At 41.5% G+C, this 72,089-nt stretch overlaps 1 long non-coding RNA gene across 1 annotated transcript; it reads right to left on the reverse strand.

Annotated features, from left to right (window-relative positions):
* Nucleotides 1-25,403: 25,403 nt before the first annotated feature.
* LOC120987155 lies at nucleotides 25,404-45,902 on the reverse strand. The gene is made up of 3 exons (XR_005775936.1): nucleotides 45,782-45,902; nucleotides 30,409-30,415; nucleotides 25,404-25,416 (listed from the first exon to the last, which is right to left on the reverse strand). It is a non-coding gene; the product is annotated as an uncharacterized LOC120987155 (long non-coding RNA).
* Nucleotides 45,903-72,089: the final 26,187 nt, after the last annotated feature.

A 72,089-nucleotide genomic window follows, 5' to 3' on the forward strand; every position in this document is an offset into this window, starting at 1 on the left:
GAGGCGGCAGACAATGGTTGGCATGGCAGAACATTAAAAATGGCTTTATATGCAGATATATTTGCGATTGCACTAATCGGCACTAATGATGAGAATATTTTGGCTCGATACGTGAAACTTCACATTTTAGCAGGTCTGACTACATATTACTGATTGGTGTACTATGTATTGTTGTGACATCACTGCACTATGTCTGTAGCATGTATGTATGGACAGCAGAACCATAGTAGACACACTACCTAACACAGCACTGCAACAGCTACACTATATCAGGATATAACCTACACTGACTATCTCCCACTAACTATCTGTAATATATATATATATATATATATATATATATATATATATATACATACATACACTGCTCAAAAAATAAAGGGAACACTTAAACAACACAATGTAACTCCAAGTCAATCACACTTCTGTGAAATCAAACTGTCCACTTAGGAAGCAACACTGAGTGACAATCAATTTCACATGCTGTTGTGCAAATGGGATAGACCACAGGTGGAAATTATAGGCAATTAGCAAGACACCCCTCAATAAAGAAGAGGTTCTGCAGGTGGTAACCACAGACCACTTCTCAGTTCCTATGCTTCCTGGCTGATGTTTTGGCCACTTTTGAATGCTGGCGGTGCTTTCACTCTAGTGGTAGCATGAGACGGAGTCTACAATCCACACAAGTGGCTCAGGTAGTGCAGCTTATCCAGGATGGCACATCAATGCGAGCTGTGGCAAGAAGGTTTGCTGTGTCTGTCAGCGTAGTGTCCAGAGCATGGAGGCGCTACCAGGAGACAGGCCAGTACATCAGGAGACGTGGAGGAGGCCGTAGGAGGGCAACAACCCAGCAGCAGGACCGCTACCTCCGCCTTTGTGCAAGGAGGAACAGGAGGAGCACTGCCAGAGCCCTGCAAAATGACCTCCAACAGGCCACAAATGTGCATGTGTCTGCTCAAACGGTCAGAAACAGACTCCATGAGGGTGATATGAGGGCCCGACATCCACAGGTGGGGGTTGTGCTTACAGCCCAACACCGTGCAGGACGTTTGGCATTTGCCAGAGAACACCAAGATTGGCAAATTCGCCACTGGCGCCCTGTGCTCTTCACAGATGAAAGCAGGTTCACACTGAGCACATGTGACAGACGTGACAGAGTCTGGAGACGCCGTGGAGAACGTTCTGCTGCCTGAAACATCCTCCATCATGACCGGTTTGGCATTGGGTCAGTAATGGTGTGGGGTGGCATTTCTTTGAAGGGCCGCACAGCCCTCCATGTGCTCGCCAGAGGTAGCCTGAAGGCCATTAGGTACCGAGATGAGATCCTCAGACCCCTTGTGAGACCATATGCTGGTGCGGTTGGCCCTGGGTTCCTCCTAATGCAAGACAATGCTAGACCTCATGTGGCTGGAGTGTGTCAGCAGTTCCTGCAAGACGAAGCATTGATGCTATGGACTGGTCCGCCTGTTCCCCAGACCTGAATCCAATTGAGCACATCTGGGACATCATGTCTCGCTCTATCCACCAACGTCACGTTGCACCACAGACTGTCCAGGATTTGGCAGATGCTTTAGTCCAGGTCTGGGAGGAGATCCCTCAGGAGACCGTCTGCCACCTCATCAGGAGCATGCACAGGCGTTGTAGGGAGGTCATACAGGCACGTGGAGGCCACACACACTACTGAGCCTCATTTTGACTTGTTTTAAGGACATTACATCAAAGTTGGATCAGCCTGTAGTGTGTTTTTCCACTTTAATTTTGAGTGTGACTTCAAATCCAGACCTCAATGGGTTGAAAAATTTGATTTCCATTGTTTAATTTTTTTGTGATTTTGTTGTCAGCACATTCAACTATGTAAAGAACAAAGTATTTCAGAAGAATATTTAATTAATTCAGATCTAGGATGTGTTATTTTTGTGTTCCTTTTATTTTTTTGAGCAGTGTATATATATATATATATATATATATATATATATATGACACTGCTGTCTCTCTCAGAACTTTAAAAAAACTGTAGAAAATGGCTGCTAGGGAGGTTCTTATATAGTAAGGGGTAGGCAACTTTCCTATTGGCTGCTAGGGATGTTGCTAAGCTCAGATAATGACATTGCAGCCTTCTCATTGGCCCACAAGCAAGAAGCAGGGAGGGATCATGGGTTCAGATGAAAAAAAATCTAGAATATTCAAAAATACTAAAATATATCACTATATTGTAAATATTCGTGAATTCTCAAATTGCCGATATTCGCAATTAATATTCGTGATTCGAATATTTGTGCCCAAACTATTGCTCTGCTAGATTTTCTTCAGGCTGGCAACTTAGAGGATGTGTCCTTTTTCATGGGGGGTGTCTTTTCTGCTGAAGCCCTCACCCTGTCACAACTCAGGAGACACTCCCTGTTACAGGTCAGGGGTTTTGTCTTTATGTTACCGCTCTCTCCCTGTAACTGTCATATCTTGAAAAGGCAGATTGTTATGTATCAGTGTCTTTGCCTCCTCTGTAGGAGAAGCTTCACAAAGAGGGACATCCCAGTTCTAGGTAATTTAACAAGAGGGAGAACCTGGAGCTTCTTCACAGTAAGAGGAGAGAGTTCAGAGCTAGGTGTAAGCAGCGATGTTTGGTCTGGCCATCTTCATCCTGTGTGTGATTTTCAATCCACTACAAAGTTTGTGTCTCTTTACAAAGTACAAGCTATTCTCTCTATAGAAGAGAAGCAAATAGTAGAAAGCATTTTGTATCGATTGCTGGCAATTTGTAACAGCGGCTGCTGACCACTGATGTTCCCCAATTACAGCCAAGGTCCCGGGCTCTGTGTTCGTTGGTGATCTGCTGCCAGTGTTTACCCATTCACTGCCGCAGTCCTGGCTCTGTCCTTGCAGGCATTGTCCATCCTGCAATCCGCTCTGCAGTTTCCTTCCAGCCCTGAACACAGCATGCCTTCAGCTTCTACCCTGTAGCACTTCCTTAAGGGCTGGACCATGTGCGTCACTTCCTGTGACCTCGCTGACCAATCCTAGCCCTCCTGCACCTATATAAGTGGCTCAGCCCCCTTCCCAGATTCCTGAGCTTCAAGGTCATTGTGTCCTTCAAAAGTTGCTGTTGTCTCTGCTTGTGTTCCTGTTTACCTGACCTGTGTTTGTGTTTCTGGACTCTGCTACCTGTTTTAATCTTGCCTGCTTGCCTCGACTCTCCTGTTGCCAACCCGGATTGCCTGACCTGTACCTGTGCCGCCTGCCCTGGCCTATTGCTTGTTTTTCTTCACCTCTGCCTCATTATTCTGTCCTCCACTGTAGGGGATAGGCATAAGGCCATCCTTCATATAAGATAGGGCCAGGGGATATCCATAGTATTCAGTATATTGAGCAGACTAGATGGGCCAAATGGTTCTTATCTGCCGACACATTCTATGTTTCTATGTTTCACTGTTACTCCTGGTTACAACTGTACTCTGATACCTTGCACTGGTACCCACTGGTCTATCTGGAACAGCTGCCTTGTGTGCCAATCCCCCTCAAGAGGTAGCAACCTGGTGTTCCCCTCGGGAAAGTCTGTACCCACCATTTGGCGTACTGCAAAGAAGGAGGGGTTCACTTAAACAATGCCATTAGAGGAGGTTGGTCACCTGGCACACTGGGTTCACACCCACTGGTTCTTGACACACTAGAAGGATGGAACTGCATTATAACAAAGTAAAGGTTATATCTCACAACTGGAGAATTGTTGTTACTGAAGGGAAAATACTAAAGTAATTTGTTTTTCTCAACAAATTATATTAAAATAACATTTAATGTGGCTGACATCTCTTTTACTTTCAGTTGTCTTGGACAACCCATTATTGAAAACACATATTTACCTACCACACTGTACATTTTGTTTGTTCTAGTTGTAGAATGAAAACAAACTATTTGGTCCAATTTTCTACAATTTTTTAGACATTTAAAAATTCTTGTGCTTGATGGATTAGACAAGCTACAGAGTTATCCTATGCTTTAGGTGGTATCCTTCCTTCTTGTTTCATCAGGGAACAGTCTAGGAAAGAGAGAGACCTGATCCCTGTAGGGCAGGTTTGTTATGTGGCTTAAAGTGGTTCTCATACTTTCATTCAATCATTAGAGACTTATAGTTAGGCCATTGGAGAGCTTTATGTTTAGTCAGTCTATTCTTAGTTCTTTTATATACAGCCCTCCCTTGTGTTTTTCCTTGCTAAGCCTCATGCTTGTACTGCTGCAGGTCATAGGGAAGATTAGATTTCTTATTTGTAAATTTGTATTTTCGTTGTTTGTTAGCAGTGCAAGGCTCCTTGCTAATTTTTTACTAAAAGGATTTTTCTGAGTTCACTATGTTTTTTTTAACAGATATGCTCATGTAGTTGTTCAACCTTGTGTACATCTTCCCTATGCTTTTTTCTTTTCAATTTTGACTCTCCTGACCTGTTTTTCCATGGAAACAAATCATTCTGGTTTGTTGACATCCTGTATGTAGCATTTCCTGTTGCTGCATCCAACCAAACCCATGATGCACTTCACTTTTCTCTGCAACAGCTCCAGCCCCCCCTACTACACCCAGCTAGTTTATAGCTCCTCCCACCCAGCTAGTTACATGGACACTGCCCTATCACTGCCCCTGTTGCTGCTTTGACACGCCCATGGACATAACATCACAGGAAATATGAGCTGCATGGACATGATCATGTGACCACAGCCCAGAACAGAAAAGTAAAATAAATATATTACAAATTTACAGTTACCTTCATAAATGACTATTTTAAAGGGTATTGATGGAAACCTGTTTATAGGGATTTATATCTATCCTAATGAATAAATAATTCTTACATGAAAGGCATCAAGTAATACAATAATAGCACTTGCAGGACCAACAGATTTACCAACAACAGATCTAATCCTGAGGACAGGTAAAAGTTGAGGAGGACCTGTCAGCTCTCCTGACATGTCTGCTTTAGTAAATACTTGCAATCGTCATAAAAGAACAATTCTGGAACACTTTTCTTAGAACTCTGCATTGTGCCGTTCCTCCTGGAACCATATAAAAACATTGACAACTCTGCATTACTAACCTTGTCAAAGGGGAATGTCCTTAAATGGGTTATCCAACCCCATAAATGGCCCCCAAATGCCTGGGTCCTTCACACAGATTGTACTTGCCTCACTTCCCGGCACCCGCGTCGCTTCTGCTGAGTATTTTTTATTTATATTTTTTTAAACCTGATTAACCTCTAAAAAGCATAAATTGTAGCCTCAGATGATGAATGTGGCATCTGAGGGGTTAAATGACGGGTGTTGGCATGATTGCTGTTCCCTGTTATTGTGCCTGCTACATAAAAAGGAATGCGCTTCGTGACAATGTAATTCGTCACAAATTGAATATCTTTCTGAGATTCGGGGAAGCAGGCGAATCTAATTTTGCATAACTTAGCTCATCTCTTATTACAACACTTTGTAGTATTCACTTAACAGTTCAGACATTTTCAGAGATACCAAATATGTTTAAATGGATTCTCTGGGCTTTGGTAAAAATACTCCAGTGTGCTGGCCAGTGGAGGGAAGATAGTGTTTATGTGACCGCCAGGATTTTCCACTCAGGTCCTAACTGGATGTATTCCTTAGGGCCCATTCAGATGGCCGTAGTGCTTTGTGGATCAGCAATTTGCGGACCGCATATGGCCGCAACCATAATAGAAAATGCCTATTCTTGTCCGCGGACAAGAATAGGACTTGTTCTATCTTTTCTATCTTTTCTGCGGGGTATGGAAAAACGGTGTGCTGTCCGCATCTTTTGAGGGCCCATAGAAATTAATGGATCCACAGACCTTCCGCAAAATTGCGGAACGGGTGTGGACCCGTTCATACGACCGTGTGAATGAGCCCTTAGTCTTCCTATTTAGCTTGTACTGTAAATGCAGCTGAACAGGACTGGATTTGGGCTCTTCCACTCAGGTCCCTACCGATTGTGCGCTTTACACTTCCTACATACTGTTAATGCAGTTGAACAGGAAGAATCAGGAATACATCCAGTTAGGACCTAAATGGAAGAGACCGCATCTAGTCCCACCAGTCAGGTGAGTGGTGACCCTTATCTGTAACTTGACTACATGATCTGTGACTTCATGGCTGGGTTGCTTCCACTTTGCAATAACACCACTCATGGTTGATCATGGAATATCTAGGAGGGAAGACATTTCACTGGCTTGTTACAACAGTGGCATCTTCTTTTACGAGTTGTTGGAAATGCAGACTGCAAAGCTAGAAGCTGTATTTTATACACCTGTGGCAGTGGAACTAATAGAAGAGATTAAGACCTGTGTCTCAATGCTTTTGTCCATATAGAGAGTATGTCTGTTCACACACACTTCTGAGCTGGAACCATCTTTAAACACCCTAACTCTGCCGTACATCTACAGTTAATGTCACAAGGGGTTAAGAAATCTCTGGTTATGGGGAACAGAGCCAGTTTTGATAAATAAAGTACTGTGTTTTGTTTTCAGCCCACTTATCATATTTTAACACTTTTAACAGAATGCATTAGGACCAAAAGAATTTTTGATTTAGCCAATCTCTTTCTCTTCTCTTTAAAAAAAATGGGACATTTATTTTTAACTTTTAGTTTATAAGCCGTCATGTGTAGATCTCAGTCTTTCTTCTTATTTCTTCAGCTGCTCAATTTGCTGATTTAAACTTTTTTTTTATGTGAACCATGTATTCTATGTATTAACCCTCACTATTGCACATGTACACCGTCCTGTAGATATATCCCTAACAAACAGTAATACACAGCTGGCAACATCCCCTTATTTGCTGAGATTGTCAAAAAAATTTGGCAGCAATCCAAGCAAATTTGGCTGGAACTGGCCAAAATTGGGTATGGCTTATGAAAATACAGCCCATAAGTAGGTGTTGCTGTCATGTTTGGGCGTGTCCTCGGTGGGGCTTAAATGCCTTGAATTTACTAAGAAGACATTGGGTAAGTATCATAAAATAGAAAACTATTTTTTTTGCAGCAGCACCACACGGACTAGTCCTTTCTTTCTTCTCTGTCTCATAATATCTTGGCATCCTGGATTGGCACATAGCTGTTGAGACAGTGGTAGTGCCCCACTTTGGCTTTTGTGCCCCACTTTTGGCTTTCAGGCAACTCCAGTTAAAAGTTGTCAAGTATGATGCGGGGATTAGTGCAGATATAGCAGTCAAACATAGAGTACAGTGCCCAGACAGTCCCAAATGTCTCTCTTCCACATACCAGGATCCCAATAATATAAATGAGATTTGGTGGGAGGAGAGACCTGTTCGAGATTTTGCATCGTAACTATTTGATTTGTTACGAATTACTTCGTCACAAATTGCATTCCATTGTATGGAACCCCACAGATACCACGTTCATCACTGATCATGGCATCTGGCAATAAATTTAAGGCCTTTCAGGGGTTAATCAGGGTAAAAATAATACATTAGGTGAGAATGTATTATTTTCACTGAAATTTCAGGAAAAATTGATTCATTACCACGAAACACAAGGAAATTTGGTTTTGTAATGACTCAAATTTTACCTGAAATGCGAATCAAAGTCAATTTATTTGACTTTGATTCACTCATTTCTAATTTTAACCTACTGTAGGAGCTCCAAATACACCTCTGCAGAGTATAGTGCATACACTTGTAGCATTTAACCCCAACACTATCTATTTAGCTATCTTATCTATTTCATAAAATGTTGCAGTATTCACGTATTCTGGAATGTCTACCATAAAATAGCATTAGTGTAATTCTTACATTTCATCAGAATTAAACACATTGCCATAACTTTCTAAAAGTAGGTCACGAAATGATTTAAGTGTTTTTGCAAAATGATTCTTTCATGAAAGATGATTTGGTGTCGAGCGATTCATCTCCTGTGATTGAAATACCGTTGATGTTATCAGGTTTAAAAGCTTTCAAGGAGAGTGAACTATCCCTTCTGTAAAAATTAATTAACAAAAAACGGATGTCATGTCTGTCCCTGGCAATTCTGAAAACATATGACTGTGTTTAGACCTGAACCACATAGACAATGACATTGATTATTGTATTTTTTCCCCCAGTTATTGAACATCATAGCATCTAATGTATTGAGTCATATTGCCTGGGTATAATGTTCTTACTCGTCTCAAAGACTGGAGTACTTCAGATGTATGTAAGTATTCTGTGATTGTAAAGTTAAGAATAAAATGAGCTTGCTATTGCAGATATAGAACTTTGTCATGAACAATGGGAAACAGCCACAGGGAGGCATAGAGATATCTGTGCTTGTCTCCTCACTGCTGGATTTACACTACACAGAAGATCATTAGGAAGAAGAGTGATTGAACCAGAGAAGCTAAACAAAGGACTCAGATACATAGAAATGCAGTGGATTAGGCATCTTGGAGTTATTTTTTATTTCTACATAACATATGATGCACTCATTTCTTCCCCCGTGTTCTAAAGGAAAGGCTAAAAATGTGATAAATGGAAATGTTAAGTGTATTATGTTAAAGCCTTTTGTATTAACAAAAAACTCCAACCGTCTGGCAGAAACTCCCTACTCCTTTCAATCGATGCTTGCTGCCACAAGGCATCTAGTCATTTTTGATTCGATCTCCTATAGCCTTCTCTTCAATGAAGTGGCTCAGCAGGCAGAGGAAGGACAGCTGCCTAACCCTGGCGTCCAAACCACCAGTGAATCTGAAAAAGCAGAGAGGATAGATTAACGTACCACAAAATTGTTATATGTGTATGTAAAAATAGGGAGGTAAGGTGGTAGATTATTAAGTTATGCCCTTCAACATACAGTACTCCTAAACTCAAGGATCATAAGATTGTAAGGCTGTTGGTCTCCAATCTCATCTCAAGGTGATAGTCACCTCTGGCCTTTCTGCAGACTGCAAGCCTACTGTCCATCCATCTTAAAGTAGCTTGACATTGGCTTACAGCCAATGAAAATTTTCTATTGATTTATTGATTTCTGTCTGCCTGTGGAAGGAGCTCAGAACAGACTCTATGTGTTCTTGCAGCCTCCTGCATAGATTTTTTTTTCTTCTTTTTATCCCAGCCGTGCTTGCAGTCTGTGGTGAAGCAGAAATTAGACCATGCGGGAGCCCAATTTGTTGGCACTGAATGTGCTAGGCTCCAGATGGAAGAGAGGCTTGTTTCTTTCTACTCCCACCTCCTTGTACTGACACATACTCCTCACTCCAACTACTATGTCTTCCATGTCGTCACTGTCATACACATAGCACCCATTAGGCTTCATACAGAACTTTGTAAAATGTTACTGGTTTATCCAGAGTACAAAAAAAGCATTCAGAGCACTGTGGTCAAAGGAGAAGTTTGGAACTGCTGTATCAGTAAAGTATATGTCAAAATCTATATATCATAAACTTATATGTGAAAATACATTTAAAAAAAAGGCTGACGGTTTATCAGTGAAAATACTACAAGAACACAGAGAAATCCCACTTCTTGGAGAAAGAAATGAATTTCCTAATTCCACCCCACACCCCGCAGAATCCTTGAAATACTCTTCCACATAAATATTCATAGACAAAAATTAAAACACTGATTTCTAGGTGCAAATTTAAAGGAAGTGAGAGGAATACTGTATGTCCTATTATACAGGGTGAAGCAAAAGTCTTAACAAATCCTTGTACTAGGCAATGGTCTTGGCGGCGGTAATCCAAATTCTCATGAATATAACAGACGCCCCATTGATGAATTTAAAAAAACCAAGGAGTCATTAGTTCTGCCATATGCACCATTGTCAACAGCTACAATTCTATATTGGGGGTCAGCAATGACTATTAATATAATAGAACACAATTTTTTGTAATTAAAGAATTCTGAGCCGGTAACGGAAGGTTTGACAACCCGAATATGTTTTCCGTCCAATGCACCAATACAATTTGGAAATTGTTAAATTTCCCAGTACTTCTCAGCAATTTGTAGCCAATGTTGTGTGGTAGGATGTGGGATATATTCATCATGCAATAAGTCCCACAAGGCTCACCGAGTATCACATACCATATAGGATATGGTAGAAATTCCCATTCTAAACTGAACATCCAATGACAATAAGCTTTCCCCTGTAGCAAGAAATCTGTTTTGATTTCTCTTCAGGAGGAATGGGTCTTCTGAATTCAGTATCATGTCTTTGAATTCTTTGTGCAATATGATGCAGTAGATCATCAAAACTTTCTATGGTAATGCAAATATAATTAAAGAATTGAACCAGACATAATCGAAGCTCCAGATATACTACAGAAAACACACCTGGGGTCATTTGTTTCAATGTTATTGGGTGAACCCAATACTGACATCTTTGTCTTTTCCTGGCACATCTCCTTCATCTTGATTTTTGGATTAAAGCATTCAATCCAAATCGGATGTGTGCAGACAGCATGGTCCCAAAACACAAAGAGCAGGAATGATTATGGCTTAACTGCTAGCTCTATAAATTTACAATAAAGTGCGTACACATTGTGTACAATGGAGACACGTAGTCTACCAAGGTGATAAATATTTTTGCATTTAAAAAGACTCCTTTACAATTCTAAAATGAATCCGCTAAACTGAAGATAAAGCGGAAAACAACGGATGTAATGGATCCTTTTTGTGGACCGGATCCATTCTAGCTGTATCCTTGAATGCAGGTGTGAAAGTAGCCTAACTGGTGCAAATTATTGAAAATTGGCTTCCAATGTGTGAAAGTTTTAATTGGGAGGGAGGCTGTATTATTTGGTAGAGGAAACGATTTAGACCAAATTCCATTTTCCGATCCGCCACATTAAATTCAGCTCAGGTTTTTCCAGTGGGAAGGGGGTCATGTGGTATATCAATTGGGCCAAGAAATACCAGTCTTGGCTAGAATTTACTAGAGTTTAGTTTTTTTAACGCAATTTAACACAAGCCCAAGTAAAATAAAAAACACAATCAAAAAAAATTGGGGGATATTGAAGAATGACCCCAGTAAAGAGGAGTCCTTCCCTAGAATCCTGTTTTCATCTTTAAGAAGACCCCTAATCTTCGGCAGCAGTTAGTACATAGTGCTGAACGTAAGGGTGATGAAAGAAAAATAGGATAAATTTACCTGGTGTGGATTCTGTATCCCTTGCAAAAATAGGAGCAAGAATGATAGATTGCGGACAACGCAGGTGATATGTGCCAGTAGAAGTGAACCAGTGTTTAAGGTAAAGGGGAGCATCACATGCGAAAGTACAGGGGTGATCTACATACTGGAGTGCCCTTGCAGCCTCCAGTACGTAGGGAGAACCACTAGTAAACTTAAGACTCGAGTCCAAGAGCATATACGCAATATAAAGAAAGGACTAGAAATGCGTGGTGTTCCCATTCATTTAGCGAGATGCCATCAGAAGAACCCTAAGGGACTGCGTTTTATGGGTGTGGGGGCGACTATGTAACAAAAATTAATAAGAGAGAGGTGGAGTGGATGTACAATCTAGGGACACTACAACCTAATGGATTAAATATTGAGTGTGATTTGAAACAATGCTTAATTTAGTTCTATACATTACATACCGGCAGTGCTATTGAGGTAGGACCTGCGGTTGTAAGGGGTGGCACCAAGCAGTGGTTGGTTGGATTCTGTCAGGTGACCTGGATCACGTGATTCATCATGTGACCAGTTATCTTTGTGAATCATACTGGTGTATTTCCTTTATAGCTAACATTATGTTAGGACCTTTGGTTGTAAGGGGTGGTGCCAAGCAGTGGTTGGTTGGAATCTGTCAGATGACCTAGATCACGTGTGTTATCATGTGACCGGTTACCTTTGTGAATGATACCGGCGTATTTCTTTTTTAGCTAATATTATGTTAAAGAGTGGGGGGGGGGGGTAAAAATAGATTAGTGAGGATGTTTTTGTTTTTAATTTCTTTGTTTATATTGATTTGTGGTTTTAATTGTGTATGATTAAGTGATGTGGATAAGGGGTGGGACTATGAGGGGTTTCTAAGGTTGGTCATTTGGAGTTCAGGTGTTCGCTCCTGAAGAAGCACGTAAGCGAAACCCGGGTCGGGCGATACCTGCGATTGTGCACCTTTGTGATTTTATACATACGTTTTAATCAAGTTTCTGCTTGTGAGTATAATAAAACATTTTTAATGTACGGAGGAAGTCAGTGCTTCACTATGGTTGCGATTCCTTGTTTACCTACAGGAAGGTTGGGTAGAGGAGGGTTTCCTTACCATTAATTACATATGCAATGTTAGAACAGTGCTTAGTCAACGGTATTTGCCAAAGATTGAGGAGAGGTATAGGGGTATAACTCCCTTTTAAATACATGTTTAAAGCTTTAAACAGTTAATACATGCACGTATAACCATAAGACACGTTGGATCCATTATCTCTCTACAACAAACAGGAGCGCTCCGTAAGTTTTAAAGAAGAAGCCAGCAGAGAGGACCGGGGAACGGCAATCAAAAGACACGTGGGACGCCATGTAGAACGCCGCAACCAACAGCGAGAAGAAAACACACCTAAGATACCGCGTTCTACCTCCACCGTAAGATAGAAGTTGCGGTAATGTAACTAGTGATCCCCTATACCTCTCCTCAATCTTTGGCAAAGTACTGTTCTAACATTGCATATGTAATTAATGGTAAGGTGCAACCATTAACTCTATATGGGCCGAATCTAATTATTATCTTACCTCCATCCACGCATTGATTATAATATATTATGATATAGCGGGCCAACTCTATATGGGCCAAATCTAAATACTCTTTACCGCTACCCACGTATTCCATACAGCAGGCTGACAGTGCCTAAAAAATACCAGCATACAGGTGGATAAAGATCCCTTCCTATACTCAACAAGTTCATGTATTTAAAGGGGAGTTATATGTATTCAGCTTGAACTTTTACATTCAGTAAAGATCGAATGTATTCAGCGTGAACTTTTATATTTTACAAATATTGGATGTATTCAGCGTGAACTTCTGTATTCAGCAGAGATTGGATGTATTCAGCGTGAACTTTTATATCTAGACTTATGTATTCAACAAAAACCTGATATATTCAGCAAACATCTGATATATTCAGCAATTACCTGATGTACCCAGCCGATTAATACGAAAAAACTTTTTCCTCTGCAAAAGTAGTTTATTATCAGCAGGACTTTCAGATTTATAACAATATATTTAGTTTTTAATCATATATTTTTTATCCTTTCTATTTTTATGTATTCAGCAATTACTTCATGTACCTACCCGAAGATTCTGTTTTGCATATGCAATCTGTCTACATCTCTTTCTGTGAGTATTGAGCTTCATTATAAGTCATACACTCACTGAATTTATACACATCACGGCTACAGGTCACGGATAGAGATAAAGACAGGTACATAAAGACAGGTACATATAAGCGTGCCTTCCTTTCTAAATAATTCGTACTTATCCTTTTCATTGACAGGGGTGTCGCCATTGGATAGTGAACCTGGTTCCTTGGTTATCTGTTGGTGGAGCGACCTACAATACATATATATTATTATTTTAAACCCTATAAGTAGTTGTAGGAACATCTTCAAATTATGTTTTTTAACGTTTCTTTCAGTTATAGAATACTCCTGATCTTATCTATGAGATCTGGCAGTTGGAATCCCATAAATAGATAGAGGGTGCACTGCACTATGGAAAGCACATTTGCCATAATTTGAAGACCCAGGGCCCCAATGCAAAATTTTTAACAGAGATCCCCACCTGTCATGTTCCATTTATAATACTAGTGTACTCTTATGGGGTGCTATCTCTGCACACCACATTATAGCTACCAGTGATGGCCTCATTGTTTGTACCCCCATTGATGAGAATATCTCAATGACACCTCACACTTCTTCTGAAAATATAGGTGAACTTAAAAAAAAATTTTGGGTTACTGGTTATTGCTGCATTTGTGCTGCTCTTGAATAAAAAAATAAATAAAAAAACTATTAGATTTATTCTCTCCATGTCCATACAGTTAGTTATGCAGATTTTTATATATTGTCACATCAAAATGAACACTTTGATAACAATACGAATTGAATGACTTACCTGAAGGAACAGCTGTACTTATATAGTGAATGATGGCACAAAATTTAGTTTGCTATCCGTAAAAATCATGTACTCACGGTGAGATCTGCAATGATAGAATCTCAAACTTTTGGGGTTAAAAGTCCAAATAACCTAAAACATCGAAATAAACACCTGTCCATCTGGGTGCTAACTAACTTCTCTCTCTCATCTACGCCTTCAGCTTGTCACAGGATCAGGGTTCATACAGCCTCATGGTCAAACAGGCACCATGCTCTGACCCTGACTGAGGCTCTGAGGTCTCTATTTATTCGTTCAGTAATGATCCCGGAAGCTACAGCTGGGTTTATTTCAGATTAGAGGGAATATCCCTGCTGGATTCGGGTGTGAACTGGTAGATCCCACTACCAGACCTACCTACCAGCCCAAAAATCAAGCCCAGAACAAAGTCTTAAATAACCTGTCCCAGCAAGCTATGCTTTGCTGGAACAAATACTGTACCGATTTCTGGATTCTTTTATCTCAAATAACAGAAAAAAATATATATAATACATCCTGCACGATATGATAATGAATGTTGTGGATGTACATGGCTACATTTATACAATCACAGAAAATAATGCACTATAATAATAGATGCAAGCATAACATATGGACTAAGCCCTCACTCTATTGATAAAATCTGAGACACTTGGTCAATACCGAGTGTCTCAGATTTTATCAATAGAGTGAGGGCTTAGTCCATATGTTTTGGTTAACCTGTCTTGAAGGAGTGGCACCTTCATTTGTGAATACGCTCCTATCTTGGGAGTAGTATTCATGTGCACTTTTGCCCCACCTATCTAATAGGCAACCTTGATTAAGGTGGTACATATAGTTGTGTGTGTGCTCCTCCTCCCACCGATTGCTGCTTCACATGGAGGTAACTAGGAGCAACACACTACATGTGTGGGGTCTGCGATCCTGAACATAAATGCATAATGGCATAGGCAGGTTTAGCGTAGGACCTGCCTGAACTGAGACCACCTTGTTGCTTGGTAGGTGGGCTTAGATATGTTTTGATCAAAATGTATAGACCAAGATTTTATCAACAGAGTGAGGGCTTAGTCCATATCTTATGCTTGCATCTATTATTATAGTGCATTGTTTTCTTTGATTCTTTTATCTCACCCAACTCTGGGTGCAATATAAACCCCTTGCAGCACTTTTCCACACTTCTTGTTACATATACTATGTGCAGTTGCCTAAATAAATGTGTGTCATATGGCTCAAACTGTTATGTTGAAAATTCTTTCAAATAAAAGGGATTAAAACTCTTGGCAAATAATCTACTCTTTTTTTCACATTGAACTGTGTAGAAGAAGAAAAACAAATCAATTCAAACCATGCAAATAGAAGAAAAACTATCATTCTACTAGAAGGGATGGCTTTCAGACTGTAGGCTGCTGACTTTTGTCTTGAATAACAACTTTAAAATCTAATGATGTCTGACTGTGACATGATAATGCACATGTCATATTTGACATTCAGTCGATTGCAACTTTTTATTTTGATGGCAAGTGCTGAAATCCTGAATCATTAAAGTATTAACAGGGAGCAGTCAACATCTCTGCTGTTTCTCCTGCCAAACAACTTCTCTAGAACAAAAATTAAGGACATCAAAAGTAAACACTAAAGCTGGTATTTTTACTTTATAAAGAAGTGAAGCTATGGCCTTGAAATATACTAGTTATTAAATAGTATACTAGTGTTTGCTAGCAAGCAGGTCAATACTAACTAACTTGCTAATAGTGCTTCAGTCTGTTGCATCAAGTGCAATGTAATCTTTAGGGTACTGGAGTCAGAAATCAACCTCCTGTATAATTTTTGGTGATCTTAAGGTTCTCAGATTGTTCCCCGTCTGCCACCGTTCCACTTACTACTAATAGCTTCTTTGTGTTTGATAGGAACTCGATGCATGCAATATCCAGGATAAAAACACCATTCACTTGTCGTATTCTCCAGGAACCCCTAGGTGATCAGGGAAAAAGCCTAGCAGATTATATATTTCACTTATAGTATTCCCTTTTTCCCTAGAACATGTTACACTCATTGGTACTCACAGACCTCAAAACATAGCCACAAGTTGGTTTTCCCCTGGCTATATTGGTTTCAGTGGTCATAAAAGGGCAACAAACAGTAGTTTGGACTGCTTTACTTGGGTAATGCAATTGCCCACAGCAATGCTTTATGGGTCAAGCAATTAATGTTAGCAACAGAGAGACTAACAAGATAAATTAGCATTAATGGGATCCATTCGAGTTTCCATCAGGAAGAACACCATATTCTGCAACAATATTCTTGATGTCCATCCCCAATGGACCCCAGGGATGTTAGAGTCTATGAAAGCCATGATGTTAGTTTGAAAAGACCCTAGGAACTACTATTTTTCTTTTTCATCTGCTGTAACTGTAGAGTCTCTTTATTTTATCTTTGAAAAAAGTAGACTGCGTGCCTTGTATCCAAAGTAAGGTGTGAATCCTCATAGAAGTACCACAACAAGATGAAAATGCATTAATGAGCAAAATTATGGAGAAACTAACTCTCCCAACTGTGTGAATGCTAAATATCTAATAGTGTTTGCAGCTCAGCATCTTTCTTCCATACTAAAGAGCAGTAAACAAATTGAAAAGTACTTTGTCTGTCTTCTTAAAGACCACCTATGTTCTTATTTGCAATTATCTACATTGTAGCCTATACTTGAAGGTGGGGCTTTTTCTGGACCAGTCCTTCTGCCGCTCCATAGAGTAGCTATACAGGTATGGAAGGAGGCTGAGACTGGTGCACTTAATGGGACTAATGGCTGATATGCTTCTCTGGCATAACTCACGCCCTCCTCATATTAATAATTTAAAAGGGACTGGATTATGGAATGAGGCTGGCATTCATATTCTTGGGGATATATATTACCAGGATACTTTGCTTTCATACGCTGAGCTGCAAGAAAGACACAAGTTCCCTCATTCCCAATGTTATAAATGTTTAACCTGGAGTGGACCCTTTTAAAATTCGCTTTTATAAGTTTTATTTTCAAAAAAGCATAAGTATAGACACCCTTTGATAACTGGATATCCAAAACAAATAATAGGACAAGATGTTGCCCAGCTATCACCGTGAATTGGTGAGAAAAAAATGATAAATAAACAGATGTGCAAAAAATTCCCGTGGCATTAGTGACTTTTAAGGCTTGGGGTCGGTTGGAGAATAAGGCACATTGATGTGGGTATTCGGGATGGTTCTTTCCCTGTACCCGCCCTAAGATAATCCTCTGCCCAGGGATGAACCCTGATGGTGGGATCACCCTGTCCCCGTGCCTACCCTGTCTAGCCCTGTACAACCCTGTACAGTGGGATTTTATTACAAATGATGTTCAATAATTTTTGTATATATATTTTTATCCCGACGCGTTTCCCCACTTCTGGTTCGTCAGGGGGTCGGTTATAGGATAATAACTATGAAATACGATAAATAATAAAATATGGTTATAATTACTGCGTCCTGGTCGATGCCATGATAAGGCAGTCCGTTATGGAGGAACTGTGGATTCCCCAGACGAGGAAAGGTCACCTAGGAAAAATATTGAATAAGAGCCTGCTGTCAATATTCTGGCTACATAGAAATATTCAATTGGATTTCCAATTAGCGGTGACTTACATATAGATGTCCCTCTGTTGTTGAGACTGCCACCTGCCGTATCCGATGGGGCAGTGAGGCATCCTTGTGTTGGTGCTGTATATAAGGGACTGATTAGGCGCCTTTTGCTGTCAGGAGCCGCATGTCCGGTGAGTGGAACGCACGCTCCACCACTTCCGGTACCTTGGAACGCACGCTCCACTACTTCCGGTCTTTTGGAACGCAGGCATCGCTTCCTGTCTGCTGAATGTTATAAATGCTTACATTTGAGACATGTACTGCCTTCATAGTTCCCGCCCCCTAAGCCAAATATCTCTAAGTTCCCTTTTACTAGGCATCATGAAATAACAGGGCCCTAGAAGCCTAGTTTCAACCTTATACTCTCACCTTATTCAGAACATAATTGCTGAAGGCTCTGCAAAAATAGCGGATCTTTGGTGGGCACAAATACTAACACTGACGCAATATGCAACAAACTTATTTGCATCACATATAAAGGCGTCTCCTTTGATTAATAATAGACTGAAACTATGGTACATTATACACCAGTCATATCTTACTCTGATGCGTCTCCTTTGAATGGACAGGGTTGCATCGACTGATTGTCCCAGATGTCACTGTTCAGGTGCTGACTTCTAGCATATGATATGGACTTGTCTCTGATTGCTTGCTTCTGGAGGGAAGCGCTGCTTTCCTATCGACTCTCCTAGCCAGGCCTATGTTTTGTATGCCTCAAGTCTGGCTTCTAGGCATTTGGTTTTGTTTTTTGTTAGAAAATGCATAACTTTTAGATGGTATAATTCTACAGCTCCCTCCTTGGCTATACAGAAATCTCAGGTGAATCAAGTTATCTTATTTGAGGCAATTCTGTTTAAACATAGAAGCTGCCTGGATAAATTAGCACAAGTTTGGGGTATATGGATGGGTTATGCTCAAACTCATTATTTTGTCTCACAAAAGCGTGTAATGCTGAACGATTTTATATATATATTTGGCTCCAGCTATATATCATTGGTATGTTATTGATCATACATACTTAGAGGGATAGTTGGTTTTGGTTCCCTTTTTTCCTCTTTTTCCATAGTTCATCATCATAATAGAAGATCACTGTGTTGGACAATGCAAATGTAATTATACTTGTATTTACTGTTGTAATTGTTTTTTTATGATTGCTATACTGGTTTTTGACTTCTTGTGCTGCAATAAATTTTTGCAGTTAGATGACCATTATGTACGTAATACTTAAGCTTGAGGTACACTTCCATAACTTGATGGTATGTTTAGTTTTGTTATGTTTTATCCAAGAAACTCAGACTAAAACATGAAAAACTGTCATTATATAGTACAAAACTATCTTTTTCCAAAAAAAAAAAAAAAAGCTAGAACTAGACCCATACCTCACATGGATCCAGAAATTCCCCATTCTTTGCTCTAATTAGAATTTCAATAAACATTAAGAAAAATAAATGTTTTTATGCTGATTTCAAAACAGAATGTTTGCTGACTAATTTAGTTAAAAATATCACAGTGGTGGCATATAAATAGAATTACAGATATGCAGTAGATATGAATACTAATATAGGATTACTAAGTGTTAATAATTCTGATGAAAGGACAATCCACAGTAATTGCAACTGGATTATATACCACACAGGGGCTTTTATGACGTCCTATTCTAAATCCATAAGCATTAATATGGAGTTGGTCCCCCCATTTGCAGTTAAAACAGCTTCCATTCTTCTGGGAAGGTTTTCTACAGGATGTTGCCTGTGGGTGTCTGTGAGAGTTTTGTCCATTCATCCAGAAGAACATTTGTCAGGTCAGACTCTCATGCTTGACAAGGAGGCCTGGGTCACATACTAATTTACCCCAAAGGTGTTCAGTAGGGTTGAGGTCAGGGCTCCGAGTGGAACACTAATGTTTTTCCCCGCCAAACTCACCGAACCATGCTTTTATGGACTTTGCTTTGTGCACTTGGACACAGCCATACTGGAACAGAAAAGGGTCTTCCCCAAACTGTACTCACAAAGTAGGAAGCATACAGTTATCCACAATGTCCTGTTATACTAAAGCTTTCAGATTTTCCTTCACTGGAACTGAAGGGCCTAGGCCAACCCTAGAAAAACAACCCCATAGCATCATCCCTCCTCTACAAAAACTTTACAGTTGGCACAAAGCAGTTTGGCCGGTAACCTTTTCCTGGAATTAACCAAACCCAGACTCATCCATCAGTCTGCATGAGAAGCATAATTCATGACGTTTCCACTGCTGCAGAGTTCAGTGGTGGTGTGCTTACACCACTCCGACAGCTGTTCGGCCATGAAACCCATGCCACAAAGCTCCCAATGCAGTTTTTGTGCTGATGTTAATACCAAGGGAGGTTTTGAACTCTGCAGTTATTGAGTTACCAAAGGGTTGGTGACTTTTATGCCCTATGTATCTCAACACTTGGCGACCCCGCTGTATAACTTTACATTGTCTACCATTCTTTTACTAAATTTGTGGTTTCTTTCATCTGCCAATAATATCACTCACAACTGATGGTGGGATATCTTGGAGGGAAGAAACTCCACAAACTGATTTGATGAAACATTTGAATTAAATAATTAGGAGGTGAGTCCCAATACTTTTGTCCATATAGTGTATATTTCATATGTCTAAAATGATCCAGTGGTTCTTGCAAACTGTGGTGAAAAGTTTCACAAACCTGGATTCAATTATAGCCAAATATATCTATAAGAACATCCTTATCGTGGTAAATGTCATTGAACTTCCCATATGGTTAAACTTTAGTGTTTGTCATATGTGTAATGAATAAGGTAATCACTTGTAATCAGGACTAACTCTAAACTTTTTTCTCCATGTTCAATGTTCATGTTTCCTTTGCTAAAACCTGTGAACTACACATCGACTTCACCTCAAATCTCATTTCACTATTGACACTGCTAAAACATTTTTCTAAGTCTTAGTCATTTCTTCCTTTGATTACTATAGATCATGAATAATTAGTATTACTTTAAATAAACTCCCTCTGTTTCAATCCATCATGAACACAGCAGCAAGGCTGATAAACACCTCTGCTCTTAATCATTACACTGGTTATCTGTCTCTCCTAGAGTTGAATTAAAAAAAAAAATCACCTGTCTACCAGGCCACTTATTTTTTTTTGTCATTTGGCTTAGGCCCTACTACTATCATCTCTCATTCTATTTTCAGGTCTTCTTCAACTCTATACCCACTTTGAGGAGATCTTTACCATGAACCATTTTGGGATATTCTCCTCTTAAAAGAAGGATTTCCAGTTGGCATCAACATCCTTTAACATAATTTATGAAGGTAGCTGTAATTTCGTAATGTCACATCACCATGTCCACGCAGCTCTTATTTCCTGTGATGTCATGTCCGTGGGGGTGTTAATTGCAGCAACAGGGGCAGTGATAGGGATTAGGGAAGTGTCTATGTAACTAGCTGGGTGAGAAAAGGCATAAACTAGTAGGACATTGTTAGGGACAGTGCTGGAGCTGTGGTAGAGAAAGGAGAAGTGCATGATGGGTTTGGTTGGATCCTGCAATGGAAAGTGCTACATACAGGATGTAAATAAACCAGGTTCTGGTGAAAAGGGGTCAAGAGAGTCCAAATTGAGAAAAAATAGGGAAGATATACATGAAGAAAGCAACTACATTAGCATTTTTTCATACTGAAGCCAATGTTTCTGGGCTCCCAAAGATGCTATAGCAATGGTAATATCATTACCAAAATATAATATAGTCAGATAATAAACTAATAAAGTGCTAAGACTATCAAAACAAGCAGCCTGTGTGAATCCAGACCCATTATTTAGTAGACTTTTCTAAACCATTTTTTTCTTGTTTCTCCCTTTTTAACCAAGGTTGATGTCATTGTTCTAAGTTTATAAACGAACGATCTTGGTCTTGCTTCAGCCATGAACTGGACTTTCGTAAGATGCTGAGCAGAAAATCTTTACAGGACACAATAATAGCTCACAAATGATCTGACTATGATATGGAAGATGTTTGAAATATAACACCATGTTTCTAGAAACATTTTACCCTTTCATCTCTTATGTCAGTGATGCTATGTCAGAAGACACTCTGGGGACCAGACAGGCTGACAGCTTTTATGTGAAGTTACAAGAGTTTTCTTTCTTCAATACGATGGCCATTGTCTATATCCCACCAGCCAACACAATGAGCATGTTACTTCTGGGATTTCCACATATCTAATGCTTAAAGTGATTTTACCGCAGGTGAAGTGCCATGGAAAGCATCATCCAAGTAAATCCCAAGATAGATTGTCAATTAATAGTGTGTCCAGTGACAGCCACAATTAGTTGCTGTGATATCATGACTTTGTCACTCCACTATCTGTCTGCAAAGAACATTAAAAAAATGACAATTCTCATGTACAAGCATCTGTTTATATTAACTGGAATTTTTGCAGTATATACGATTAATAAGAACCAATACACATGTGTTTAACCTTCACATGCACTATCGAAAATGTGCCACATTTAAATACTTCCCACATGGTACAATATACACTATGTTACTATAATACTAAAATAATATAGCATTGTAGTGACAGTGAGCACTACTTGTAAAAGGCTGAATTTCAAGTAAGCACAGAAAAAGCCGATTGGTGTTATAGCATACTATCTCAAAACAAGGGTGGTGATTTGCAGGTTTAAAGGGGTTGTCTTACATCAGTCGATGGCATTTATCATGTAGACAAAATTAATACAAGGCACTTACTAATGTATTGTGATTGCCCATAATGCCTTCTTTTGCTTGTTTGATACATTTTTTCATTGCATTTTATACTGCTTGCTTCCAGGGGACACGGCCACCACTGCAGATACGAGGTGGCCAGGACAGGAGCTGCTGCGTATGCGTGCCAAGATTTTTTTCTTACAATGGGCAAGCAGGGCTAGGGCTGGATTGCAGGTTGGCTGTAATCCCTAGGAATGAGTAGTGTATAATGCGATGGAAAAATGACTCAAGCCAGCAAAGGAGGCAATATGGACAATCACAATATATTGGTCATGAGGAAGGACCGCAAATTGTTCATGGTCTGAAACGCATAACTGAACTTGTCCTGTATGTTGAAGATTTTAATACCGCAATAAAGCTACGATTTTCCATCATTCTGGAGCTGGATTTTTCAAACTTTTTTGAATCACAATATATTGGTACATGCCTTGTATTAAAGTGTAATTGTCATTCTTTTTTATTTTTGTAATGTGTAGGGGCAGTGATAGTGGTCATTTTTGTAATATACTTTAATTATTGAAATCATACTTTTCTATTAGAAAAATAGCTCTAAATTGACCTATTTTGAGCCTTAGCAACGCTGCTCTGTCTTCAGTTTACATAACTGTGGAGACTTGCTCAACATTTACAATGTTATGTAAACAGAAGACAGAGGAGCGTTGCTAAGGCTCAAAATTGGCCACTTTAGAGCTATTTTATTAATAGAAATGTACGATTTCAGTAATTCAATTATATTAAAAAAATGGTGGGTATCACTTCCGCCATACATTGCAAAGAAAAAAAAAAAAGGAATGACGGTTACACTTTAACTTTGTCTACATTATAAATGCTATTAGCTGAAGTGAGACAACTCCTTTAATGAGATAAATAAAAAATGTACCTAGATGAGCTGTAAAGAGCATATTGGCCACTTACTAATGAAATTTCAGAAATCACATTAGGTCTTTTCTGCAATTTTATCAGAAAGTGGCCAGCCTTCTAAGAACAACTTCATATGAGGTTTTCTATAGTGCAGCATGCATGCTGCACGGTTTTATGTACACTTAGCAATAAGATACATAAGTATCAGATACACAAGTATTAATAAGATTCTGAAGTAAAAGGCAAAAAGAGAAGGAGACACAGAAGTGCAATACACTCAAATGATAAGGCAAATATGGATATTGTTAAGGTTCAACTGAAAGATTTCCTTTATTTGAAGATTTGATGTAGTTAAATTAGCTTTGCAGAGATTACCTTAATTTACATAAATCCATGTCCATAAAATGGGTCTCATAATTGAATTTACAGATTTTTACCTCACACTGGGATCAATGTCATAGGAAGCCACTTAACCAATCACTATATTTTTGGAGTGTGGGAGGCAACAAGAGTATAAGGATGGAACCCATGTTGCCAATGCTGCAAAACATTAGTGCTAACAACTTAAAGGCGTTGTCCCATAAAAAAATATTCAATAAATCAGGATTTTATTTTACAAACCGGATTCCAAAAAAGTTGGGACACTAATCAAATTGTGAATAAAAACTGAATGCAATGATGTGAAGATGGCAAATGTCAATATTTTGTTTGTAATAGAACGTAGATGACAGATCAAACGTTTAATCCGAATAAATGTATAATTTTAAAGGAAAAATACGTTGATTCCAATTTTCACGGTGTCAACAAATCCCAAAAAAGTTGGGACAAGTAGCAATAAGGCTGGAAAAAGTTAATTTGAGCATAACGAAGAGCTGGAAGACCAATTAACACTAATTAGGTTAATTGGCAACATGATTGGGTATAAAAAGAGCTTCTCAGAGTGGCAGTGTCTCTCAGAAGCCAAGATGGGTAGAGGATCACCAATTCCCACAATGTTGTGCAGAAAGATAGTGGAGCAATATCAGAAAGGTGTTACCCAGCGAAACATTGCAAAGACTTTGCATCTATCATCATCAACTGTGCATAACATCATCCGAAGATTCAGAGAATCTGGAACAATCTCTGTGCGTAAGGGTCAAGGCCGTGAAACCATACTGGATGCCCGTGATCTCCGGGCCCTTAAACGACACTGCACCACAAACAGGAATGCTACTGTAAAGGAAATCACAGAATGGGCTCAGGAATACTTCCAGAAACCATTGTCAGTGAACACAATCCACCGTGCCACCCACCGTTGCCAGCTGAAACTCTACAGTGCAAAGAAGAAGCCATTTCTAAGCAAGATCCACAAGCTCAGGCGTTTTCACTGGGCTATGGATCATTTAAAATGGAGTGTGGCAAAATGGAAGACTGTTCTGTGGTCAGACGAGTCATGATTCGAAGTTCTTTTTGGAAATCTGGGACGCCATGTCATCCGGACCAAAGAGGACAAGGACAACCCAAGTTGTGATCAACGCTCAGTTCAGAAGCCTGCATCTCTGATGGTATGGGGTTGCATGAGTGCGTGTGGCATAGGCAGCTTGCATGTCTGGAAAGGCACCATCAATGCAGAAAAATATATTCAGGTTCTAGAACAACATATGCTCCCATCCAGACGTCATCTCTTTCAGGGAAGACCCTGCATTTTTCAACAAGATAATGCCAGACCACATTCTGCATCAATCACAACATCATGGCTGCGTAGGAGAAGGATCCGGGTACTGAAATGGCCAGTCTGCAGTCCAGATCTTTCACCTATAGAGAACATTTGGCGCATCATAAAGAGGAAGGTGCAACAAAGAAGGCCCAAGACGATTGAACAGTTAGAGGCCTGTTTTAGACAAGAATGGGAGAGCATTCTTATTTCTAAACTTGAGAAACTGGTCTCCTCGGTCCCCAGACGTCTGTTGAGTGTTGTAAGAAGAAGGGGAGATGCCACACAGTGGTGAAAATGGCCTTGTCCCAACTTTTTGGGGATTTGTTGACACCATGAAATTCTGATTCAACATATTTTTCCCTTAAAATGGTACATTTTCTCAGTTTAAACTTTTGTTCCGTGATTTATGTTCTATTCTGAATAAAATATTAGAAGTTGGCACCTCCACATCATTGCATTCAGTTTTTATTCACGATTTGTATAGTGTCCCAACTTTTTTGGAATCCGGTTTGTAACTGTTAGCCCGAGTTCCGGAATTTTTCCCCTTTATTGGATAAACCAGGTGTCTCAACCAACAGAATGCACAAATGGCTTACTTTAAAGCAACCAAGGCAAGATAAGACAGATCGAGAGAAGTTAAAGTGAACCTGTCATATTTTTTATTTTTTGTTTTTGCTAACGTGTAGGGAAAGAGATAGGGAGCATCTTTCTAATATACTTTTGGGCTGAAATGTCCCTTAGCAGCATTCTCTCAAATGAGCGTTACTAAGGGACATCCATCTTCCTAACAGCACAGTTCTGGGCTCACTAGAAAGATGGGCTGGGATGGGAGCTGCTGGGATGTCTCCCCTCACTGCTCCCTCATATAGTATTGGTAGTAATAACTGTAAATTAAATATATATTTTGCACACTTAGGGGGAGATTTGTCAAACTAGTGCAAAGTTGAACTGGCTTACTTGCCCATATCAACCAATCAGATTCCACCTTTCATTTTCCCAAAAAGTTGTGAAAAATGAAAGGTGGAATCTGATTGGTTGCTGTGGGCAACTAAGACAGTTCTACTTTTAACCATTTTGATAAATCTCCCCCTTAGTTCCTACTCACTGACTAGAGTGGCCAGTGGTGTCAGTGAGCTCTCCCCCTATACTCCCAGTGCGCTGCATAACTAACCAGCTGCCGGGAGAGATGTCTGAGTGAGCGGTAAGCGCTCGCTACAGGCAGTGCAGGAAGGCAGGGGGGAAGCTCTTATACAGTACATAGGGACAGTTATAGTATATTACTATCCCTATATACAGTAAATTAGCTTCCCCCTGCACTTCCAGTAGCAAACACTTACCGCTCACTCATGCTTCTCTCAGGCGGCTGGTTCATTACACAGCATGTTGGGAGTACAGGGGGAAAGCTCACGGATAGCACTGGCCACGCTGGTCAGTGAGTAGGAACTAAATGTATAAATATATATTTAATTTACAGATATTACCATACAGTAACCACTACTATATGAAGGAGCAGCTCCCAGACCAACCCATCTTCTTAGTCAGAGCAGCACTGCGCTGTTAGGAAGACGGATGTCCCTTAAAAGCGGCTCTGAAAAAGATTGCTGCTAAGGGACATTTCTGCCCAAGTTTTTGACTATAAATAAACAACTTCCATAAATAAAGTATATTAGAAAAATGTTCCCTATCTCTGTCCCTACACATTAGCATAACAAAAATAAAAAAAATTGGCAGTTACACTTTAAGCTCTGTAATATATAAGTTTATATGATATGGAGCAACATGCACAAACACTGACAAGACTCCTTGAAGAGATTGTGAGAGTCCTAATTACCTCACTGACAAGGGATGATTGACAGCCTTCTCTATACACATACTGATACAGGGAAAGATTTCAATTATCATGTGTGGACAGGGTTATCAGGACTCTCACTGTCTCTCAAAGGAGTCCTGTCAGTTACAAATCATATGAACCTATACAGGGAGTGCAGAATTATTAGGCAAGTTGTATTTTTGAGGATTAATTTTATTATTGAACAACAACCATGTTCTCAATGAACCCAAAAAACTCATTAATATCAAAGCTGAATATTTTTGGAAGTAGTTTTTAGTTTGTTTATAGTTTTAGCTATTTTAGGGGGATATCTGTGTGTGCAGGTGACTATTACTGTGCATAATTATTAGGCAACTTAACAAAAAACAAATATATACCCATTTCAATTATTTATTTTTACCAGTGAAACCAATATAACATCTCAACATTCACAAATATACATTTCTGACATTCAAAAACAAAACAAAAACAAATCAGTGACCAATATAGCCACCTTTCTTTGCAAGGACACTCAAAAGCCTGCCATCCATGGATTCTGTCAGTGTTTTGATCTGTTCACCATCAACATTGCGTGCAGCAGCAACCACAGCCTCCCAGACACTGTTCAGAGAGGTGTACTGTTTTCCCTCCTTGTAAATCTCACATTTGATGATGGACCACAGGTTCTCAATGGGTTTCAGATCAGGTGAACAAGGAGGCCATGTCATTAGATTTTCTTCTTTTATACCCTTTCTTGCCAGCCACACTGTGGAGTACTTGGACGCGTGTGATGGAGCATTGTCCTGCATGAAAATCATGTTTTTCTTGAAGGATGCAGACTTCTTCCTGTACCACTGCTTGAAGAAGGTGTCTTCCAGAAACTGGCAGTAGGACTGGGAGTTGAGCTTGACTCCATCCTCAACCCGAAAAGGCCCCACAAGCTCATCTTTGATGATACCAGCCCAAACCAGTACTCCACCTCCACCTTGCTGGCGTCTGAGTCGGACTGGAGCTCTCTGCCCTTTACCAATCCAGCCACGGGCCCATCCATCTGGCCCATCAAGACTCACTCTCATTTCATCAGTCCATAAAACCTTAGAAAAATCAGTCTTGAGATATTTCTTGGCCCAGTCTTGACGTTTCAGCTTGTGTGTCTTGTTCAGTGGTGGTCGTCTTTCAGCCTTTCTTACCTTGGCCATGTCTCTGAGTATTGCACACCTTGTGCTTTTGGGCACTCCAGTGATGTTGCAGCTCTGAAATATGGCCAAACTGGTGGCAAGTGGCATCTTGGCAGCTGCACGCTTGACTTTTCTCAGTTCATGGGCTGTTAATTTGCGCCTTGGTTTTTCCACACGCTTCTTGCGACCCTGTTGACTATTTTGAATGAAACGCTTGATTGTTCGATGATCACGCTTCAGAAGCTTTGCAATTTTAAGAGTGCTGCATCCCTCTGCAAGATATCTCACTATTTTTGACTTTTCTGAGCCTGTCAAGTCCTTCTTTTGACCCATTTTGCCAAAGGAAAGGAAGTTGCCTAATAATTATGCACACCTAATATAGGGTGTTGATGTCATTAGACCACACCCCTTCTCATTACAGAGATGCACATCACCTAATATGCTTAATTGGTAGTAGGCTTTCGAGCCTATACAGCTTGGAGTAAGACAACATGCATAAAGAGGATGATGTGGTCAAAATACTCATTTGCCTAATAATTCTGCACGCAGTGTATATCACATGATAGCTCATAAGTTTTCAGTTAGAGAATGGAGGCCAAACTTGTGTATAAACATATTTCTAGAATAATCAATAAACATTGGCATCTATTGAGGCAGGATAAGATAATAGGATCCAATATCCCAGAGCGACCGCCCATAGTCTATACAAGAGCACCTAACTTTGGATTAAAAATAACACCAAATATTAAAGGGAAGAAAAGTAAATCCATAATAACTCCGTGGAAATAAAAAAAATATAATTCCCTAGGAGAACCCAAAAGGTTAAATCCACTACCAATCAATTTGAATGGGAGATTGACGAGATATTGTAATGTAATAGTGAGTCAGTAAAATATCTAATAGAGTGCCTGTAACGGTCACGTCCACACACACACAGGGGGAAGGGTAGTGACCACTGCGCTCCACCCTCACCCCTGGCCCTGCCTACTTGCCTCACGAGTCCTGATGACAGGGGACAACTGGACGGCAGTCCCTAACTTAGGATATGTGCAGGGAAGACAGACAAGACAAAATACAGAACATGAACAGACCGGATCAGAACCAAGAGAGCTACGCAGTACAACGGATAAAGCAAAGAATGGTCAGGAGAAGCCGGGGTCAAATACCAGGAGAGTAGCGAAGTACAAGAGGAGTCCAAAGAGAGTAGTCAGGTGGGAGCCGAGGTCACAATACCAGGATGTATGCGCAGTACAGGAGGAGCAGGCAGAGGATCGTCAGGGAACAGGATCAGGTAAATATTCAGTAGTCCAACAAATAGCCAGGAACCTAGAAATTAACAGGCAACCTGTAGCCAGCAGGCTGCCTGTATTTATAGTGGGGAGTGAGGGTCATGTGACGTGGCCAGCGTCACATGACCGACAGACCAACCAGTCGAGCACCGAGTGATCAGCTCGGCGCTCAAGGCAGACTAGGAGCAGGGAGCCACCCAGCTAGTAAAGCCGCCCTGGGAATGAGGTCAAATACAGAACCTCATTCCAAAGGCTAAGCAACAGTTCTGCGGGCAATGGGGGACCGAGTGCACCTTCGGAACCCTGTGACAGTACCCCCCCTTTTACGAGGGGCCACCGGACCCAAGACTTCAGGCGATGGCTTTTCAGGGTGTTCTAAATGAAATTTACGAACAAGTCTAGGAGCATGAACCTCCCTGGCAGGTACCCAAGATCTCTCTTCAGGTCCATACCCCTTCCAGTGAATCAGGTACTGCAAGGAATTACGCACCTTCCTGACCCACTATTTTAGACACCACATACTCGACAGCATCATTAACAAGAACTGGCGGAGGCGAGGCTTTTGATGGTACTACCGGTTCAAAATATTTTTTAAGCAGAGATTTATGGAACACATTATGAATGTGGAATGACTCAGGCAGCTCCAACCTAAAAGATACCGGGTTAATCACTTCCGTGATCTTATATGGTCCAATAAAACGAGGAGCAAATTTTTTAGAAGTTACCTTGAGAGATAGATTCTTGGAGGACAACCATACTTTATCCCCAACCTGAAAGTTTACCCCCCTTGAACGTCTCCTATCGGCCTTGAGTTTTTGAGAACATTGAGCCTTTTCTAAGTTCGATTGAACCCGGGCCCAAACTGTGCACAGTTCGGAGGAGAGTTTATCAGCTTCAGGGTTAGAGGAGGAGACGGACGACCCAGAATGAAAACGGGGATGAAAACCATGGTTACAAAAGAAAGGGGAGACCCCAGCAGAAGAATTGACACGGTTATTCAGAGCAAATTCAGCCAACGGAAGGAATTTGACCCATAATTGCTGGTCATCAGCAACATACAACCTCAGGAATTGTTCCACAGACTGATTAAGGCGTTCAGTCTGCCTCTGCAGTCTACTCTCAGGATGGTAGGCGGAAGAGAAAGACAACGAAATTTTACATCTTTGACAGAAGGCCCTCCAGAATTTGGACACAAACTGCACACCCCTGTCCGAAACAATATTTTCCGGGATGCCATGTAAACGAACAATCTCTCTCACAAAAATAGACGCCAGGGTTTTAGCATTCGGAAGTTTAGACAGGGGAATGAAATGAACCATCTTGCTAAACCTATCGACCACTACCCAAACCACAGTCTTACCCTCCGCCAGCGGTAGGTCAGTTATAAAGTCCATCGAGATATGGGACCAGGGTCTACTAGGAATGGGTAGGGGTCGTAGGTTACCAGCAGGGCGAGTCCTAGGTGTCTTAGACCTGGCACAAACCTCACAGGCTGACACGTAGGACTTGACATCCCTGGTCAGAGTGGGCCACCAATAAGATCTAGAAACCAGATCCTTAGTGCCCTCAATACCCGGATGTCCACAAAAGGCAGAATCGTGACACTCACCCAACAGCTGGAGACGAAATTGTACGGGAACAAACAACTTATCTGTTGGGGTGGATGCCGGTGCCAGATGTTGTTCAGCCTTAATGCGAGCCGAGATATCCTGGGTTAGAGCCGCTAAGAAGATGTTTGCTGGTAGGATGGATTCAGGCGGCGTCTCAGTGGGTTGAAAAGCATGGAAGCTCCGCGATAATGCGTCTGCCTTCACATTTTTACTTCCCGGCCTGAACGTAATGGAGAAATCAAAACGGGTAAAAAACAGAGCCCATCGGGCTTGTCGGGGATTCAACCTCTTAGCGGACTCGAGAAACATTAGGTTTTTATGGTCAGTGACAACAGTTACTCGATGCCTTGCCCCCTCCAAAAAATGTCTCCACTCCTCAAATGCCCATTTAATGGCCAACAGCTCCCTATTCCCTATGTCGTAGTTTCTCTCCGTGGGAGAGAATTTCCTAGAGAAGAAGGCACACGGTCTCAGGTTAGTGAGGCTAGCAGGACCTTGTGAAAGGACTGCTCCTGCGCCGTCCTCGGACGCATCCACCTCCACAATAAAGGGTCTCTCCTGATCAGGCTGGATCAGAATGGGAGCGCTACTAAATGCCTTTTTTGATGTTTCAAATGAAGAAATGGCCTTGGTAGACCAATTCTCCAAATCCGCCCCTTAGTAAGGTCGGTCAATGGCTTAGCAATTACAGAAAAATTCATGATAAATTTACGGTAGTAATTAGCGAAACCCAAAAACCGTTGTAAAGCCTTTAAGGATGAAGGCCTTACCCATTCCTTAATTGCTAAAATCTTACCAGGATCCATCTTAAAGGCGTGAGGAGTCAAAACATGCCCTAGAAACAGTATCTCCTGTACACCAAAGACAAATTTCTCTTGCTTAGCGGATAGCTGGTTATCCCTCAACACCTCTAATACTTGTTTGACATGGGACACATGAGATTCGAAATCAGGAGAGAATATCAAAATGTCGTCAAGATAGACAATAATAAATTTACCTAAGAACTCCCTAAGAATATCGTTCATTAAGTTTTGGAACACAGCTGGGGCATTGCTGAGTCCAAAAGGCATCACCTGATATTCAAAGTGTCCTATCGGAGTATTGAACGCTGTCTTCCATTCGTCTCCCTCCTTGATTCGGATTAGATTGTATGCCCCTTTCAGGTCAATCTTGGAAAACCAGGTTGCCCCCAAAACCTGGTTAAATAAATCCGGAATCAATGGGAGAGAGTATCTATTTTGGACAGTGATTTTATTTAATCTCCGGTAATCAATACAAGGCCTAAGACCACCATCCTTCTTTTTAGCAAAGAAAAACCCTGCTCCCATAGGAGAGACTGAAGGTCTAATATGCCCTTTAGCAAGGCTCTCCTTAATATAATCTTCCATAGCCTTGCCTTCGGGCCCTGAAAGATTATAAATTCGACCTTTAGGAAATTCGGCACCCTCAATTAGCTCTATGGCGCAATCATAAGGTCTATGGGGGGGTAGAACCTCTGGAGTAAGGGATGAGAACACATTAGAATATTCCGTAATAAGAGAGGGTAATGTATTAGACCTTACTGAAACCCCAGCCTGGACCACGGACAAGCATGAGTCACACTTAGGTCCCCATTTCACCAACTCTCCTTTGGACCAATCAATTGTGGGGTTATGTAAACGGAGCCAAGGCAACCCTAGTACCACCTCAACCGGTAGGTTCTCCAGGACTAGAAGAGAACATCTCTCAGAGTGGCACACACCCACGGACAGAGAAATTTCAGAGGTACATGACCTCACCGTACCACCGATCAGGGGAGTAGCATCAATAGCCATGACATGGATAGGTGTAGGTAAAGCAAACATTGGAATACCCAATTTACAAGCAAACTCAAAGTCAATAAAGCTGGCCGCTGAACCGGAGTCAATAAAGGCCTTACCCGGCCACTTATTAACCCCCAGAGAAATTGTTATGGGTACCAAAAGCTTACCTTTAGAAAAATCAGGGTGTACCTGGTCTTTAGGTTGTCTTGCCTTAGAAGACTTGTCAGAGAGAACCCTCTTAGGACACTTGTTGATCCAATGGCCAGGATCTCCACAGTAGAAGCACTCTCCGCGTCTGCGACGAAGATTACCCCGGGTCATGCCAACCTGCATGGGTTCCTCGGTGGAGACCTCAGTGTTGTCCTTGGAAAAGGCCTCTGGCTGGACCACCATCTGAGAACAGAACTGTCGTTCTTGTCGTCTCTCTCTAACTCGTCTGTCAAGTCGGACAACTAGGGTCATCATCTCCTCTAAGGTCTCAGGAATTTGGTAATTGACCAATAGATCTTTTAAATTATCAGATAGACCAGACCTAAACTGACTCTTCAGGGCTGGTTCATTTCATCCTGAGGGGACACACCACCGTCTGAATTGGGTGCAATACTCCTCCGCAGGGAGATGGCCCTGAACCAGTGCCCTAAGAGCTGTCTCGGCTACCAGGGCCCTGTCTGGTTCGTCATAGAGGGTACCCAGGGCCTGAAAAAACCCCTCCACAGAAGTTAGACAACTGGCCCCAGGAGGTAACAAAAATGCCCAGTCCTGGGGATCACCCTGTAGTAGAGAAATGATAATCCCCACGCGTTGGCTCTCGGGACCAGAGGACACGGGGCGCAAACGGAAGTAGAGTTTGCAATTCTCCTTAAGGGAGAGAAACCTCTTCCGGTCTCCAGAAAAGGGTTCTGGGAGCTTGATCTGGGGTTCAAAATATGGACTGGAGGACAGAGGAGTGGAAGAACCTTTCCCTAACTCACAAGAACGGAGTTTCTCTCCTAGCTCCTGCACCCTCTGTGTCAAATTAGAGCCATGGTCAGTCAGGGTAGTAAGAGGATTCATGATACAGTGGTTATTGGGCCTGTTAATCTGTATTGGTCACGTCCACACACACACAGGGGGAAGGGTAGTGACCACTGCGCTCCACCCTCACCCCTGGCCCTGCCTACTTGCCTCACGAGTCCTGATGACAGGGGACAACTGGACGGCAGTCCCTAACTTAGGATATGTGCAGGGAAGACAGACAAGACAAAATACGGAACATGAACAGACAGAGTCAGAACCAAGAGAGCTACGCAGTACAACGGATAAAGCAAAGAATGGTCAGGAGAAGCCGGGGTCAAATACCAGGAGAGTAGCGAAGTACAAGAGGAGTCCAAAGAGAGTAGTCAGGTGGGAGCCGAGGTCACAATACCAGGATGTATGCGCAGTACAGGAGGAGCAGGCAGAGGATCGTCAGGGAACAGGATCAGGTAAATATTCAGTAGTCCAACAAATAGCCAGGAACCTAGAAATTAACAGGCAACCTGTAGCCAGCAGGCTGCCTGTATTTATAGTGGGGAGTGAGGGTCATGTGACGTGGCCAGCGTCACATGACCGACAGACCAACCAGTCGAGCACCGAGTGATCAGCTCGGCGCTCAAGGCAGACTAGGAGCAGGGAGCCACCCAGCTAGTAAAGCCGCCCTGGGAATGAGGTCAAATACAGAACCTCATTCCAAAAGCTAAGCAACAGTTCTGCGGGCAATGGGGGACCGAGTGCACCTTCGGAACCCTGTGACAGTGCCCTTGTCATAGGCAATATTTCTCATACTTGATTTAGTGATATACAAACATAATATTTGTAATAATAGACATATAATGTATAATAATATAAATATTGTGATTGATCGTGATGTCATATAAATATTGCTATCGATATGAAACAAAAAGGTTAAAGGAATACTAAACACTGAGACAGCAACAAAAAAAATAGCTTGGCAGTGTGTCTCTTTATCTCTTCATTTCCCTTCATCCTACTTAGGACTCATTCACATGAGCTTATGAATGGGTCCACATCCATTCCGCAATTTTGCGGAACGGGTGCGGACCCATTTATTTCAATAGGGCTGCAAAAGATGTGGAAAGCACATCATGCGCTGTCTGCATCCGTAGTTCCGTTCCGCAGCCCCCGTAAAAAAGATAGAGCATTTCCTATTCTTGCCCACAATGAGCTGCCCATTCTGTTCCGCAAGGCGGAAGGCACATTGGCGGCAGCCGCAAAACACGGCGTGGTCGTCTGAATGTGCCCTTAGTCTCATATAAAAATCAAAACAGAGATGCATATAAAGATTATTTTTCTTCTGTGTCCCAGGAGGTGAGCCATGTTCCCCCTTCCACCGCACACTGTCTTGTGTGTGGCTGTAAATGAATTCGCTGGGACAGGAGACCCCCTGCTATGTCATGTCTGCAGCTGGACAAAAAGATTGTTAAGCTCTGTCCCCTTTGCCAAGTCCACCCCCTCAGCCGGTGACCTTCCATATATGGAAGAAGTTAGTAGGAGATTCACCCTTGTGTGAATTTCTACAAGAACGTTGTCATGATTATTAATGCAGAAAATTTTGTATTTCATGTTTACGTTTAGCATTCAGTTAAAGGGTGTAGATATGCCATAATATCCTGTGACTGAAATATCCCTTTATTTTATAACTGTTGTGTTGGTTTTCTTACTCAGTTTTGCATGCTTTAGTGAAATATGCATTTTACATTTCTTTTCCAGGTTGTCTTTCGCTGTTTATAATTCATAAATGAGACATCAGGAAGATTCAGACAGATTTAATATTTCAATAATCTGCAGTCATACATCTGACATCTGTCTAGTCCCACGTGAACTGGATCACTGAGATTTAATGAATACCGCTCAGAAGAAGGAAAGAAAGACTCTGCAACAATACAATATGAGAGACGAGCGAATCGAAGCTGAAGAAGTGGAATTCGATCCGAATTTCAGGAAAAATTTGATTCGCACCAAATCTGAATTTCCTCACGCTTCATGGTAACAAATCCCATTTTTTCCTAAAATGGCTGCTGCAAGTGTGAGGACATGGAGCAAAGAACTCTGGGAAGGCGGGATCACCCATAATGTCATGCATGCAGCCAATCAGCAGCCAGCCAGTCCTGTGATGTCACAGCCTTATAAATAGCCTCAGCCATCTTGGATTCTGCCATTTTCCAGTGTACTTAGTGCAGGGAGAGACGTCAGCAAGCGCTAGGGACAGTTTTATTGGAGTGTTACAGCCATGAACAGGGTTTATTACAAGGAAATATCTCTGTCTTATTTGCACTTGTGCGGTGTTCTAAAGCATTTTTTGGCTTGTATTAGTAGGAAAAAATGGCTTAGTAGCCATTGTGTGGTGAAGTGCTAAAATGACAGTATTTTTTGTGGTGTATTAGTGGCAAAAGAAAAATATTTTTGCCATTCAGCAGTGCAGTTATATGTTCTAAAGCCTTTTCTGGTGTGTATTAGTGGTAAAAGAAAAATATATTTGACATTCAGCGGTGCAGTTATATGTTCTAAAGCCTTTTGTAGCGTGTATTAGTGGCAAAATAAAAATATATTTGCCGTTCAGCAGTGCAGTTATATGTTCTAAAGCCTTTTGTGGCGTGTATTAGTGGCAAAATTTTTTTTTTTTTTTTCGTTCACGGTGCAGTTATATGTTCTAAAGCCCTTTTTGTCGTGTAATAGTGGCAAAATAAAAATATAGATTTGCCGTTCAGCAGTGAGGTTATACAATCCGGATTCCAAAAAAGTTGGGACACTATACAAATCGTGAATAAAAACTGAATGCAATGATGTGGAGGTGCCAACTTCTAATATTTTATTCAGAATAGAACATAAATCACGGAACAAAAGTTTAAACTGTGAAATTGTACCATTTTAAGGGAAAAATATGTGGTGTCAACAAATCCCAAAAAAGTTGGGACAAGGCCATTTTCACCACTGTGTGGCATCTCCCCTTCTTCTTACAACACTCAACAGACGTCTGGGGACCAAGGAGACCAGTTTCTCAAGTTTAGAAATAGGAATGCTCTCCCATTCTTGTCTAATACAGGCCTCTAACTTGGGCCTTCTTTGTTGCACCTTCCTCTTTATGATGCGCCAAATGTTCCCTATAGGTGAAAGATCTGGACTGCAGACTGGCCATTTCAGTACCCGGATCCTTCTCCTACGCAGCCATGATGTTCTGATTGATGCAGAATGTGGTCTGGCATTATCTTGTTGAAAAATGCAGGGTCTTCCCTGAAAGAAATGACGTCTGGATGGGAGCATATGTTGTTCTAGAACCTGAATATATTTTTCTGCATTGATGGTGCCTTTCCAGACATGCAAGCTGCCCATGCCACACGCACTCATGCAACCCCATACCATCAGAGATGCAGGCTTCTGAACTGAGCGTTGATAACAACTTGGGTTGTCCTTGTCCTCTTTGGTCCGGATGACATGGCGTCCCAGATTTCCAAAAAGATCTTCGAATTGTGACTCGTCTGACCACAGAACAGTCTTCCATTTTGCCACACTCCATTTGAAATGATCCCTGGCCCAGTGAAAACGCCTGAGCTTGTGGATCTTGCTTAGAAATGGCTTCTTTGCACTGTAGAGTTTCAGCTGGCAACGGCGGATGGCACGGTGGATTGTGTTCACTGACAATGGTTTTTGGAAGTATTCCTGAGCCCATTCTGTGATTTCCTTTACAGTAGCATTCCTGTTTGTGGTGCAGTGTCGTTTAAGGGCCCGGAGATCACGGGCATCCAGTATGGCCTTGACCCTTACGCACAGAGATTGTTACAGATTCTCTGAATCTTCGGATGATGTTATGCACAGTTGATGATGATAGATGCAAAGTCTTTGCAATTTTTCGCTGGGTAACACCTTTCTGATATTGCTCCACTATCTTTCTGCGCAACATTGTGGGAATTGGTGATCCTCTACTTATCTTGGCTTCTGAGAGACACTGCCACTCTGAGAAGCTATTTTTATACCCAATCATGTTGCCAATTGACCTAATTAGTGTTATTTGGTCTTCCAGCTCTTCGTTATGCTCAAATTTACTTTTTCCAGCCTCTTATTGCTACTTGTCCCAACTTTTTGGGGATTTGTTGACACCGTGAAATTTTGAATCAACGTATTTTTCCTTTAAAATTATACATTTACTCAAATTAAACGTTTGATCTGTCATCTACGTTCTATTACAAATAAAATATAGACATTTGCCATCTCCACATCATTGCATTGAGTTTTTATTCACAATTTGTTTAGTGTCCCCACTTTTTTGGAATCTGGTTTTTATGTTCTAAAGCCTTTTGTGGCGTGTATTAGTGGAATAAGAAAAATATATTTGGCGTTCAGCGGTGCTGTTTTATGTTCTAAAGCCCTTTTTGTCGTGTAATAGTGGCAAAAGAAAAATATATTTGCTGTTCAGCGGTGCAGTTATATGTTCTAAAGCCTTTTGTGGAGTGTATTAGTGGCAAAAAATATATATATTTGCCGTTCAGCGGTGCAGTTATATGTTCTAAAGCCTTTTGTGGCGTGTAGAGGTGGAAAAAGAAAAATATATTTGCCGTTCAGCAATGCAGGTATATGTTCTAACGTCTTTTGTGGCGTGTATTTGTGGCAAAAGAAAAATATATTTGTCGTTCAGCAGTGCAGTTATATGTTCTAAAGCCTTTTGTGGCATGTATTAGTGGAAAAATAAAAATATATTAGCCGTTCCGCAGTGCAGTTATATGTTCGAAAGCCTTTTGTGGCGTGTATTAGTGGCAAAAGAAAAATATATTTGCCGTTCAATGGTGCAGTTTTATGTTTTAAAGCCCTTTTTGTCATGTATTAGTGGCAAAAGAAAAATATATTTGCCGTTAAGCGGTGCAGTTATATGTTCTAAAGCCTTTTGTGGCGTGTATAAGTTGAAAAAGAAAAATATTTTTGCCGTTCAGCAATGCAGTTATATGTTCTAAAGCCTTTTGTGGCATGTATTAGTGGCAAAAGAAAAATATATTTGTCGTTCAGCGGTGCAGTTTTATGTTCTAAAGCCCTTATTGTCATGTAATAGTGGCAAAAGAAAAATATATTTTCTGTTCAGCGGTGCAGTTATATGTTCTAAAGCCTTTTGTGGAGTGTATTAGTGGCAAAAGAAAAATATATTTGCTGTTTGGCGGTGCAGTTATATGTTCTAAAGCCATTTTTTGCTTGTGTTAGTGGCACAAAAAAATATTTGCCGTTGTGTGGTGAAGTGAGAAAATTACAGCCCTTTTTTGGCGTGTATTAGTGAGAAATAAAAGGGCTTATTAGCCGTTGTGTGGTGAAGTGAGATTTTTTTGGGGTGTTTTAATTTCCTTTTTATTTATTTATCTAATCTCACAGTGTGTCAGACAGAGAAGTGCCAGGCCCTGCCCTAAATCTTTCTGGCGCAGGCACAGGTCGCAGCAGAGTAAGGGGACGTGGCAGCAGGAGTCCCAGTGTAATCTAGCGGTCATGTTTTGACCAGCAACCCAGCGGTTCTTGAATGGTTGACTCTTTCAATGGTCATCTTTGTTTTGGATCCACTCCTTTTTTCTTTTGGCAATAGCAATACTGATGGAATACTGACCAAATTCTGACCGAGTGAAGGTGGATGCTCAACAGATAGGATCCGTTTTTTGGGGGTTTAATGTTCTGATGGATCAGAGGAAGGGCAAAATAATCAGTGACGTCCACACAAATTTACTGCTGACGCCATCTCCACTCTGTCGGGGGGCTCTACTTGTATATAAGCGTTTAATAGAAAAGGCTCTGTAGACATCTATGTGGAATCAGATGATGACGGTGTAAAAGGAGTGCGCTTCTTCTTGGCGCTAACATCGACCTGTAAGGCTGAGTTCATAGTTATTTGGTCAGTTTTGGCCCCGTGACTGCACAAATAAGTGAAGTGTGCAGTGATTCTAAGAGTAACGTCTGTCATCTGCATTTCATACTGACTCATTGTATTATTGCACTACCAAAGCAGACTCCCTATGCGTGTTACTGCAAGGCACAGTGTTCTACACCACTATAAAGGCTCTCAGCAGCCAGGAAATAGCTTTTTTTTAACGCAAATAATTCGGATCAAACCAAATTTTTTCAGAAAATTTGACGAACCGGACGAATCGAATTTTTGAAAATTTTTCTCATCTCTAAATGTGATCTATCCTCTCTTCTGTCTTGCTTTGCCTGCTAGAGCTGGACCTTGTAATGCCCTTGGTGCCACCACACAGTATAATAAATCATTCTTTTTTTCTGCTATTGATAATAAGTGTATCTGAATGATAACAGCACAGTGAGTGGATAGTTTGGTTTTGCAGGAGCTAATCACATAGGTAAGTTATTAAAAAGGATGAATTAACTTATAACTGATGGGTCACTGCATAAAACATCCTTTACATGTATAGCATAACTGCATGCAGGGTGTACAGTCATTGACCATTCATTGTGATCCGGTTGCTTAGACGTGATGAACATACCAACACTGCTTGCCTAGAGCTCCACAAATATACAATATATACTATATTATAGGCTGTTATAATACGACTATATTATAAGCATACATTATATGTGGGATAATGTAGACCTACTATATATATGAATTGAAGTATGAGCTGAGGATCATTATCAAAGAAATGAAGAAGCCTCCTAGCGTGTTTATACAGGTCAAGGAACTGCAAGATGAGTTGTAATATTCTTGATACTTTATAGCAGGGTGTACATGATTCCTTATCATACATGTAGGGTGGTTGAAAATAGCCCACCTCTCTAATAACAAATCAAGCATAAGAAGGAATTGAGGTTGGAGAGAAGGGGTCAAAAGGGAAAAAGGGAGCCGCATAGCTTGTCCATCCTGGAAGCAGCCTTGGCCTGTTGAGGAAACCGTATATAATTAAGACCAGCCACTGTGACACGTGAAAAGGGCAAATCAGAGTTGTGAGTGGCTATGAAGAGATACTGCAGCCTACAGAGACTGTGCACATTGTGCAGTACTGTGCCATGTGGAGAGAATGCTGCGGTGGTAACTCTCCATCGCCTACTAGTCTGACAAAGCACTGGTTACTACAAAATCCTTTCTGTCAATTGGAAATTTCCAGTATACATAATAATTAGGGATGAGCGAATCGACTTCGGATGAAACATGATCCCTCCGTACAGTATTAAAATGCATTGGCTCATATGAGCCGAAGTTTTTATTTCACAAAATCTCGCGAGACTTCACATAATGACCTTATAAATTAATTTCTATTGCAAAAAAACATTTCTCAAACTCGGGAATGGGTCCAAGTGGTACCTTGGAACTAAACCCAAGTTCGGGAAATGTTTTTTTTTACTATAGAAATTCTTTTATGAAGTTATTATGCGAAGTCTCGCGAGACTTTGCGAAGTAATAACTTCGGCTCATAGGAGCCAATACATTCTAATACTGTACAGAGCACTCGCTCTGTACAGTATTCAAACAAAGCTTTATACGAATCAACTTTGGATGTTTCAGCCGAAGTCGATTCGCTCATCCCTAATAATATAATGTAAACTACTTATATTTTTTTGACCTCTCTACTTCTCTTTAGTTTTTCTATTTCTGTTATTATAGAATCAGATTGGGAACATGCATCAAAATCTGTTCTAAAATAAATGAAACTGAATATAAAAATCTTTTTAATACTGTATAATAATCCTCTTAAAATATCTAGATAATTGGACTTCTCCATGAAGGTAAATTATACTGTGCAGTGGCCTTAATTTACAACATGTATGATTAAAATAAGTCCTTTCAAATGAAGGGTTTGTGCATGTATTCATTATCTCATAAGCCACATCACAATTCCACAGTTAGGGTCATTTACATGTTTTTGAGGCTTTTTTTTTTCATATTCTTTAGAAACATAAAAAAATATATAGAAAAAAGCCTACCTATAGGTAAATCTGATATGCTTTATTTGTCACAATGTGGCAGCGTGTTTTTCATTTTGTATTTTAACAAGATAACTTTAATTATTATGCAGCAAACATAGCAGTAAACAGTTATACAGATAGATCTGTGCAAGTACTAAAGCAGTTTTTTTTCTCTTCTAACAATTATGACCATCTCATGAGCTCTAAGAACACAATAATGCCTTAAGAAACACAAATCGAATAGACTGAAGAGGATATTTAAGACAGATATGTCTGGCTCTTGATTCCCAGACTCCCTTTCTATGTTTGTCTTTTCTACTCGTCTCCTTTTTGTAAAAGAAGAAGCTATTCCTTGACGCCATTTGCCTAGAAGAGAAGGTGTCTGAGCTATGAAAATAGGATCACAGGGTTAGCTCTGTGCAGGTCCTGGTCATGCTGACGGCAAGGCTGATCGATCAATACTCTGTGTGACACTTTCTGGATTCATTGGAAATGATGCCCTTTTTGAATGACTCTTGCATTTTATCGAGGGCAAACACAGCAGAAAAGCACCAAGTGTGTTTTTATAGATACGTTTGGTGGTTGCAAAGTTTACCAGGGAGGATCTCAGAGTTGGGAGATATGTTTCCCCTTTTGAACGGTATGAAGCTGGAAGAGATTTAATCTTTAAACAGCTTTGGAGTTTGACATTTCAAGTTCGTGCCTTTGCCTGTTTAATAGAGCTGGTCGCCATGCAAAAACGCTGATCTATTCCTAGCTCATCTTGCAGTTTACAATCGTTCAGATGACAGTTGAGGATGAATATCTCAGTAAGTTTGCATAACAATGTATTTACATTGCAATATTTTTGTAGCGAATATGTTCAGTAATGGCAGATGCTTTGAATCCAGGATTGGTCATTTTGCTACTTTCTACTGAATTCTTTTGGCTTAAGTATTGAAAGTATTTTATAATACTCTGCGATACGTGCATCAAACAAAACTCTTCACGTAACTGGTTACAAAAGAAACAAGCATTTCCCTTCTGAATTATATAAAAGGCAACAACAATACAAAATACTGTATGAAAAAAGTACTAAAACATGGTGTATAGCCCAAATCCTGTAATCGATAAACTACCATGTCCCCTGACTGTATCTCTGTTGCCTTTGATTTCATACAGAAGAATATAGATGGGTTTTTTTCTGGAAAAAAAAATGAACATGTTCCATCACATGTATTACTTCTAGTAAAGAATACAGTGCATTAAAAGATAGCTTTTTCACTGTGAACATTTGCTTTGGTCACCCATTGACATGCTTGATATCACTAAGGGTCCATTCACACGACTATAAGTGTTTTGTGGTCCGCAAAACACAGATACCGGCTTTGTGTGTTCCACATTTAGCGGAATGCATGCGGCCAGCCCTATAATAGAAATGCCTATTCTTGTCCGTGATTGCGGACAAGAATAGGACATGCTCTACCTTTTTTGCAGGGCCGCAGAACGGAACTACAGAATCTTTTGCGGCGCCATTGAAATAAATGGGTCCGAACCTTGCAAAATAGATGCGGTCCCAGAAATACGGACCCTAACAAACAAAACTACTGCTTCCCAAAAAAATTACATACCCACCAACCTCCACCCCTAAACCTTACATGTCCATATTTAGCGCCCTTCCCACACCACCTGTTCATGCTAAACTCAATACCCATTGTTGTCTGCATTTCAGCTCACCTCGCACTCAACCACCAAAATATCATAGTTCATACGGTTAAAAAAGACATAAGTCCATCAAGTTCAACCAAGGGATAGGTGGGGACGCGATTAAGTATATTTAAATGCAATAATGGCATTAAAAAAATGTTTACTTTAGAGCCATTTCCTCGTTTCTGGATGCATGATGTATTGAGAGGTGCGCAGTATATGTAAATCATGTAAATGAACCAACTTTCATCTAAAAGTTGTTTTATTTACCTCTTGGTGAGATGCTGGTCATATTGTCACCTCTGCAAGGTCCCTCAAAGCTTCACTGAAATACATGGTCTACACTGCAGTACTGTGCTGACATAATGGAGAGGACTCCTGTGCACATGCAATCCTGACAATGTATTTCAGGGCAGCTTTAAACTCTGACAGTGGGGGAATTGGGGCAATAGGAAAATTACAAATATCGATCTGGACTACTAATGTACAGCACTGCTCATGTATTACTGCAGATAATAGTCCAAGATCATGGTGACAGCTTCTCTTTAAGTTTCCTAGTATTGCATGATCACCCTGTGTGATAAGTGACTGGGAAATCACATTCCTCCATTATAAATGTGCTCCTATGACTGCAGAATTTGTAAAGACATACATTACAATGATGGCCGAGTTTGTCAAAAAAGAACCGACATCAATTATTTAATGTACATATCAGCAATCACCACTTTCAAAAATGGTAAGCAGTGGATTGGGGATTCTGATTGCTGGAAAGCTTTTAGCATTTACAGTAATATGATGGGTCTCTTTAAACCACGTTGTCATAAATTCCTAGACAAGTGAGAATTGCAAAATAGTTTAGTTGTATTAAAGTAAAGAGACATTTTTTTAATCCAGCTTCGCACTGTTAATGATCTTGATAGGATCTTGCCTGTATAATGGGATATATAGAATTTAAGTTTATAAACAATTGTAAATAAATTGATGGTGAGTTTTCCTATTATTCAATTGAAGTTCTGTTAGATATGTTAAGGACACTCTCTATTTTCTTAAAATCATTTCAGCAGAATCAACCCTATTTAACATAACATAACGCCTGGGTACAAACAAGCATGTCCCAGCAGAATCAACCCTATTTAACCTTGTATAATGCCTGGTAGGGTCGATCCTAAAAGCAATACCTTTGTTAGGCAGATCACTGGCTTCTTTTTGGAGAAAAGGTACTTTTAAGGCCTCATGCACACGATCGTGCCGTTTTTTGCGGTCCGCAAAAAACGGAAGCCGCATTTTACGGAACGGGTGGCCCATTGTAAACATGCCTATTCTTGTCCGCAAAACGGACAAGAATAAGGCATGCTATATTTTTTTTGCTGGGCCATGGAACGGTGCAACGGATGCGGACAGCACACAAAGCCATCCTTCTTGATCAACTGGGCAGACCTGCATAGTCATTTTGCTTGGCCCTGTCAATTGAGAAAGAGCAGGAGGGGCAGGCAGAGGAAGCAGGAGGAGGAAGGGTGCACATAGTAGCTTGGGCCCTCCCTTGGTGCACTTAAAAGTTTGCATATAAAGAAAAAGTACTTTTTCTCTAGAATACACCTCAAGTGTATACAACAAGAACAAAACCACAAATGTATACTGCAAGAACAAAGAACAGAAACAGAATCTCAAATATTAGAAACAATATTACAATTACAATGTCTGTTACAATTCTTAATTACTTTAAAATATTGGGGTATATGCCATCTAATCCAGTGATTTGTCAGTTTTAATTTTTATCTTCCTAGGTAAATGTTTGACCTTCCAAGGTAAGACTGGCAACATTTAATAAGGAGTTTATTTTGTCACTATGCAGATAATCTGACACCATTTTTGCTCTGTAAATACAGTGATTAAAAAAATGTTTAATAAGTTCGCTTTCTCTTTATCACTCCTCTCTCATGATTTTTTAAAAGTCAAATTCTCCCAGTTTAAACCTTTTAATAATTAACATAATTGAAGAACATTTTAGGGATTGTCTCCAGCTTTGCTGTTTTTTTTATTTTTACATATTGTATTTTTTCTTATATTTTTTAGTGCTTCTTCACTACCTTCCTGTTTTAGTAATTTAAATGCTTGATTTTTGCTATTTATTGACCCTTTTTATTTTTTTATTTATCCACTCAGTTTTTTTGTTTGTCTCTCTAAGCTGATCAAATATTGCCTTCCCAAAGTTTAAAGTTTTTGTTGCTCCCTGAAAAACACCCTATTGAATGAGAAGTAGAAGTTCAATATATTATAATCACTATATCCAAGGTGCCCCCAATCTGCACCAAAAAAGGGCCATGCCTTTAGTTGAGTCCTGACAAAAACCAGTTTCCCAATTTATATCTAGGCAGTTGAAGTCCAAATAATTAGTACCTCATCATGATAACTAAAGATGAGCGACTCGAATCCCATGAAGTGGAATTCGATCCGAATATCAGGAATTTTTTGATTCCCCTAGAAGCCGAATTTCCTCGTGCTTCGTGTCAGCAAATCGAATAATCCTGAAATTCAAACTTCCTGCCTCCATTTGCGCGCGAAGGGCTGCTAGCCTCCATCTTGCTTGAAGATCTCGGCCAAAATCCTGGGTCGGCACGAGATTACATCATCATGCCGGCGGGCGTGATGATGTCTTACGTCACCACGCCGGCCAGCATGATGGCGTAATCTCACGCTGCATGTGATTTCGGCCGAGATCTTCAAGCAAGACGGCCTGTCGTGTGCGAAAGTTTGATGTAATGTTTTTTTTGTATGTTAATTTCACACTGTACACTCAGAAGCCGTGATCATGTATGAACGCGGCATCTGAAGGGTAAAATGACGGGGATGGCGCTATCGCAGCTCCCTGTCATTGCACCCGCTACTTACAAAAAAATGCGCTGCGTGGTGAAGTAATTGGTTACGAAGCAAATTTTTTTGTGAAATTCGGTGAATCAGCCGAATCGAATTTTCAAGAAATTAGCTCATCTTTAGCTATAACAAACCCCTATGAGTATTTTATTATCATATTTCCTTCTCTCCATGTATTTCTACCCATAGCGACTCCACGTGTTCATTTCCCAACTATCTTTCTGTAATGTGGGCTTTAGACAGGACTTTACATAAAAGCAACCCCTTCCCTCATCCAATTTTCAAACATATTGTATCCCTGTAATTTAACCTTCCACACAGTGTCATACCCTGTGGTTTATAGTTACTTAGTCTAATGCAAGGCACCAACAAAACAGACCAGTGAAGAGGAAGTCAAGGGGTGTATTAACAAAATAAACAAAGTCCAGGCAAAACTTCACTGGAGCTAATATCAGGCAAACAAAACAAAGGGAAGCCAGTAGTCACGATCCGTGCATAAGTCCTTGTGTAACTTGCCAAGTGAACGGATGCGACACAGAAAATCCCGGGTCCTGGGTCCCACTGGAACAGACGAAGTCCAAGCAAACTTCAGTCAGCAGCAAGCAGTACTGACCTGCACCTGTATAAAGGAAGATAACAGTGGGCACTGACCGACCTGGGAGGCCACCTTTTATGTGCCTGCTAACAAATCCCAGGGCGCCAAGTGTCCACTCCCCAAAGGTCATGAATGATCCTGCCCTACACCTGTGTACAAGGCTTTGGTCGGTCATTAGTCAATTAGACCAATGCCGGCCCCCTAATCTACTTTGAACTTGTGGCCAGGTGCTATTCCCATCGCCGGATGGTAAAGCGCAAAAGAAGCGTATTCCCTTTCGAACACGTCTTCGAGCATACACACGGATGCACGACAGGCTCTGCGAGATTGCGCGAGCGCGTCGACATAAACACCAGAATGGAATCCGCAATAGGCACCGAAGACAAGCTCGGATGCAAGGTAGTGGCGCTAGCCCGGCCAAGCTGTCCCTGAAACCGATGCGGTCTTCCCCTTTGGCGCACATGCGAACGCGTCCCCGCGTCGGTTTCAAAAGGGGTCGGAGCTGGTATATCAGTGGAGACACGCGTAACCTGTCCTGCACCTCCATGAGGACCCTTTTTGGTCACACCGGAGTGCGAGACAGGTGAGGATCTTACACTTAGTGGACATTACTATTGCATAGTTTCTCTCAGTGAGTAGTGAATACTTTCTTATCTTACTACCCTCACCCACTTGTTTGAAACATGCTGCCCTATGAAGTTTTTATTATGTTTTGAACATTTTAATCTTTTTTTATACTATTCTATAATACACAATGATTTTATATGTGTTATTCTGCTGGATTTGCTACCCATTGATACTTATATTTCTCCAAGACCTTTATTGTGCACATAGGAGATATAGCAACATTATTTCCTTGCTCCTTCCAACCATGTTTTGTTATTTGGTCGATCCTATTCTAGATTGTGATTATGTTTTTCAAGAATGTTATATAAAATGTTTTTTTACACTTGTATGAAGGTAAGTTATGTACAACAATGACCCAGTTTTTTTTGCCATTCAAACAATAAACGTTATGAATTGTGCAATTGCTGAGTTCTGCCATGCAGCGGATAACACTTCACTCTTTTCATGCTTTTCTCATTTTTCTTCGTCCTTTCATGCTGCTAACATACAGTCCTTTGCTATTCATTTTATAAAATATCTCTAATCTCACTTTCAATAGTGTTGGGCAAGCATGCTCAGCCGAACACCATTTTGACTTGAGCATAGCGATGCTCGGCACATCTCGGTGTTCAGCCAAACACAGCATGTGCTCGAGCGAAATGCTCGAGTCTCCTCCCCGCACGTTTGTTGGCTGATACGCAGCCAATAAATGTGCGGGGAAGTACAGGCACTCATTGTAATGCCGTAGCCATGTTGGTTACTAGCATTACAGTGATTGGCTGGCCGGAACTCGTCATCGGGTGCTATATATGTGGTTCGGTTCAGTCTTAGTCAGGGGGAGCTGCAGCAGAAGGGACAGATAGTGTAGGGACAGGAATTTTTTTATTTTTTTCAGGCAGGGTTTAGTGTTGAAAGGTGTTAGAGACCCAAAAGTCCTTTTAAGGAATATTGTTTTATCTGGCTGCAATATATATTATTAGCGCAACCTGCGCTAAATTTAGTGAAATTGTTTGGCCACTGCTGACATTGACACAACCTCTGCTACATCTGGTGTGTTACATTTGTGCATCCTGACATTCAGCGCAATTGTTTGGCCGCTGCTGGCAGCGACATTATCTGCGCTACATCTCCTGTATAACGTTTGCGAATCCTAAATATCTGAGACATTCAGTGTAATTTTTTCGCCGCTGGTGACAGCGACATTATCTGCGCTACATCTCCTGTATAATGTTTGTGCATCCTAAATATCAGTGACATTCAGTGTCATTTTTTTTGCCAGTGATGACAGGGACATTACCTGCGCTACATCTCCTTTATAGCGTTTGCACATACTAAATATCTGTGACATTCAGTGTCATTTTTTTCTTAGCCGCTGGTGATAGCGACATTACCTGCACTACATCTCCTGTATTACGTTTGCACATCCTAAATATCTGTGACATTCAGTGTAATTTATTTGCGCATACACTAACAAAACCTGTGTTACTGTACATGTGACATACTTGCAAGAATATATACCATTTAATATGTTCAAGGCGAGCAGTAAGGGACGGGGAAGTGGCCGTGCTGCTGATGGTGCACGCAGAGGCCGTGGCCCTGGGCGCGGTGAAACTGTGTCTGCTGCCAGAGCACAAGAAACACACTCATCCACGATACCTAGCTTCATGCCCAGTTTGCAAGGCGGCGCAGGACACCACTCTCAAAGTCACACCAGTGCGACCAGGTGGTCGGTTGGATTGCAGCAGATAATGCTTCCAGTCGGTTAAGCACCACCCTGTCTTCCACAAAGTCCAGTCTCAGTAGCCAAGAGTCTAGTCAGCAGAATCCTCACCCTGATTCTCCTTCCTCCCACCATGGAGAGTCTTGGCAAACAAGGGATCCCACAGTCGGATATTCTGAGGAGCTCTTTTCAGCGCCATTCCTTGATTTGGGCCTCTCGCCAAGCCCGATTGAAGAGGGACATGAGGAGATCTTGTGCACTGATTCCCAAACTCTTGAGCATCCACAGTCAGAAGAAAATGATGGTGGGGAATGGCAATTAGTGTTTCATGAGGTGGATTATGATGATGAGACACAGTTGCCAATAAGTCAATGGCAATTAGTGTCTCAAGATGTTGATGATGAGGATGAGACACAGTTGTCAATAAGTAAGATTGTTGTTAGGTCAACAAGTCAGGAGGATGAACAGAGTGAGGAAGTGGAAGAAGAGGTGGTGGACAACAAAATCACTGACCCAACCTGGGAAGGTGGCAAACCGAGCGAGGACAGCAGTACAGAGAGGGTGGGATCCGTAGCACCGCAACAGGGTGGAAGAGGCAGTGGGTAAGCAAAAGGGAGAAGGTGGGCCACACCAAACCGGCCTGCAACTGTTTTCCGGAGCACCCTCTTGCAGCGATCTCCCTTGCCAAGGGGTAGGTGTTCCGCAGTATGGCGCTTTTTCGAGGAAAGTGCGGACGATAAAAGAATTGTCATTTGCAACTAGTGCCATATCAAAATGAGCAGGGACGTGAACACTAGCAACCTCACCACCACCTGTATGATCCGCCACATGGCAACAAAGCACCCTAATAGGTGGGCCAAACGCCTGGGTCCACAATCAGTGTCTGCGGGTCACACCACTGCCTCCTCTTCCCCTGTATTACGTGCTGGCCAATCCCCTGTCCAAGACTCAGGCCCGGATGACTCCCGTCCTGCACCTGTACCTTCAGGTAGAGCATCCACTTCTGTGTCCCAGCGCAGCGTACAGATGTCAATAACCCAGGCCTTTGAACGAAAACGCAAATACCCAGCCACCCACCCACAGGCCTAAGCACTAAATGCGCACCTTTCCAAATTGCTGGCCCTGGAAATGTTGCCATTTAGGATTGTGGACACTGAGACTTTCTGTAGCCTGATGGTGGTGGCTGTCCCTCGTTACTCAGTCCTCAGCCACCACTATTTTTCCCTGTGTGCTGTCCCCGCCTTACACCAGCATGTGTCCCATAACATCACCCGTGCCCTGACCAACACAGTTATTGGGAAGGTACACTTAACGACTGACACATGGACAAGTGCTTTTGGCCAGGGACGCTACATTTCCCTGACGGCACACTGGGTGAATGTTGTAGAGGCCGAAAGGGAGTCGTACCCTAGGATGGCACAGGTGCTACCGACCCCAAGGATTTCAGGCCCTACTTCCATCAGGATTTCCACCACCACCTACATTAGTGGCTGCACCCCCCTTCTCCTCCTCCAACTCCTCCTCGACTTCCACCTCTGAATTCTCATCTTGCAGCACCAGTCAGCCATCAGTCAATAGCTATAAGCAGTGTAGCACTGCAGTGGGGAAGCGGCAACAGGCCGAGCTGAAACTAATTTTCTTAGGTGACAAACCGCACACCGCCACAGAGCTGTGCAGGGTATAAGGGACCAGACTGAGCTGTGGCTCTCGCCACTCAACCTACAACCAGGCATGGTTGTGTCTGATAATGGCCGTAACTTGGTGGCGGCTATAGAGATTGGCAAGCTCACACACATACCATGCCTAGCCCACGTCTTCAACTTAGTGGTTCAGCGGTTTCTCAAAACCTACCCCAATTTGCCTGAGCTACTGGTGAAGGTGCGCCGCATGTGTGCCCATTTCCAAAAGTCATCTACAGCTGCCGCCGATCTGGCAACGCTGTAGCAGCACTTGCAATTGCCAGCTCACCGACTGTTGTGCGACGTGAGCACGCGCTGGAACTCCACGTTCCACATGTTGGCCAAGCTTTGTGAGCAGCAGAGGGCAGTAGTGGAATACCAGCTGCAACATGGTTGTCGCCTTTCCAGTCAGCTTCCGCTCTCCACAAGCGACAATTGGGCATGGATCTCTGACCTCTGTGAGGTTTTACGCAACTTTGAGGAATCAAAACAGATGGTGAGCCGTGATGCCGCTATTATCAGCGTAACCATCCCACTTCTGTTTCTACTGAAACGCTCCCTGCTCACAATGAAGGCGGACACTTTGCATGTGGAAGATGTGGAAATGGGGGAAGACAGTACACAGGGTGATAGACAGATCACCCTCTGTTCGTCTTCTCTGTGCGAATTGTATAATTATGAGGAGGAGGAGCAGGAGATGGTTGACTCCGCTACAGAGGGTAGTACCCATAGCAGGTTTATTCCATCTGTTCAGTGTGGATGGGCCGAAGAGGAGGAAGAGGATGAGGAGATTGAGAGTCATCCTCCTGATGAGGACAGCGAAGTCTTGTCTGTTGGGACTCTGGCACACATGACTGACTTTATGTTATGCTGCCTTTCCCGTGACCCTCCCGTTATATACATTTTGACCAACAACGATTACTGGTTGTTCACCCTTTTCAACCCCCGCTACAAAGAGAACTTCTCATCTCTCATTCCTGTACTGGAGAGGTGCAATACCAGAAGGTCCATGTCAAAAAATTGCTCCAAAAATTTCCAGCTGACAACACTGGCAGCCGAGTACGTAGTTCCTTGGGCAACCGAGGAGGGGAGATGAGAGGAACACCCAGCAGTTCTAACAGAGGCAGGGCAACACTCTCCAAGGCCTGGGACAGTTTAATGACACCCCGCCAGCAGCCTCACCCTGATGCGTGGCCTAGTGTCAAAAGGAGGGAAAAGTTTTGGAAGATGGTGAAGGAATGAAGGAATACGTAGCAGACTGTGTCAGCATCCTCAGTGACCCCTCTGTGCCTTACAACTATTGGGTGACCAAGCTGGACACTTGGCACAAACTGGCGCTCTACGCCTTGGAGGTGCTGGCCTGCCCTGCCGCCAGCATTTTGTCAGAGCGGGTATTTAGTGCTGCTGGGGGAATAATAACTGATAAGCGCATCCGCCTGTCAACTGAAAATGCTGACAGGTTGACTCTTATTAAAATGAATAAGGCCTGGATTGCCCCTGACTTCTCTTCTCCACCAAAGGAAAGCAGCTGAGCATAAAGGCATTTTAAATGTGTGTTTTTTTTTGGTGTACTGAATACACTGTATTCCCTTGCACCCCTTCCACCACAAAAAAGGGTATATGGTTCAATCTTCTTTTTCTCATCCTCCTCCTCCATCATATCAACATGCTTATTAGGCTGCCCTCGCTTCTAATGTTTTAGATGGTCAGTTCAGCAGCAGACCCTCACCCCTAATGTTTCAGACGGTCACCTGCAGACCCTCACCCATAATGTTTTAGATGGTCAGATCAGCAGCAGGCCCTTGCCCCTAATGTTTTAGAGGGTCAGCTCAGCAGCAGACCCTCACCCCTAATGTTTTAAATGGTCAGTTCAGCAGCAGGACCTCGCCCCTAATGTTTTAGAGGGTCACCAGAAGGCCCATGCTCCAAATATTTTTGATGGTCAGTAGCAGGCCATTAATCATAATTTTTCAAGGGTGTGTATGATGCCCTCCTTTATGTGTAATAAAGGGTATATTGGAGTGCCGGTTACTTGTAATTTTTGGCAGCCCTTTCACTTAGTGCATAGGCTTTATGAGTGTAGGAGTCCTACTACCTGAAAAATTGTACCACAATGTGAATGAGGCTCTCCTTTATGTGATATACAGGTTGTATCGGAGTGCCTCTTCCTTGTAATTTTTGGCAGCAATTGCACTTTATATAAAAGTAAATATACAGGAAAGAATGTTTCCTAACAATTTTTCCTCTAAAATCGATTTTATCTTCGGTTTTCTGCGTATTATTGTCAGTCTGTAAAAGTGGCGTACTACTCGGACAACATCGTTCCCAGCAGCGACCTGGGAGTCCAAAATGCATCCAGACATCCTCCCCATGCTGTTCCCGAACCATTTTGTGGTGTTTCCATCAATTTCTGACCTTTTCCTATGAACCAGGCACCCTCCCCTCTTCAGAGCAGAGGGTGCCCGGTTTAATGCTCGGGTTTTCCCATTGACTTCAATTATACTTGGGTGCTCTGTAGAGCACCCGAGCATCCCAAAGTGTTCTACTCGAGCACCAGAGCATCCGAGCACTTTGGTGCTCGATCAACACTAAATCAAGTATTCATAGAAACATAGAAACATAGAATGTGTCGGCAGATAAGAACCATTTGGCCCATCTAGTCTGCCCAATATACTAAATACTATGGATAGCCCCTGGCTTTATCTTATATGAAGGATGGCCTTATGCCTATCCCATGCATGCTTAAACTCCTTCACTGTATTTGCAGCTACCACTTCTGCAGGAAGGCTATTCGATGCATCCATAGAAACATAGAAACATAGAATGTGTCGGCAGATAAGAACCATTTGGCCCATCTAGTCTGCCCAATATACTGAATACTATGGATAGCCCCCGGCCCTATCTTATATGAAGGATGGCCTTATGCCTATCCCATGCATGCTTAAACCCCTTCACTGTATTTGCAGCTACCACTTCTGCAGGAAGGCTATTCCATGCATCCACTACTCTCTCAGTAAAGTAATACTTCCTTATATTACTTTTAAACCTTTGCCCCTCTAATTTAAAACTGTGTCCTCTTGTGGTAGTTTTTCTTCTTTTAAATATGCTCTCTTCCTTTACCGAGTTGATTCCCTTTATGTATTTAAAAGTTTCTATCATATCCCCTCTGTCTCTTCTTTCTTCCAAGCTATACATATTAAGGTCCTTTAACCTTTCCTGGTAAGTTTTATCCTGCAATCCATGTACTAGTTTAGTAGCTCTTCTCTGAACTCTCTCTAGAGTATCTATATCCTTCTGGAGATATGGCCTCCAGTACTGCGCACAATACTCCAAGTGAGGTCTCACCAGTGTTCTGTACAGCGGCATAAGCACTTCACTCTTTCTACTGCTTATACCTCTCCCTATACATCCAAGCATTCTGCTGGCATTTCGTGCTGCTCTATTACATTGTCTTCCCACCTTTAAGTCTTCTGAAATAATTACTCCTAAATCCCTTTCCTCAGATACTGAGGTCAGGACTGTGTCAAATATTCTATATTCTGCCCTTGGGTTTTTACGCCCCAGGTGCATTATCTTGCACTTATCCACATTAAATTTCAGTTTCCAGAGTTCTGACCATTCTTCTAGTTTTCCTAAATCCTTTTCCATTTGGCGTTTCCCTCCAGGAACATCAACCCTGTTACATATCTTTGTGTCATCAGCAAAAAGACAAACCTTACCAGCGAGGCCTTTTGCAATATCACTTATGAAGATATTAAACAAAATCGGTCCCAGTACAGATCCCTGTGGAACCCCACTGGTAACATTACCTTGTTTTGAATGTTCTCCATTGACTACAACCCTCTGTTGTCTGTCACTCAGCCACTGCCTAATCCACTCAACAATATGGGAGTCCATGCTCAATGACTGCAGTTTATTGATAAGTCTTCTATGTGGGACAGTGTCAAAAGCCTTACTAAAATCTAGATATGCGATGTCTACTGCACCTCCACCGTCTATTATTTTATTCACCCAGTCAAAAAAATCTATAAGATTTGTTTGACATGATCTCCCTGAAGTAAACCCATGTTGTTTTTCATCTTGCAATCCATGGGATTTTAGATGTTCCACAATCCTATCCTTTAATAGGGTTTCCATTAATTTGCCTACTATTGATGTCAGACTCACTGGTCTATAGTTGCTCGATTCCTCCCTACTACCTTTCTTGTGAATGGGCACGACATTTGCCAATTTCCAATCTTCCGGGACGACTCCTGTTACTAATGATTGGTTACACTACTCTCTCAGTGAAGTAATACTTCCTGATATTACTTTTAAACCTTCGCCCCTCTAATTTAAAACGATGTCCTCTTGTAGCAGTTTTTCTTCTTTTAAATATTCTTTCCTCTTTTACCTTGTTGATTCCCTTTATGTATTTAAAAGTTTCTATCATATCACCTCTGTCTCGTCTTTCTTCCAAGCTATACATGTTAAGGTCCTTTAATCTTTCCTGGTAATTTTTATCCTGCAATCCATGTACCAGTTTAGTAGCTCTTCTCTGAACTCTCTCCAAAGTATCAATATCCTTCTGGAGATATGGTCTCCAGTACTGAGCACAATACTCCAAATGAGGTCTCACTAGTGCTCTGTAGAGCGGCATGAGCACCTCCCTCTTTCTACTGGTAATTCCTCTTGCTATACACCCAAGCATTCTGCTAGCATTTCCTGCTGCTCTGTGACATTGTCTGCCTACCTTTAAGTCTTCTGAAATAATGATCCCTAAATCCCTTTCCTCAGATACTGAGGTTAGGACTGTATCACTGATTTTATATTCTGCTCTTGGGTTTTTACGTCCCAGGTGCATTATCTTGCACTTATCAACATTAAATTTTAGTTGCCAGATTTTTGACCATTCCTCTAGTTTTCCTAAGTCCTTTTCCATTTGGTGTATTCCTCCAGGAACATCAACCCTGTTACAAATCTTTGTGTCATCAGCAAAAAGACACACCTTACCATTGAGGCCTTCTGCAATTTCGCTTACAAAGATATTACACAATATGGGTCCCAGAACAGATCCCTCAGGTACCCCACTGGTAACAAGACCTTGGTCTGAATATACTCCATTGACTAGAACCCTCTGTTGCCTGTCCCTCAGCCACTGCCTAATCCATTTAACAATATGGGAGTCCAAGCCCAATGACTGCACTTTATTGATAAGCCTTCTATGTGGGACAGTATCAAAAGCCTTACTAAAGTCTAGATAAGCGATGTCTACTGCACCTCCTCCATTCTAGTCACCCAATCAAAAAAATCAATAAGATTAGTTTGACATGATCTCCCTGAAGTAAACCCATGCTGTTTTTCATCTTTCAATCCATGGGATTTTAGATGTTCCACAATCCTCTCCTTAAGTATGGTTTCCATTAATTTCCCCACTATTAATGTCAGGCTTACTGGCCTATAGTTGCCCGATTCCTCCCTACTAGCTTTCTTGTGAATGGGCACAACATTTGCTAATTTCCAATCTTCTGGGACGACTCCTGTTGCCAGTGATTGGTTAAATAAATCTGTTAATGGTTTTGCTAGTGCACCGCTGAGCTCTTTTAATAGCTTTGGGTGTATCTCATCAGGCCCCTGTGACTTATTTGTATTAATTTTAGACAGTTGACTTAGAACCTCTTCCTCTGTAAAGACACATGCGTCAAAAGATTCATTAGTCTTCTTTCCCAACTGAGGTCCTTCTCCTTCATTTTCCTTTGTAAAAACTGAACAGAAGTATTCATTGAGGCAGTCAGCTAGTTCTTTATCTTCTTCCATATACCTTCCTTCTTTAGTTTTTAATTTGGTAATTCCTTGTTTTAGTTTCCTTTTTTCATTTATGTATCTGAAGAATGCCTTATTCCTACTTACAATAACAAGATAGTTCGATCTTGTAGCACCCAGTTGAAACTGGTTGTCCCATAGTTATATATCATATTTCTTTGTTCAATCACACAAAACAAATGTTTTCCATTGGAAGAAGTAGAAAACACCCAGTATGTATTTATTGCCATTATTATCATTTTTTAGGGGTTATTTTCATTCCTGTCTAATAACATGCCCCAAATATGTCCAGTACTGGTTAGGAGAAGCCACTTCTAGTGTGTGTGTATTTATTTATATTTTTTTTGTTGCCTACACAATAGCAGGGATCACTTGCCCATATATAGGGAGATCTAGGTGGTGGTGACTGAGCTACTGAGCATGTGTGTCCACTGGAACTGGACAAATTAGGTGGAAAGAATTAAAAGAATACCAGGGGACATAATAACAAATATGTAATGGCAACCTCAGGACACAGGAGCTTTAAAAAAAATATTCTGGTAAAAATATGGTTATTTTATGTGTGATCAGAGAATACAGAAAGTGAAAATTGAAAATTCATTCATGAGACAGCACCTTTAATAAGTGGACTTTTTTTTTTTTACAATATTAGATATAAATTTGTCACTAAACTAGACACACCTCAAAATAGCTAAATCCAAATTATATGAAATAGAAAAATAGGAAAATCCTTAGAGATCAATGGCTAACTAAAATAATGTAAGATAAAGGTAAGATAAGTAAAGACAATTGAAGAAATACTGAAACTAATAACAAACTAATATTGGTTTCTTGTACCCGATTCAATTAAAGGCCTGGTGCAATGTTGACCAATTTTTTGTTTTGTTTTTTGTTTTTTTTAACCAGGAGCGGGTCCTAAAGGCATGTTAAAAAGAATAAAGCAAATTACCTATAAACATCCTAAAAGCTAAAAAAAAATACATCCTAAAGTACAAAAAAATTATATAAAAAAACATAAAAGCAGAAAATTTTGAGACAAAGCAATATTGCCAGTAAAACCTACTTTAGGATGTTCTTCAATTATAAAAAATGGTTATAGGATTAAAAGTGAAATGAATGGCCCTTTAAAAAGAAGTAATGGGGGAGTTCTAGAAGATAATGTGGAAAAAGCAAACTCACAAAGTTTGTGAGAAAAAGGAAGTATCAAGTGAAATGTGCAATGACAAGGTAAACCTCCCTTTAAATGTCATCTGTCTAATCCATTAAGGAAAGTGAGTTCGAGTCAGGACAGGGGGGAGTCACTGGATGTTGTATATCTTGATTTTTTCAAAGCAGTTGATATTGTGTCACATGAAAGGTTCGTGCATAAAATGAGAAAGCTTGGACTGGGGGTAAATGTAATTGAGTGAAAATATGGCTCAGTGATTAAAAAAAAACATTAATGGTACATACTCAGATTGGAACTAGAGGGTTTCATCAGGGGTTAGTATTGCGCCCTATTCTCTTCAATATATTTATTAATGGTCTTGCAGATGGATTTCACAGTAAAATATAAACTTTTGCTGATGACACTAAACTGTGTAAAGTAATTCAAATAAAATAGAACAGTATACTGCTACAGACGGATGTGGATAAATTGAAGGATTAGACAAAGAAGCATCAAATTTCTTTGGCCCTCTCTGAGGGTATCATAAGGTAGTAATTTACTCATTGACTCTGGCACGGCCTATTTGATATGAGTGAATTAAGTATTTTTTAAGAAAATCAGGTCTGCTTCCTCATAGCAGGATTCCATCACTGCTGCTCTTAAAAAGTAAATTTATTGAGTTAACAAATGACAGCTGAAGGTTGACCCAATGGCTGTATACATTTATTATAGGTCAATGCAGAGATCCATAATAACTGAGCATCCTCTACATCTAGAGGAAAGAGGGTTTCTCTATTAACATAAAAGGATTCTTTACTGTAAGAGCAGTGAGATTATGGAGCTTTCTGTCATAGGAAACTGTGATGGTGAATTCACTAAAAGAGAGACCTGGATGCATTCCTGGAGTGTAATAATATTACAGTTTTTAAATACTAAATTACTGGAGATGAATTATTGATCAAAGGAGTCAATCTGATCACCACATTTAGAGTCAAGAAGAAGGAAAATTGGCTTATGCTAGGGTACGTTACCTTCTCCTGGATCAATTTTGCAAGATAATACACTGCACTGGATGGGCATATGTCTTTCAAACTATGTTACTATGTATGAGGCTTTATAAATAAAATATTTAATATAATAAGTGATAGCCAGTAGGGGTTTACCAAGGACAGACGCTGAGATAAGCAAATTGATTTTAAATAAATCTGATTAATTAGGAATTTCATAAAAATGTATCTTCCAAATGAATGCAAAGTTTTTTTTTTATTAGTTTCAGATGAATCGACTACAAAACGGAGCCCAGTGAAATTTTTCTGTGAAAATTGTGGCGAAAACAGGAGGGAGAAAAAAGATGGAGGATCACATGACCCTGGGAGGAAGTGGGCCTAATTGTCTCAGAGGCTAACAGACAACCTAATCAGCCAATCAGGGGAAAGTATTCAGCCAGGTCCTTCTGCTGAATACAAGCTAAGCGTTAGTGTGTTCTCATTAGTGGATATGATAAGATGCGTTCTGGCTGTGTCTCCAAAAAAACAATTGCAGATACAAGCCAGTTACTAGGGACACTATAGGTACACTAAAGTTGCAGTATAGGGAGAGAATAGGGAGATAACATTTGGTAGATTTTTGAATTTTATCAGGAAAAGAGAGTGAGTGAGGGACTTGTTACTGTTCCAGTTGTTTCACACAGTTTGCTGGCAAGTTCTACATTACAGAATCCTGCAAGAAACTAATATTTTTCCTTATGGCCAGCCAGCTCTTGCAAAAAAAAAAGTTTCTACAGTTCATAGGCCTATTGCCAGCATCCCAATAGCATATACAGTGGGGGAAATAATTATTTGACCCCTCACTGATTTTGTAAGTTTGTCCAATGACAAAGAAATGAAAAGTCTCAGAACAGTATCATTTCAATGGTAGGTTTATTGTAACAGTGGCAGATAGCACATCAAAAGGAAAATCGAAAAAATAACTTTAAATAAAAGATAGCAACTGATTTGCATTTCATTGAGTGAAATAAGTATTTGAACCCTCTAACAAAAAAAGACTTAATACTTGGTGGAAAAACCCTTGTTTGCAAGCACAGAGGTCAAACGTTTCTTGTAATTGATGACCAAGTTTGCGCACATTTTAGGAGGAATGTTGGTCCACTCCTCTTTGCAGATCATCTCTAAATCCCTAAGGTTTCGAGGCTGTCTCTGTGCAACTCTGAGCTTGAGCTCCCTCCATAGGTTTTCGATTGGATTAAGGTCCGGAGACTGACTAGGCCACTCCATGACCTTAATGTGCTTCTTCTTGAGCCACTCCTTTGTTGCCTTTGCTGTATGTTTTGGGTCATTGTCGTGCTGGAACACCCATCCACGACCCATTTTCAGTTTCCTGGCAGAGGGAAGGAGGTTGTCGCTCAGGATTTCACGATACATGGCTCCGTCCATTTTCCCGTTTATGCGAATAAGTTGTCCTGTGCCCTTAGCAGAAAAACACCCCCAAAGCAAAATGTTTCCACCCCCATGCTTGACGGTGGGGACGGTGTTTTGGGGGTCATAGGCAGCATTTTTCTTCCTCCAAACACAGCGAGTTGAGTTAATGCCAAAGAGCTCTATTTTGGTCTCATCAGACCACAGCACCTTCTCCCAGTCACTCTCTGAATCATTCAGGTGTTCATTGGCAAACTTCAGACGGGCCTGCACATGTGCCTTCCTGAGCAGGGGGACCTTGCGAGCCCTGCAGGATTTTAATCCATTGCGGTGTAATGTGTTTCCAATGGTTTTCTTGGTGACTGTGGTCCCTGCTAATTTGAGGTCATTAACTAACTCCTCCCGTGTAGTTCTAGGATGCTTTTTCACCTTTCTCAGAACCATTGACACCCCACGAGGTGAGATCTTGCGTGGAGCCCCAGAGCGAGGTCGATTGATGGTCATTTTGTGCTCCTTCCATTTTCGAACAATCGCACCAACAGTTGTCACCTTCTCTCCCAGCTTCTTGCTAATGGTTTTGTAGCCCATTCCAGCCTTGTGCAGGTCTACAATTTTGTCTCTGACATCCTTGGACAGCTCTTTGGTCTTTCCCATGTTGGAGAGTTTGGAGTCTGCTTGATTGATTGATTCTGTGGACAGGTGTCTTTTATACAGGTGACTAGTTAAGACAGGTGTCCTTAATGAGGGTGACTAATTGAGTAGAAGTGTCTAACCACTCTGTGGGAGCCAGAACTCTTAATGGTTGGTAGGGGTTCAAATACTTATTTCACTCAATGAAATGCAAATCAGTTGCTATCTTTTATTTAAAGTTTTTTTTTTCGATTTTCCTTTTGATGTGCTATCTGCCACTGTTACAATAAACCTACCATTGAAATGATACTGTTCTGAGACTTTTCATTTCTTTGTCATTGGACAAACTTACAAAATCAGTGAGGGGTCAAATAATTATTTCCCCCACTGTATTCTGCTGCAAACAGTGAGGAATTGCCCCCTTTTTTTCTAAAAATATAAAAATAAACAAATTTGGTTTACTGCGTGTAATTGGGCATTTCAGTGCATTATTGCCATATTATTGAATGAGTTGTATACCTTCCTACCTTCCAGATTATAACAAAAGCATTTTACTGCAATAATGCTATTGTTATACTTGTGTTATTGACTGCATTGTGTGTTAATGAAAGATACCTTTCTATTATGGTCAGCTCAGGAACTGGTGATACTGCCGATGTGGGAGCAGGCTCAAAATGTGCAGGAAGTCAAAAGCATTGCTGTGTGCAAGATCTGTAGGATTAAAATAAGTTGTGGACATTTAAACACAAACATAAGCACCATAGCTGTATCGTAGCACATAAAGCGGCATCACGCGATCCAGTGGGAAAATAGAAGTGGCTGTCAGCTAGCGCGACAAGAGTGTCCTCCTTATGGTCTCCTCTGCGACAACCAGGCAAAACACACATGCAGTACAGTGTCATTGTCATCATCAGATACTGTTTTTTTCTGTACAGATTACTCATCCTCCTCCTCTACTCAGTTGTCAGCAATCAATAACAGAAAGTGTGCCAGGAAACAAGTCTATGTTCCTAACAATGTGATGGTGTGCAAGCTTAACTCCCACCTGGCCAAGTTGTAATACCATTAAGTGCATTCTGCTGCTTTGAGTGAAATGATGGTGTGTGCTCAGACTCACTGGAGAACCCCTTGCCACCATTATTTCTACAAACAAAGCCATCCCTGCCTTGTACTCTCACTTAGCAGAGACCTTATACTGGACCTTCAGCACCACAACAACAAGGCCAGGTCCTATTGACACCTCAACATTTGTGTTGTTCTGGTTGTGTTGGCGCATATCTGCCTCCTCCACCTCCTCCTCAATCGACATCCTCCCACCTGCAACAGAAGCAAGGCAGAGCTTTGCTTCCATTTCCCTTCTCTTCTGTCATATGTGTAAAGTGAAGCATTGCCATGATAAATTGCATCAAGCAACAAACATGCCACTGGCTGTCTCCCCACCAACTCCAGCTGGGCAAGGTGGTCTTTAACAATGGCAGGAACTTCGTGGCTGTGCTGCATTTGGGAGAAATAACATATGCTCCCTGCAAAGCGCACATGATATATTTCAAAAGGCAACACTTTTTGAATAAGTGTGGTGGTTTGCCAAGTGTGCTGGCGATGCCTAGGAGACTGTCCTCGCATTTCAGTCATTCTTATGTGGCAATGAACTCTCTCCTGGACTTGTAGTGACAAAGTGGTATGCCATTGGCTGTGTCCTCAACGTTCCAACTCAATGGAATTCCCCCTTATCCTGCACCATATGCTGGAGTGTCTGTACGAGCGTGAAGCTATAAATGATTTCTACCTCATCAGGTAGCATGTGCTGTTATGAGATCAGGCAGTGGCAGCTCATTACAGACACCTTTCGCATACTCAGGCCCTTTTAAAAAGCCTTCAGAATTGTCAGTAGCCACAATGACATGAAGTAAGTTATCCCCCTGATATTTATCTTACAGCAGACGCTCACGCTAAAGCAAGAAGGGACGGTGGAAGAAGAACAGCTTACGCATCTTGCTGAACACCCTGTAGCTGTTGGGGACCAACTTGGAGAAATTCCCATGGAGGGAAAAGTGAAGGGTGAGGAGCTGGAGGAGGAGGAGTCATTTCTGCCGGAGAACGAGGCTGACGATCATGATGATGACACTAGCCATGTTGATCAGTCATCTCAGAGCTGGAAAGCACTGGGTCCTCCGGCATGCTGGTGAGTATGGAAAGCTGTATGCTTGCATACTTATGAACTGACAGGCGAATCATTAACATCAATCAATCTGCTGATATCTGGATAGCCATGCTTTTAGGCCATTGCTATCAAAGCAATATGAGGGAATGTTTTCCTGTTCCCAGAAGGGAGGCCAAATTGCGTTATTACCAGGATAGACTGTGTACACAGCTTGCCGCAGCTTTCAGTGAGTGAACGCCTGCTGCCCATGTGTCTGACTAGTAGGCCCCTCTCCACCCAGCTGTCTCTGCCACCACAAGCTTCAGAAATCACAGCAGCTGCAGCAGCCAGTTCAGTCTCATGGACATGATGGAGCAGTTTTATCATTTGCCATGCCAAACTGACATAAATCAGCAAGGGAGATGTACCAGCTAAACACTCAGGTTCAGTCCTACTTGGACTCTGTTACAAACAAAGGATTGACAGAGCTAAATTAAGTAAACATGGCTTGCAAGTTCATCACCGTCTGCTAATCAGAAGAAGTCCACCAGCACCAGTTCACATAATCAATCCCCAACGTCAGTGTCCCGACCTCCTTTACCGGACTGTAAATGCGGTGAAGATAAATTCTTGCTTTCTAATCACTTCCTTCTGTGTCCACAGATGCCTGGTAGCTTCCCGCTATATACAGCTAAAATCCTCCGTGCTGCTGACTTTCACCTATACTGGGTGAAGGGATATAAAGCATGGTGGAAAATAAAGTAAAATAAGTAGGATGGACTCCAAAAGAAAATAAAACCCTGTTTTTTAACGCCTTAAGGACCCTGAGATTTTCCATTTTTGCATTTTTGTTTTCGCTCCCCGCCTTCCCATAGTCCTAACTTTTTTATTTTTCCATTCACATAGCCTTATGAGGGACAAGTTGTACTTTTTAATGGCACCATTTATGGTTGCATACCATGTAGTAGGAAGTGGAAAAAAAACTCCAAATGGGGTAGAATTGGGAAAAAAACGCAATTCTGAGAAAGGTTTATATTTTTTTACACTGTACACTATGCGGTAAAATTGACCTGTTATCTTCATTCTCCAGGTCAGTACGATACCACACTTGTATAATTTTTCTTGCAATTTAATACTGAATTTTTTTTTAAACCTTTGAGGGAATTTAAAATATTTTTTTTTTATAACCATATTCTGACTACTAAAACTTTTTTTTTGTTATGTGTACGGGGCTGTGTGAGGGCTAATTTTTTTGCGGGACGATCTGTTCTTTTTAGTGATACCCATTTGAAGCCTGTGCGACTTTTTGATCACCTTTTATAAAAAAAATTATTGGGTAGTTAAAGGGACAAAAAATGGCAAATTGGCAGTTAAATTTTTTTTCCCATTACGCCATTTGCCGTATTCCATTAATATTGTTATATTTTAATTGTATGGGCATTTTCGCATGCAGCGATGCCCATGATGTTTATTTTTTTATTTTAAGGAAAGGGGGTTGATTTGAACTCTTTTTATATATATATATATATATATATATATTTGTAAAAACTTATTATTTTTTTTTAAGTCACCTTGGGTGACAATAACTGGCAATCATTAGATTGCCCATTGTGTTCATTGATGGCTACATAGTCATCTTTAGAGATGGCCTTGCGGTTCGCCCCCAGCGGTCGTTTCGTGGCGAACTGTGCTCGTTTGCTGTTTGCCGAACAGGCGAACATATGGCGATGTCATATTCTTTGCATTGTGCAGAATTTTGACCCCTGACACATCCATCAGGTGGGACAGCACAGCCAATTGAGACATTTCAGCACATAGACACACCCCCTATCCTATAAATAAACCCTGCTTTTTGTCAGTGTACAGTAGGGAGAGGTTGCTGTGTGGAGCAGGGACAGACTGTTAGAGATTATAGAGACACCAAACGCTAGCTAATAGGGCCACAAAAAGTCCTTTTAAGGATTGGTATAAGTGTGCTATCGATAGGTGTGACTTACTGAGGGGTGTAATATACTTATAATATACTTTCTAACATAGAAAGTATTTTATAGTGCATTTGCATTGTGCAGCAGTTGTGTGCGGTTCTGCGGAGATATCGCAACTATACAGAGGGACAAACCTCATTGGAACAACTAATTGCAACTGGTGTGATATAACAGTTGCACCCCAAAATATCTGATTGAGGCAGGGGTGTGATATACCTATTGTGGCGAAACCAACCTCGCCACTGGGTTTTGGAGAGGCCTGTTTATCAGCCTCTTGCCTCAGGATTATGGCCCATACTAACTTCTAAACCCCTGAACCTATTCAAGTGAATTTTGGATAGGTTTGTCCCCAAGTTATACTGTTTAAATTAATGTAAGTTATATGTATGGCCAATGTAAACTCACAAAGTTGTAACAATTTATAATAAGTGTAACTTGTCAGCTTGGGAGGAATATGCTGGGTGTGTTTCTATTGTGCCATTGTCCCATTGTGTGTTTAAAATGGTGATGTCTGTTCCGTTGTCCTCACATGTGTATTGGCGATCTCCCTTTGTCCTGAGCGATAATTGGATTGCTCCTCGGTTGTCTCCGGGACAGAGAGGAGGGAACCATGATGCATTGTGGGGATACGTTGTATCTGTCCTGTGACGCAGTCTCCCTTCTGGTCCTCTCGGGGCGTGAACGATTTGTTGCTGTACTTACATTGTATGTGTTGTAAATTACTGATTGGTTGCATTTCAAAACCCTGTGGGCAGTACTATGTTTGTGGTTTATGAATAAAAGAGGCTGTATGTGAAGTACAGTCAGACCACTGCTTGACCCTCAACACGGAGCCTTGTCTCGTTATTGGGGGGATCCGCTGTATGCTGTTAGAGACTGATTGCCAGGAGTGTAAACTGATCCCTGTTCGTCTGCTAGCAGCTATTCGTGAGGTTCCAGTTTGGAGTGCTACTTTGTATCCAGTTCGGGACATTGGTGTTCTGCAGTAGCTGGGCCTGTCTCTCAGAAAGGGGCACATCGCCTAAACGGATTTTAACCCCTTGTCTGCTGAAACGGTCCGTTACATTGGTGGCAAGCAGCGGGATCGTTCCTACAGCCAGAAGGACAGCTACAGGAGACATCATTTCTTTGGATTTTACAATTTAAGGGCAACGCATGTCTCAGTACAGCGACCCTAAAAGCACCAGGATGGAACCAGCAGTGGAGTACAGATACTCTGTGGAGGAATTTGACCGTATGATGTGGTTGCGGCTGAACTTCTTCGGACCCAATCCAGCTGAGAAATACGTGAAGTTCGTGAGGAGTCTAGTGTTCAAGACCCTACTATACCGGGCAGAAGGTGACGGTCAGCTGCCACGTTGGGTGGACCTCCATCGGAAGTTACAGTTGCGGGACAGAGGGAGCTCAGTCTCCTCTCCCCAGCGGCAGAGTGTCCAGCAGGGAATTGGGAGCCCAGTCTCCATTCCCCAGCGGCAGTGTGAATTGCAGGGAATTGGGAGCCCAGTCTCCATTCCCCAGCGGCAGTGTGAATTGCAGGGAATTGGGAGCCCAGTCTCCATTCCCCAGCGGCAGTGTGAATTGCAGGGAATTGGGAGCCCAGTCTCCATTCCCCAGCAGCAGAGTGAAGTGCAGGGAGAGGAGAGCAGCGTCCTCCCTCCCCAGCGGCAGGCTGAGTTACAGGGGGCAGAGGTAGTTGTTCCTGCCCCCCAGCAGCAGAGTGATATGCCGGGAAGGCAGTGTGAAATGCAGGGAGAGGAGAGCAGCGTCCTCCCTCCCCAGCAGCAGGCTGAGTTACAGGGGGCAGAGGTAGTTGTTCCTGCCCCCCAACAGCAGAGTGATATGCCGGGAAGGCAGTGTGAAATGCAGGGAGAGGAGAGCAGCGTCGTCCCTCCCCAGCGGCAGGCTGAGTTACAGGGGGCAGAGGTAGTTGTTCCTGCCCCCCAGCAGCAGAGTGATTTTTTGGGAATTGGGAGCCCAGTCTCCATTCCCCAGCGGCAGGCAGAGTTACAGGGGGCAGAGACAGTCGGTCCTGTCCCCCAGCGGCAGAGTGTCCAGCAGGGAATAGAGAGCCCAGTCTCCTTTCCCCAGCAACAGGACACTGTATTGGGAGCGGAGACGGTCGGTCGCCCTCCCCAGCGGCTGGAAGTATGTATGGGAGAGGAGCTCGTTACCCCCTCTCCCCAGCAGCAGCTTAACGCACCAGGGGGAGACAGTAAGCCCGACAACAGTGCAGATGGGACCGTGGTCTCTGCACTTACAGCACAGGGGGTAGGGACAGTTGGTTTCCCCCTCCAGCAACCAGACTCTAAGCCAGGGAGCAACACAGAGACCGGGAGTACCAGCTTCCAACATAACCTTGGTGGACTCACTGGACAGAGACAGGCTACTAAATGCAACAGGTCCAGTATTGGGTTGTGGGTGGGCTGCCAGACTAACTCAGGTACTGACCGGCGTGAGGTCAGGTATCTGGTTAGTCTTCCCTGGGGGGGGAGATGTGTGGCGAAACCAACCTCGCCACTGGGTTTTGGAGAGGCCTGTTTATCAGCCTCTTGCCTCAGGATTATGGCCCATACTAACTTTTAAACCCCTGAACCTATTCAAGTGAATTTTGGATAGGTTTACAAAGTTGTAACAATTTATAATAAGTGTAACTTGTCAGCTTGGGAGGAATATGCTGGGTGTGTTTCTATTGTGCCATTGTCCCATTGTGTGTTTAAAATGGTGATGTCTGTTCTGTTGTCCTCACATGTGTATTGGCGATCTCCCTTTGTCCTGAGAGATAATTGGATTGCTCCTCGGTTGTCTCCGGGACAGAGAGGAGGGAACCATGATGCATTGTGGGGATATGTTGTATCTGTCCTGTGACGCAGTCTCCCTTCTGGTCCTCTCGGGGCGTTAAACGATTTGTTGCTGTACTTACATTGTATGTGTTGTAAATTACTGATTGGTTGCATTTCAAAACCCTGTGGGCAGTACTATGTTTGTGGTTTATGAATAAAAGAGGCTGTACGTGAAGTTCAGTCAGACCACTGCTTGACCCTCAACACGGAGCCTTGTCTCGTTATTGGGGGAATCCGCTGTATGCTGTAAGAGACTGATTGCCAGAAGTGTAAGCTGATTCCTGTTCGTCTGCTAGCAGCTATTCGTGAGGTTCCAGTTTGGAGTGCTATTTTGTATCCAGTTCGGGAGTTGGTGTTCTGCAGTAGCTGTGCCTGTCTCTCAGAAAAGGGGCATATCGCCTAAACGGATTTTAACCCCTTGTCTGCTGAAACGGACCGTTACACCTATAATATAATTTCTATATAGTGCATTTGTATTGTGTAGAATTTGTGTGCGGTTCTGCTGAGATACCGCAGCTATACAGAGGGACAAACGCCATTGGAACAACTAATTGCAACTGGTGTAATATACCAGTTGCCCCCAAAAAAATCTGATTGAGGCAGGGGTGTGATATACCTATAATATCATTTCTATATAGTGCATTTGTATTGTGCAGCACTTGTGTGCGGTTCTGCTGAGATACCGCAGCTATACATACAGACAAACGCTATTGGAACAACTAATTGCAACTGGTCTGATATACCAGTTACCCCCCAAAAAGTCTGATTGGAACAGGCGTGGGATATACCTATAATATAATTTCTACATAGGGCTTTTATATTGTGCAGTATTTGTGTGCAGTTCTGCTGAGATACCGCAGCTATACAGACGGACAAACGCCATTGGAACAACTAATTGCAACTGGGGTGATATACCAGTTGCCCCCCCAAAAATCTGATTGGGGCAGGGGTGTGATATACCTATAATATCATTTCTATATAGTGCATTTGTATTGTGCAGCATTTGTGTGCAGTTTTGTTGAGATACCCCAGGTATACAGAGGGACAAACGTCATTGGAACAACTAATTGCAACTGGTGTGATATAACAGTTGCCCCCAAAAAAATCTAATTGAGGCAGGGGTGTGATATACCTATAATATACTTTCTATATAGTGCATTTGTATTGTGCAGCATTTGTGTGCGGTTATGCTGAGATACTGGCCTGAAGTAAAATTGTTATCCAATGACCTTCTAATATACCTCCAGCCACATAATCATTTGATCTTTTCTGTACGGTGAATGCATAATTTTTGGGGCCTGTAATCTAACTGGCCAACAGAAAAATTGTTATACGGTGACCGCCTAATGAACCTCCAGCCACATTATCAATTATTCTTTTCTGTACTGTGAATGAATAATTTTTGGGGCCTGTAGTCCACTGGCCTGCTGTAAAATTGATATCCATTGACCGTCTAATATACCTCCGGCCATATAATCACTTGATCTTTCATGTACGGTGAATACATAATTTTTGCGGCCTGTAATTTAACTGGCCAACAGTAAATATGTTATACAGTGACCATCTAATGTACCTCCAGCCACATTATCAATTGTTCTTTTTTGTCCGGTGAATGCCTAATGTTTGCCGCCTGTACTACACTGGCCTGCAGTAAAATTGATATTGAATGACCTTCTAATATTACTCCAGCCACATAATTACTTGTACTTTTCTGTCCAGTGAATGCCTAATGTTTGGGACCTCGGAGGAATTCAACACCTGTGACGACCTCGTGTTATCGAATTTCAACTATTATCATTTCAGGGGGTTTTCAAAAGGGGGGATTTCATGTTTTGAATCTTATATTTTTTGTTCTTTTAAACATATGTATGACATCCATTTGTACTGGCCTGCAGTAAAATTGATATCCATTGGTCGTCAAATGTACGGTTAATGCATAATTTTTGGGGCCTGTAATCTAACTGGCCAACAGTAAAATTGTTATACGGTTACCGCCTAATGTACCTCCAGCCACAATTGTTCTTTTCTGGACGGTTAATCAAGAATTTTTGGGGCCTGTAGTCCACTGGCCTGCAATAAAATTGATATCCAATGACCATCTAATATACCTCCAGCCACAACATAATTACTTGTTCTTTTCTGTCCGTTGAATGCCTAATGTTTGGGGCCTGTAGTACACTGGCCTGCAGTAAAATTTATATACAATGACCATATAATATACCTTCAGCCACATAATTACTTGTTCTTTTCTGTCAGGTGAATGCCTAATGTTTGGGGCCTGTACTGGCCTACATAAAAAATGTTATCCATTGACCCCATAATGTACTTCGAGACACATAATCACAATTTCTTTTATGTCAGGTGAATTCCTAATTTTTAAGGACCGTACTCCCATGGCCTAAAATAACATTTTTCTAGGCTCCAGCAGGGCACATTTCTGAGAATTTCCCTTTAAGACGCATAAAAATGGCCCCTGATTAAAATGCATATTTTTAGGGGGAATCTTTGCCATTGATCCCCCTCTGGTATGTCACTGTCCATGTTGTGGGACGATTTGTGCACTTCTTGTAAGTATTTGGTGGCTGCAAATATGATCTGAAGGTTTTTCAGGTTCGCCTGCCATTAAAGTGAATGGGGCACGCTGTGAACATGCGGTTCGCGAACATTTGAGCGCGTTTGCACGATCGCGTTCGCAAATCATCCCAGCCGATGTTCGTCCATCACTAGCCATCATTGAAGTCTTCATTTGCACTATACCAATACAAAGCTTCCACTTATTGGCCTGTATTGGTATAGTCCTAAAATAAGCTCCGTAGCCTGCTTGAGGCTTCGGGCTATTTCATAGATATAACACTCTGTTACCGGAGCGGACTGCGAAAATGCCGTGGTCACATTTGACCATGGCATCTGAAGGGGAAAATGTATGCAATCAGCCTTATGGCTGATCACATACATGTGCCGCGGGACTCTGCTATTTAAAATAGCAGAAACTCAGTGGAACAGGCGCCCGCTGCACGTGAAAGCGGGCGTCATGTTTGGGGACCGGACTTCCGCTGTACATGTACGACGGAGGTCCTTAAGGGGTTAATGGCACTTACAAAGTATTTAAAGTAAACAATTTAAACATAAGGATCTCCAGCCTATTGTCCCCCCTGATTGGCTGTGTTGACATCACTGTTTATTTTTACGTTCTTCTGATCCGTCAGAAGAACAGAAAAATAACAAAAGAAGTCGTTTGAGCATCCATAAGGCCTCTAACTCAGAGTCAGTATTTTGCATCAGGATTTGATCATGATTTGGAAGCCATAAGCAGGAGTGGGTCCAAAACACAGACTTTTCCATTACATGTTATCTCTGTTTTGGACCCACTCATGTTCTTGCGTTACTAATGCTGATCAAATACTGATGCACAAAATTGACCAAATACTGACCATGTGATAGAAGCCATAAAAGTCCTGCATGCCTGCTTCCCCACCTGAATAAAACCTATTTCAGATGCAAATGGCTAAAACTCATGCAAATTGAGCATGATGCCTCTATCACACAGTCAGTATTTTGTATCAGTACTTGATCGTGATTTGGAAGCCAAAAGCAAGAGTGGTTCCAAATACAAAATACAGATGCAAATATTTCCATCACATTTTATCTCTATTTTGGACCCACTCCAGTTTTTGCCTTACAAATAATGATGAAATGCTGACCAAATACTGACGGTTTGAAGGCAGATGCTCAAAATACACAAGAACCTGTTCTATTAAACACTTATACAAGTAGAGCCCCCGACAGAGTGGAGAGTGTGTCAGCAGTAAGTTCGTGTTGACGTCACAGATTATTTTGCCCTTCCTCTGATCCATCAGAACAATAACCCACAAAAAACTGATCCTGCCTGTTGATCATTGGCCTTCACTCAGTCAGCATTTGGTCACTAATCCATCAGTATTGCTAATGCCAAAAAATCAGGAGTGTATCCAAAACAGAGATGACATGTGAATGGAATAGTTGCATGTCTTCTGTGTTTTGTACCCACTTCTGCTTTTGGCTACCAAATCACAAGCCAATTCTTTTTTTTTTCTTTCGGGAGAGAAAAAAAACGTTTATTTCACAAACAGGACATTAACACACATAAAATACAACACAGAAGGGGCAAAACCACAAGATTTAAAAGACAAAATAAAAAAAAGGGCTTCATCAACAAGAATGGATTGACGACCAGTGTTGGGGTGACCACGATGGTAATGCATATTGATCATGAAATGTATGGGGTTATGGCTGATAACTGGAGGACAGTCC

This window comes from Bufo bufo, chromosome 1, assembly GCF_905171765.1.
Source record: "Bufo bufo chromosome 1, aBufBuf1.1, whole genome shotgun sequence".
Classification (NCBI taxonomy): domain Eukaryota; kingdom Metazoa; phylum Chordata; class Amphibia; order Anura; family Bufonidae; genus Bufo; species Bufo bufo.